Source organism: Lemur catta, chromosome 12, assembly GCF_020740605.2.
Source record: "Lemur catta isolate mLemCat1 chromosome 12, mLemCat1.pri, whole genome shotgun sequence".
In the NCBI taxonomy this organism is placed as follows: domain Eukaryota; kingdom Metazoa; phylum Chordata; class Mammalia; order Primates; family Lemuridae; genus Lemur; species Lemur catta.
This window is the reverse complement of record NC_059139.1, coordinates 14613779-14685867: the sequence shown is the minus strand read 5'-3', so window position 1 is coordinate 14685867 and position 72089 is coordinate 14613779.

The following is a 72089-nucleotide window of genomic DNA, read 5'->3' as shown; positions in this document are numbered from 1 at the left end:
ATACTGCCCTGACAAGGGATTTATGTCATTGTGTACCGTTTATCATAGTATCTGTTTATCATAGTTATAAGTGAAAATACAGGGATGAGTCATTGTGAATTTTAACTGTATAAGTTTAAAGAAACATATTTTATTTATTATTAAAGAACCTACTCCATAGAGTGGTTTTTAAATAAAGAGTGACACAACATGGCTTCAGTATATGACTCTGCCAGGGACTGTTAACTAGCTTGAAGATGGGCAAAGCACCACCACATACTCGGATTCTCTATGTTTCAAGCTACTTAATTAGAACAGAAACATGCTGACTGCATGCCAGGCAATGTGCTTGTTGCTGGGGATACAAGGTCGTATAAGATATGCTGGTGTTTTCTAGGAGCTCACTGTATAGTAGGGCAACAGTCAGATAAGTAAATACAACCCAATCATGTGGTTTCTATAACCCATGTTACATAGTGTCAAATAGATGAAAGGAGACACCTAAGGGTGTAGCCAAAGAGCAAAGGTGACATACGTCACCAAGAACATGCTCATGGGAGAGCTACTTTAGAAGGGTCACAAAGATATTTTCCATTCTATTCTATGTGTATGTTTGTGCATATTTTATTTTGTTTTGTTTTGTTTTTGTGTATCCTAGTACTGAGGCAGCAATTTGTCGGTAGGAAAGGCACACGCATGCATATCGTGTGGCTTCCAGAGTCTTAAAGAAGAGTTGGAGAAAGCTGAGAGGCTCCTGTGCTCGTGTCTGGAAAGACAGGCCCCGAGACAGTGACATAGAGTCAGTGTCTCTAAGACAAAGCTCTAGCACTCAAGGAACCTGTTGGCTATTACAGGAAATGCGCATGTGAACAGATTACCGAGATGAAGAACAAAAATGTTGAAATCAAAAATACGCACAAAGGGCTACAAGTTATCACAGAGGATGGAGTTACTGCCCTCAAAGAGGGATTTGTCGAAGTGTAGTTTTTAAATATATGATGCTTCCTTGTTTTAGACAATTTAATGTGCAAAATCTATGTATTTTAGGTTGAAGAAATTTTGAAATTAAGAGTGGTCACAAAGAATGTCAATAATTTTCCAAGATAATTAAGAAGCAAAGGTCTTCTGTGTCAGGGTAATGGCGTAAGTAAGACTGTAAAATCAGAGAAAGAATATGAACTCTTCTTTAAAAACATAATTTTTGTGATTGTATTGGGGGTAGAAATGTATCTTCTAAGTGGTAGATGGGCATATTGGTAAATATGTTAGTTTTCTATGAGGTCAAGGATTGTTTAATAATACTAGTATATTTACCCAGAATTCATCTAATCAGGTTACTAAAAGTATCCCTGTTTAGCTTGAAACGTATCTATGACAAAATAGGAAAAAAATCTTTCAGGTATTTAATTATTTGTTGAAATGGACATGTACTATATTAGTATTATGTACAATATTAAATATTTTTTGATGGATTTTGACTTAGTATTTTAATAAGAAGATATTTACTGTATATTCTACATGTAGAAGAGTTTTTGTTAAGAAGTAGTTTTCTAGGCTTCTCTCTCCCTGTTATTCCATGATCCAAGTTACTTGAGGAAGTTTGCAATCAGAAGAAATTTATTCACATGTGAATGAGAAATGAAGAGAAGAGAAGAAAGGATAGAATTAGAGAAGATAGCTTTTAGGATCTGAATATCTGAATATTTGCCCCCTCTCCAGCATTAATATATGTTGAAAATCTAATCGCTAATAGGATGATACTAGGAGGTAGAGATTTGGGAAGGTGATTAGATCATAAGGTAAAGCCCTCATGAATGGGATGAGCGGCCTTATAAAAGAGGCCCCAGAGATCTGCCTTACCCCTTCCACCATGTGGGGAAACAAGAAGTCAGCAGTTTGTAACTCAGAAGAGGGCCCTCACCAGAACCTGACCATCATGACACCAGGATCTCAGGATTCCCAGACTTAAGAACTGTGAGAATTTAATTTCTTTTGTTTATAAGCTACTCAGTCTATAGTAATTTGTTATAGTTGCCTGAACAGACTAAGATAGTGCCTTTTCAGAATGGGAGACCGTGATTTCCTGTACTTACTAGAATTAATAAAACTAATATGTTAAGTATTACTGAGTGTTATGTCCCAGGCATGGGCTGAACGCTTGAAAAGCATTAACTGATTTAATCCCCAAAAAAGCTATTTGAAATAGATGTTAATTCTGTACCCATAAGGATATGGAAACTAAATCCAAGAGAGACTAAGTAACAAGTCCAAGGTAATATGGCCAATTATAGTGGAGGGAAGATTCTAAGATCTTTCTTTTTTTTTTTTTTTTTTTTTTTTTTTTATATATATATTTTTTTTATTTCAGCTCATCATGGGGGTACATAAGTTTAGGTTATATACATTTTCCATGTCCCACCCATCCCCCCGAGTCAGAGTCCCAAGCGCGTCCGTTCTCATTCTCCCGACAGTGCACCTGGCACTCATCATGTAGTCATACCTCCATCCCCTCCCCCCCCCACCTCCCTGGGTCTGCACCTTCAAGCATGACCATTCCCCAGAGGGTGTGCAACGCACTCATCATGTAGGCATACACCCATCCCCTCCCCCCACCCCCCATCCCAGTCTGATATCCAATTGGTATCCTTCCCTGATGTACATTTAGGTGATGATCAGGGAAACCAGTTTTCTGGTGAGTACATGTGATGCTTGTTTTTCCATTCTTTGGATACTTCACTTAGTATAATGGGTTCCAGCTCTCTCCAGGAGAACCAAAGAGATGTCGTATCATTGTTATTTCTTATAGCTGAGTAGTACTCCATGGTATACATATACCACAGTTTACTAATCCATTCGTGGATTGATGGGCACTTGGGTTGTTTCCACATCCTTGCGATTGTAAATTGTGCTGCTATAAACATTCGGGTACAGGTGTTTTTGTTAAAGAATGACTTTTGTTCTTCTGGGTATATGCCCAATAATGGGATTGCTGGATCAAATGGTAGGTCTACTTGAATCTGTTTAAGGTATCTCCATATTGCTTTCCATAGGGGTTGCACTAGTTTGCATTCCCACCAGCAGTGTATGAGTGTTCCTGTCTCTCCGCATCCACGCCAACATGTGTTGTTTTGGGATTTTTTGATAAAGGCCATTCTCACCGGAGTTAAGTGGTATCTCATTGTGGTTTTGATTTGCATTTCCCTGATGATTAGGGATGTTGAGCATTTTTTGATATGTTTTTTGGCCATCCTTATGTCTTCTTTTGAAAAATTTCTATTCATGTCCTTTGCCCATTTTTTGATAGGATTGTTTGATTTTTTCCTGCTGATTTTCCTGAGTTCTAAATAGATTCTTGTTATCAGTCTTTTATCTGATGTGTAGTATGCGAAAATTTTTTCCCATTCTGTAGGCTGTCTGTTTATTTTCATGACTATTTCTTTGGCTGTGCAGAAGCTTTTTAATTTAATCAGGTCCCAGTCGTTTATTTTTGTTGTTGCTGCGATTGCCTTAGGGGTTTTCTTCATAAATTCTTTGCCTAGACCAATGTCTGTAAGAGTCTTTCCTATCGTAAACATTTAGAGTCTAGAAAACCTTTTAAGTGGTATAATGAAGAGTATTTTAGGAACGATAAATTATGCTGCTTTCCCCTGTCCTGTATCCACCTATACCCCCAAAATGGTGTCTAATTCCTTGCCGCCTCCAGTACTTGGCAAATCATATCCAGAAAACATGGCCCCCTGGTAGGGATGTTTTATGACCCTGTGCCATCCTGTTTTTCATGTGCTTCCTCATTCACTGAACTGTAACACCTGTCTATCATCCCCTAGAAATGCCATCAGACACACTGTCACATTTCATGTTCATTCATGTCCTCATGACCACATTAGTTTTACCTCACTATCAGAACTCAAGGGATGGAGGGCTGTCTTTTGTGCATTTGCTTGTCTCTCATGAATAATGTCGCAGAGTTCTGCCATCACCCAACCCGTGTAATCCATGATTCTGATTAGATCAATTTGGCTATATTTTCATTTCTGATTGCTATTTGTTTATAATTATCAATGAAGTCTTTACATATCATTATACATTTAGCATTATACTTTGTAAAGGACAGGGGATGCCAACTCTTTAACATTAGATTGTATGTGTGATATAGGTAATAATGGTTTTCAGTGTCCACAATGACTCTAGCCAAACTGTGAAGTCTCAGGGAACAGTCTCCATACAAGACTGCCCTCACTTCAGACAACCACCATAAGTTGGGTATCCCAGGATCACTCTCCCTTCAGTCCAGTTGGCTACAAATTTGGGAATCTGTATGACCACCCACAGGTTGGATAATTCACTAGAATAACTCCTATAACTCAATAAAAGTACTCCATTAACAATAATAGTTTTACTATAGTGAAAAGACTCAAAATCAGCCAAGGGAAGAGACAAATAGGGCAGAGTCCCAGAGGGGTCCAAATGTGGAACATTAGCCATCCTCTCTCTTGGAGTCACAGATGGTTTTAGCTCCTTTTGGCCACAATATGTGACAATATACAGAGAGTGCTGCCCACCAGGAACACTCACCTAAGCCTTTGGTATCCCCATTTCTCATTGTTTCTTGACCACCTAGGGCCTGCTTGGCTGCCTTTCAGCCTGGAGCCCCTCCTGGAGGTTCAGGATAGTACCTCGAGTTTCTAGTTCTGAAGGTTGGGATTGTTATTGGAGGTCCCAAAGCCCCCAACATACATCAGTTTTGTACTGTCCAGTGGCCAAATCTCTGAGCAAACAAAGATACTGCTAGCAGGCAGAGCATTCCAGGGTTTTATACATTACCTCCAAGTAAAGGCCAGACGTCTCCTTCAGTAAGTGTCCTGCACAGTGGCCCATAAATTTAAGAAACTGATCATATTTCTAATACCCTTTCCTGATTTGGTTTCATTAACCTTAATTCCTTGAACCTAAAACTCAGTGACATGTAAACAATGACAATAAAAGATTTCTCTTTCATCCTCAGTACGTGTAACACTAGAAAATGTCAGGTACTTTATTTCATATTTCTGTAAAGTGCTTGCCATTCATAAAATACTATAGCTTTCACTTTATTGGGAGGCATAGGACTGGGGATGGATGGAAAGAATGGTATGATTTTTTAAAACTAGTTTTTACCATTGTTTTTTTTTCAGGCAGAGGCACACAGTATAGCTCCCCATGGTCGAAATTGTATAACTGGGGTATTTACACTATTTTCTAAAGACCTAACCTGATGTTCTTTTTAGGAAATGGAAAGAGAATATTTGATGAATTTGAATAATTTTCACAATAAATGTGTATTTAATAAACATGTATTAGCTACAATAGACATTCTAAAATGCAAGAAGCAGTCAATATGAAAGTATTAGCTGATTCAAGAGCTCCACTTATGAATTAAACACACAGGCCAAAAAGATAGAAAACTCAATTAAAACAGAATTTTAGCTATGGGATATGTTTATTTTCCCTCATGGATATAGATATTAGTTTTTAGGCAAGATCAGGAGAAATAGTAACCATTAGACAAAAAGGTCTGAATTAATAAAATATCTGAGCACTCTGTGGGGTTGTGCAGAAAGTGGTCCCTAATTGTAAACCTCAGGCAACAATATGCAACACTGTAGAGGATAAGTATTCTTAGAACCAATAGAAGTTTGCCTCTCTCCATGCCCAAACACACACAACTTAGTAAATAATCCAAGTATTCATTCCAAACACAGCAACTCTACAGCATATGAGTTCAGGAAACATATTTTTCTCCTTATTATATATCTACCTACCATTTCTAAACTTGCCAGGCATTTTGTGTCATATATGCATATCCTTTCTTCTTTGGGGAAAATTACACGTATCACTTAATGACAAGGATATACTCTGAGAAATGCGTCATCAGATAATTTTGTCATTGTGTGAACATCATGGAGTGTTCTTACCCAAACCTAGAAATGGTATAGCCTACTGTACATCTAGGCTATATGGTATAGACTGCTGCTCCTAGGTTATAAACCTGTACAGAGCATTGTTATATAGAATACTGTAGGCAATTGTAACATAGGAGTGAGTATTTATGTGTCTATCTAAATGTAGAAAAGCCACAGTAAAAATATGGTATAAAGGATAAAAATTATATACCTGTATATGGCACTTACCATGAATAAAGCTTGCAGGACTGGAATTTACTCTGGGTGAGTTAGTGAATGAGTAGTGAGTGAATGTGAAGCCCTAAGAGAATACAATACTGTAGACTTTATAAACACTGTACACTTAGGCTACACTAAATTTATTCAAAAATATTTTTCTTTCTTCAATAATAAATTAAACTTAGCTTACCATAACTTTTACTTTATAAACTTTTTAATTTTTTTTAACTTTCGACTCTTTAGTAATAATTAACTTAAAAGACAAACACATCGTATAATCAGACAAAAGTATTTTCTTCCTTTGTATCTCTATTCTATAAGCTTTTTTTCTATTTTAAATTTAATTAAGACACACACACACTAGACCTATGCCGCATCAGGATCATCAATATCACTGTCTTCCACTTCTATATCTTGTCGCACTGGAAGGTTTTCAGAGGCAATAACACACATGAAGCTATCATCTCCTATGATAACAATGCCTTCTTCTGGAATGCCTCCTAAGGGACCTGCCTGAGGCTGTACAGTTAACTTTTTTATAAGTAGAAGAATCTAAACTGATGATACAAAGTATAGTATAGTAAATCCATATACCTATAACATAGCATTGATTATCATTATCTAGTATCAGGTACTGCACATAATTATATGTGCCATGCTTTTATATGACTGGCAGTGCAGTAGGTATGTTTACATGAGCATCACCACAAACATGTTTCTACAGCTACAATGTCACTAGGTGATAGGAATTTTTCTGCTCCATTATGATCTTATGGGACTTATATATACATTCATTGGGACTTGTATATACATTCATTGTTGACTGAAACATCCGTATGCAGTGCATGGCTGTATTCTCATCCTGCCCTTCACCAGTCCTCCAGTAAAGGTTCAGCTCCTCTCTTCCCACTGATTCTGATAGTATTTTGGTTGTATTTCTAGTCTTCTGTGATCACAGTGTTATCCGCTGAGTTATATATATGTCCATTTATCAGTTACTGTGCTCTGCTTTGAACTCAGATAGATATTCTTGTATACATTTCCATGTGCTTCAACATCAATCATAGTATTTGGTACGAAGGATTTATTGATGAATCAACGAATAAGTGAAATAATAAATGCTTTCAAATAGGTTTTTATCAAGGATATAGATGCATTCTTCTGGCTTTTATTGTTCTTCAATAAGCTAAAAAAATGTACAGAAGTTTAATTCATTAAAATATGCTTAGGCAGCTGAGGTAATTAGTCAAACTATATTTTGCAAAGAAACTAAAGAGATGGAAAATTGAGATTCTTAGATTTGCTGATTAATATCAGATGTGTCAAATAACACCATAATTTTAAGGTTTGATTTTGACAAGCGTTGAGTGCCTGTACTACTGATTAAAAAGGAATTCAGATGCTCTAGATAACAGATGTGCAGCATGGCAAGGTGAATGTTATGTTAACTGAAAGTTTGGAAACATAACTTGCACTTTTCCCAAGCAGAAATACAATTGTCTTATGCATGGATAGACTTCCAGAGAGCTGGTGGATATGCCTGGCATTCTGTCTAGAAAGGAGCTTTGAATCTATTCAAGAATTCAAAAAGTTTACCAGGTTAAACCCCAGAATTCAATTCCAAATAACATGAAAGAGATAATTTTGTGTATATTTTGGAACCGATTTCTGAACTAAATGGAGCTCAATGGGATTAGTTAAGAACATCTAATTTTTAAATATTATTGTAATATTAAGTTGGCCTATTGGGATAAATTAGCTGTTAAATGTCTTGTATGGTGACAATAAGTATTTACTAGAGCAGGGTCATATAAATATATAGGAATTATTCCAATTTTAACTTAGAATTAAGCTTTTCCTCTCTTTTCCTTATTTTACTTCCTCTGTCCATATCTAGCAAAAAAGTATAACTGTTTCTTAAATGGACTCCCCATGACCTATCATCAGATAAAGAATGTATTTATATGATGATTTTATTTAAAAATATGTCAGTACCATAATTATGAATCAGTAATTTATGGACCAGGCTGGGGCTGAAATGAGAACAGCTATTCTTGCCCCATGGAGCAAATTTCCCATTCCTATGACACAACCACCTATTATAACCAGTGAGAAACTCTCCCATCATACAGGGACCTCTGTGTTTAGGAAGTTCCCTGGTAAATCCTTGGAGAGAAAGGTTATGCTCAGAGGTCATGGGCTAATTAATGCCCTGATTAGAAACAGGTGCCTGAACTGCTTTGCATTAGAAAAGAAAAAATCCAGGGGTTAGGAAGGCAATCAAGAGGAGAACCAATTTTGTTTGAATACTATTAATAGATCTCCAGTTGATGGAATGGGTCAGAACATTCTAGAAATAGACATGTGTAACATAAAATTATTAAGTTTTTAGTGGGGTGATTGAGGAGTTGAAATGAGGAGCTGGGACTGAATTTTATGTCTAAAATGACATAATGTGAAATAGAGCAACAACAATAAGGTAAATTGGTCACAACATTGAATTAATACATAAGAAAACTGATTTACAGCCATGGATGAGGGTAGGAATATTGTATACTTCCAAACTTGAAGATGTGTTGGTGATACCATTAGATGTGCTGAAGCTATGGAGAATGTCAAATTTGGATTTTAAAGATGAGTATAACTAAGCTGAATTCTGCGTGAAATTAGCAGTAAGAAGTGAATATTTTAAGACTAAGCAATAAAATGAAATAATGTGTTTCATAACACACACATACATGTACCTTCCCATCTATTACCTATGTGTGTATCACATATCTGTCTATCATTTATCTACCTCTCTCTTATGTTACATATTTGTTAAGCCATAATCTGGTTATACATATCCCTAATGTATTAATATAATTAATTGAAAACACTTATGGAGTGCATGTTGTGTTTAGGGATTTTTCCAAGGATTTTCATATGTCAACTCAATCCTCACTACAGCTCTCTGAGACATGTATGTTATTGTTCTTATTTTATGAATGAGGAAACTAAGACAAGGAGGTTAAAGAACTAGACTAATTTCATCAGGCAAGTAAATAACAAAGCAGGGATTTTAATCCCGTCTGTCTCCAAAGTTGGGAATCTTAATTATTCTCCTCTGATATGTACCAAGTGAGCCCAGTATCCTGGTGTAGATATACCCAGGCACTATCATGGAGCCCATTACAAAACAGATTGTAAATTATCTAATCCAATTTAGTAAAAATTTTTAAAAGGAGCTTGTATAAGGGGTTCCAAGTACTTATTTATACCTATTTAAATATGTGCTACAATTCCTACCAAAGGTCTGTATGGTATCAGAGGCAGTATATTGTTTATCTGTTGGGAAAATGATTTCTGGAGAGCCAGAGGTTTTTTGTACAAATCCTGGCTTCACCTCTTATTTGTTTGGTGATATTGAGCAAATGATATAAACTTTATGATGTCTCAATATTCCCATCTATAAAAGGAAGCCTTTAATGTGTACTTCATAGGGTTGTTGTAAGGACTAGGATAATAAATATAAGTTAAAGTTTCAGAACAATGTCTGCTACAGAGAAAACAATTAAAAACATTAGTTATTTTTATATCATTATGATTATAATGTGGGAGGAATGTAGAAAGGAGATCTGAGAATAGAATCATGAAGATTTTCATCAAGTTATCCTCTGAAATGGTCCAGGGGGCACCTATTCTGGTTGCCAAAAGCCTTTTATTGAATAAAATAAAAAATACAGAAGTTTTGTTGCTAAAAACTTGTAAAATGCATTTTATATTTTAATGAAATTAAAAGAAAATGATAAAGTTATGCAACCCTAATAATCAAGTTTTCATTAGTACAAATGAATATATTGATTTTGGCGCATAAGTATTTGAAATTGCACTTTTATGCCAAAGCATTTTTAAAAAATAATTGTGTTTTCCATTTTCAAATGCCTCTTTACCAGATGTCATGGAAAAGAAGAAAGCACTATTTTCAAATAATAACAGTACATAATATCACTGAGAATTTACTATGTGTTCGGCACTGTTTTAAGTGATATAGGTGTGAACATTAATGTAGATATAGACATATGTGCACGAATATTTATGAAATAAAGTTTAATTTGGGCTCAGTGCCCTGCGTACTAATGAAATAAATATTAGAAAATGTGGACTTTAATTAGTAGGTTTCTATTCAACAATTGAAAGTTACCTCAAGCCTTAGATACATTATGGATTTGATTTTGTGGTGATTGCCCTCAAGAATTTCTTTCAGAGAGCACAAAGTTATTACTTCTCTACCTTCAACACAATTATTTCAAGTATTTTTTTAAATTTCTGTCAACCAACTCTTAATTTCTCCTTTATTATTTCACATGCATGTTTTCTATTTTTTTCCCTAAAGAATTGAGTAACTTAAATTGTTTAAGAAAATCAATCCAGAAAAATCCGCTCAGAGTATTTGTGTGGTAAATTCCATATTCTATTTGGTACAGAATTACTTATTGGAAATTTTTAATTCTAAACATGGCACCATATTAGTTTAATGATTTATTAGAAGATCTGCTTGTTAGTGATGTTGCAGAAATATTTAAATGCCAAAAAAAAAAAACAAGTAAAACTACAGTTGTTGTTTGTTTTCCAGTGATGAGTTTTGTTTCTTTAAGAATAGTTCCTATGTTAAGCCTGTGTGTTTTATGTGTGGTGTGCTGAGCCTTCTAAAATATTGTCAGGTTACATGTTCCATATTGAGTGCAAATTGTCCCTAGGACTATTTCCATGTCTTATGATTTCATAAACTCCTTACTGTTTGTTTAATCATTTATTTAATAATTATGCACCTTGGTTTGGCATCTAGAATCCCATGCAGAGAAATGTGAACACCCAAAGTTCCAATATATTCCAACTACTTTACTTTGACCTATTTCATATGACACTATGACATCTCTTAAAATTTTTTATTGTTATTTACTTTATTATACATTTTGTTCTTTATCATTCACTGTTTTCCCTGAAATTCTTCTAATTTTTCAAAAAGTGTTGGGTAAGTACTAGGATAAAAACACTGTGTGATGCCCTAAGGGATAAATAATTTGAGATGAAAACCCTAAATTCTAGGCATTAATAGTCTTATTGGCTGACACAAGATATTTATGCATGATATAAAGTGACCGAATAGAAATTAAGGAAATAATATATGCAAATAATTAAGACGATAACTTTAAACCCTCACAACAATCCTGTGAGGTCATCATGAATCTATTTTTTTTTAATATGAGACCATGAGCAGATAATTTCAAGTGGCAGAATCCAGATAGGCACAGCTTTTCTGACCACATGTCCCATGCCCTCTCCACTGAGGCTGTCAACTAGAATAAGCAAAAGACCAACCAATTGTGAAGTAGCCTTCAAAAATTCTCTGATTCTGTGACAGGGAGGCATAAGCAATTGACTGATTCATTTCTGGTTGTGTTTTTTCCTTGGCAAATTCCAAATATTCAATTGCATCTGAAACTAGAACACATCATAACTACATTGTGTAGATTAAACAAAAATCCTTATCCCCAAAAGGCTGAGATAAATAACATTAAGAAGCATTTTTTTTTTTTCGAAACCAACTGATTTGTCCTTAGTAGAGACCTTATTCTGAATATCATTATGTAACTTGTTGTCAACAGCCATTACTGTCTTAGCTACTCTGGTGACAGTGTCCTTTTTCCTGTGTTACAGTCTGAACAGCAGTCACGTGGTGAGACTGTTCCAAATGTTGATGAAAGAAAATTGGTTTTGAAAGTCAACCCTTACTTTAAATAAACCTAAATATATTTTATTTCTCTTAACTTTAGACTAGATTTTGAAGGAAAACTAATTATGAAACATAACATAGTAAGTTCTGAAGGTCAAAACTAGGAGCTTGAGGTATTTATTAGTCACTTTGTATTTTTGAAATCAATTTGAGTTCTGTACTTAAGAGGAAATAAACTGCAGTATGAAATAGAGATATAAAATAATATACATTGTGATAGATGGAAGGTTATTTTGCTTTCAGGTATCAGTCTAGGCTTGAGCAATTGAGTAAAGCTAGTGTTTTGTTTCAGACTGGTCAAGAACATGAGCTCCTTTTATTTCGTTGCATTACCTTCCCTAGGACATGACTTGTATCCTCATGGTCCAGATAATTCACCTATGCCATGTTCCCACTGGTCAAAAATCCTATGCATAGTCATACCTGAGTACAAGGAAACTAGACAATATAGATTCTACTCCAATGTGATTCCTTACTAAGGAAAAGAAAAAGAATTAATACCAAGAAAAAGAAAAAAAAATCATAGAAATACAATACTCAGTCTGTACCACAGCTTCAGTCATCCATGTTTGCAGCTTTACTCTGAAAAAATTGTATTTTAAACTTTATAAATACTTTATTCCAACAACGATTTATCAGTATTACATGGGTTTCTATTTTTTAATGGGCTGTTCATTTTTGACTTACAGCAATTATATTCAGTGTAGATGGTCTGTACATTATTTCTTTGAACTTTGTCAAGAATGCTTTATGATCTAAGATTAATTTTCATAAATAGTCCATGTATGCAAGAGAATATATATTCTCTAATTATTTGGCACAGAAATGCACCTTAGATCAAGCTTGTTAATTGTGCAGTTGTAACAGCACTGATTAAAGTCTGTATATGTTTTTTTTTTTTTTTCTGTTTGCAAAATTGCTGAGAGGCAGGTGGTTAAATCTGTTAAGATCAAGGATGGCTCAACTGCTCCCTGTAACTTCACTATTTTCAGTTCTCTATATTTTCAAGTATTTTTTAGATGCATGCACACTGAAGTTTTCTGCATATTTCTGCTTAGTTTTATTTCCCCCCTTGTACCAAATATATCTTTTCAATTGAAAGATTGTATTTTTCTGGTTATCATTTGCTTGAATTATCACTTCCCATTGTTTTTCTTTCTCAAATCTCATAGCACCGGCCTGTATTTAGGACTTTGCAGAATTTGTGCCCACTCTCTCTCTTCCCATTGCCATATAGCATCTGCCGGAGACACACCAGCTGTCTTGATTTCTTCTTTGTTAATCGGAAAATCCGCTCCCCCCCACCTCCATGTTTTTATATTTGAACATTCCTCCTTGTGTTTAGGTCTCAGTTCAGGTTTCTGCTTGTTGGTGCCAAAGACCTGTTCCCTGTGCTCTTTCAGTCAAAAGCCCAGGCCCATCGTCCTGAATACAGGCCAATGACCACAGGGTGGCAGCAGTTCCAGTAGCTAGTGGCATCTGACCAGCTCCTGCTTGCTTCAACTTGCTTCTTGAGGACTTCCCTGAACTTCTTGAGAATTCAGCTATATAAACATGCTTATCTAGCATTTTTAGATGCTTTTATTTTCCTCTCCAGTATCCCAGACATTTTTAGGTTATCTGGTCCTTTTTAATATCATAAACAGAAATCTGTTCAGATCATTTAGCACTTTTGCTACTCTGTGATAACAGCAAACAGTATTCTAAATTTAGAAAAACTAGTTCTACATTTATCATAATATTTCTCTTTATTTCACCCTAAATATCTCTTGTCTATATCTTTAATAAATTATAAAAATGAATTTAGTATATATTTTAATATATTACATTATCAAACACATCCTAAATAACTCCAACTTCACACTCATGGCCTCCACTAACATTAGTCTATACTCTCTCCACACATGGTGGGCTAAACTTTGTCCATCCACACTGGCCTGGACATTGTCCTACTTCCTTTCTCTCTGGTGTCTTAGTACAAACACCACGCCCTTTGTCTCAGAATGCTTTTCCTTTTACCCCATTCTTCCCTTTCACACATCCTTCCAACCTCAGTGTGGTCAATACTCTTCTCAGGACAAACTTCCCTGATTTCCGTTACCTTATCAAATCCCTTGAAGAATTTCTTAGACAACTGCAAAGATTTTAGATGAGTTGTTATTTTACATTTATGTGGGTTTGGGAGAGTGTGTGCCTCTGTTTACATATGTTTGTGATGATTAAGTGTGCTGTAAAGGCATGGGCCCTGTGTGTTAGACCTGGGTTTCTATCTCCAATACTCACCACAGTGTCTACTACAGAGTAAACTGTAAGTATATATCAGCTTTGTAAATGAAATACTGAGTGAATAATCTACTTGAATGACAAAGTGAGGGAATAGTCCTTGGCAATAATTTCCATTTCAATACCCAGTGTCTTCTGAGATAGGGATATGTTCATTTGCAAGAGACTATTTGTTAACATATCTAGAGATTCACTGCCACCTCAACATTAATTTAGGACAGCCTCCAAGTCAATTTATTGAGAATGGATTTGGCTTTAATATTTCAATGTTATGGAACCAATGAAAAACTGAAGAAAGCCTATATTATTTTCCAAAGAACTATAGTTTTCCTGAAGTTGTATATATTTTTGGAGACTAATTGTTTTAATACCTGACATGCTTAATATGATCAAAAAAAATCCCCCATAATAAACTTATTACTAATTTTAACTTAGAAGAAATCATACTCTGACATCAAATATATGGCAGCAGAGAATGTGAAATTCAAGCAAACCTTCTGATTTTTCATTTTCAAAAGAATGGATGCATTCAATATCAGATTAGAGCCTAGAGTAAATGAATAAAATATTTCATGTCATAATGGAAAAACCTACAGTTTTAATAAATTTTCAAAAATATTGATTTTTCCCATCAAATCCATAAATTTTAAGGACCCCTCAATATGATGTCTTTGGTTTTGATTTTTTTCATTGTTTCTGTTATCATGAATGACATTGATGACAGTTCAAAGAGTTAAATACACCATTATTTCTTTCAATGAACTAGATGTCTACTCTATAGATGGAAGATAGTATACAGAAATGACTAAAAATTGATATTGAAAACATGGTAAATGTTGAAATGAGGATGAAATCATAGTTAAAATTTAACTATCATTTCAATATAGAAGGTATTTCTTTCCTATTAGTTATTGCACAGTGAAAATTTCAGAGAAAAATTTATAAAGAATTTAATTGGCACAAATGATTACATTAGCACAGTTAAGGGACATTAACAATTAGTCTGTATGTTCAACATGAAAACAATCCTGCAGAGTTTTAATTGAAGGGATTTATGCATATTTAGTAGGCTTAATGTTGTATCTTCTTGAATCACTCTGCTGTGTAATGTGGGCGGGGTGTGATTAGATTGTAATAAGGCCAAATCACAGTGGTGCATCCAAAATGAGAGTCCAGATGCATGGTTAGTTCAAATGGGACCCTGCTGAAGAAAAATGTTATAGCAGCAAAGACACTCTATTTGGATCCTTGGATGTGAAAGATATTCCTGAAATGAGCCTGTCTTGTTTTTGTTTAAATTTATTTTCTTAGACAGAGTGTAATAGGATATTAAAATGAGATTTGCTCCAGTATAAGAATAGTGATAAAAAAGAAAAGGATAGTATGAAACCACATGTTATAAGGAAATTAAAACCAAAGTTTCTCTGGCTTTGATACATATGAGCAGCATTTAAAATGCCACCAACTTTTGGCTCAATGACTCAAATAGGATAATCTAATGTAATGAAAATTTATAGATATTCATGGTAGCCATTTTATAATAACAATATATTCAAAACAAGTATTTATTCATGGATAAAGTGCTAACTATGATATATTAAAATAGTTAAACATTATATACTCTTTAATTGAGACACATAACATTGTTCAAATACACAGGAGAACTTACTTTAAGAGAAAAGCCAACATTTTAAATTGAATTTAGATATAAAGCCAAGTAAAGCAAATCATAGAAATAAAATGAAATATAATAGAAATTTATATTATTTACCAAAGTATGATTTGTTATATATAATTTGCTTTCTTTCTTTGAACTTTTTAGTTTGTGGGTATGTTTGAAAATAACCTCATTTACATTTTTAGTATGAAATATAAGTTATAAATTATTAAATAACATCATGACATTTATAAATACTAAAATTAGAAAATATTAATATCCATGGTTTTTTTTAGAAAAGATAATCAAGGGAATAACTGTAACTTAAAACAATTTTATCATTAATAGAAATATGTAAGACCACACTGTATGTATATATTCAAATAGATGCAAAATATGTAGATACGAAATAGGATGGGTGTTGGTACCTGCCAGTGAAAACCTGCAAATTTAGTTAAAGCTCTTAGAACTAAGCAATCAGAGCCAACTACACTTTATCTTGAAAGTGGTTTCTTTTGCCCAAAGCTCATTTAATGCTTTGAGATACCATTTCTGCAAAGTACATTTCCCAGCTATCTGAAACCATTCCAAAATTAAATGATGTAAATAACATATGTCATAATCATATTTTATGATAATTATTCAAGGGAAAAATGCATATAAACCTAATGTAATAGAAACACCTTTCCATCCAACTTATTATAGCATTTTGATTAAGTATGCTATTAGAATGAGAAAAAAAGCTAAAGAAATCATTTTAGTCTTATTAATAAACACATAAAAGTAATGATTAAATACTAAACCATGTGGTAATGTTTTCTTTTTTCATTTTCTTATATCACCTTACTTCTCTGTGCATATTAAAAGGAAAAAAAAGTAATTATCTTCTCCCTTGGTGGCATGCATAGCCTTATTTTTTCAGTTGCACCATTTATTGAATTTGAGGCGTGTTCTCTATTTTTTCCTCCTTCAAATACTGTAATATTTGAAAGTGTTTTATAAGTCTCATTTTAAGTGAGTTTTATAATTTGGAAAAATACATGTATGTATGAGTGGTGTATTTGTGTGTGTGTGTGTGTGTGTGTGTGTGTTCTTGGCACAACCCATTATTTCTCCAAAATGTGTACTTTGAATTAGTGTTAGTGTTAATAGCTGGAGAGTTTATATTTCTATCAATGTCCCAGAGAATCTGGAGCTGAGGGCTACATTATATGATTTTGGATTTGTGATAGAAAAGCAGTGAGTATATTTTACTGACCTTGTTAATATCCTTGCTGCTCAACCATTTATTGACTTTGTAGTCCTGAGCAAGTATATTTAAGCTCCTTGTACCTCAATTCCTTCTTCTGCATTTTGGGGAAGTATAGGATACTACCTCAAAGAAACAATGTAAGCCATATATATATAATATTATATATATTATATATAGAAATCATATATAATTCAGATTTGTACAATATAAAAAAGGATTTATAATTCATTCAATTAGATTTTTTTGTATAAACCAAGAAGAGCACTTATCTTCATTTCTAACATTATGTTGTTTATACAGGGTATAAGGAGGGTGAATTTTGATTAATTCAAACCATAATAGGTGAGGCAAAAGAAAACTAGAATGGTGGCATTAAAAATTTATCTCTCCAAAAAGCAAAAGGCACAGCATAAATAGCACTTACATGATAATATAGGTTCAACATCTTCCTAAAAAAACTTGGATTCATAGTTCTCTAATGAACTTAATGGATGTGTCTTATCAATAATGGTAAAATATTATTTTAACTTTTTTCCAAAGTACTACATACAGTCTCTCCCTGTGAGTTTAGGTTGTTCTGGATTTCCTATAATTGCTATTACTTGTTATAAATATTACAACAGATTTTTCATAAGCTGCCATATATTCTAATACTTAGTTGTAGACAATTAAGCTTTAAAGTAAGGTTTACACTGTCACAGTTTCTTGCTTGTGAATTTCCTGCTAGCCCTTTAGGACGCTAGTGATATTGTCCTAATGTTTTACATAATTACCCTTAGGAGTATTTCAAAATAGTTTTGGTTTAGCTGAAAACACATTTGATTGCAGATAACAGGAAGTCATTTGAACTGGATTAAGCAAATGGATTTTACCAAATGCATACAGGGCTATTTTAAGGTCTGCAGGACAGTGGCACTCTTTAGCCAGCCATTGCTGCCCCTTTTTTCTGCACTCACTCTCACACTTAGCATTAGCTCTCAGCAGCTTCTCTTTCTTCTGCTTTCACTGCCTCTCCATATATATGGCAGGAAAAAAAAAAACCCAGATATTTCCAAGTTTAGAAATCCTCAGCTGCAACAACTTTTGCAATCTACTTGTCTGTCTGAAGAATAATTCAAAATTTCTGGTGGAGAGAATTTAAATATCATAAATTAAAACCCAAGTCATGAATGTGAAGAGCCCATGGCACAAAAAAAAAGTTTTTGTTTGAGGACCACATATATGTCCTATCTTTGGTGACATGACAGGTTATTTTACACTGGGCAGCCACTCCAAAATATGTCTGCTATACTAACCATAACTATTTGTCCAAGCGTTTTAATAAAAACAGCACATACACATAGTACAGTCATTGCATTTATTTTCTTTGTGGTGAACCACTGAAAAGGCGGTGGGGACATTTGGGATGAAAACCCAGCCCTAATATTTTTTATTAAAATTATATTTTATTTAAAGTTTCATTGTTTTTCCTATGAATTTCAGTTGTATAGTTTCTCAAAATACTAGTTTTGACTCTAGGATGTATAACAAGAATACTAAATTAACCATATTGGAAAAATAAAAAAAAATTGAGTTAAAAGACAAAGAATACAGAATATACTTGATCTTTTTGGTCACATTTTCCTTAGCACTAGACTATCATTTTAAGGTTAATACTATTTATTTGATATCTTGTTTTACAATGACAGTGGCTGATTAAACTTCTCACTTAAATATACTGTCAGTAATTAATTTTGAGACCTGTCTTTTTTGGAAACAATGTGTGCCAAGTATTGCAAAATATCATTTTAAAATAGTTCCTATTAACAAGGTGTCAACCTAAAAAACTTGGATAAAAACACTTATCATGGAAAAATGTCATACAGCTGGTATAGGATGTTAGTATAAATCAAATTCAGAGAAAAGAGAAATCATGTAAGGCTATATTGCTCAGAAAGGAAGAAATAGCATTTCAGCTGGGAGTTTAGATAGATAAGGATGAATTGATATCTAGGTGGAGAAAAGATATCTGAAGACACACAAAAAGATAGCACAAAGTCTATTGGTTTATAGCTGAAAGATTGCTGTGATTGGAACAGGAGTGCTTTTATATAAACTGAGGGGAAAAAGTTGGAAATGTTAGTAAGGATTAGAGTGTGCATAGATACATGGTAATAAATGTCAAAGATTCAGGAGGTTATCCCGTGGGAAATGGAAAGTTACTGAAGATTTGTGAGCAGAGGAATGAAATGCAGAGAAGAGAGACAGGATAAAATTCATCTTTGTCCCTTGGCCAGTTTGGTTGAATCAGAGAAGGGGAAATGAAAAGTTTATTTATTGCAGAAAATGTTGTTTATTCATTTAACAAACTTAACACTCTTCTATAGTTATTGTAAAAAGAGGTGGTAAGGTTTTGGGGAAAAGATGGTAAAGTTTTGGGCACTATTGGATAATATCATGTCAAAGGACCAGTGGTCTCTCCCCCAAAACAGATGAGAATTCAAAGTGTTCCAAAGATTTCTATCAAAAAATATATACAGTAGGAAAAACAGCAAAGGTAAATGAAGGTTGCTTTTCATTGTTGTCATGCTTGTGTTCTGCTATGCAGGGTTTTCTCCATTGGCACCAATATTGGCTCTGTGTTTAGGCTAGTAAGAAAATGGCTTAATAAGACAATGGCTTGAACAATTTTACCTAGGATATACAAATTCAGCAATACTCATAAGGAGAATAAAACCTTTTCATCTGTGATTTCTACTTAGGGGACAAGAAACTTTACCAAAATTTACTCAACATATTTCTCTTTTTTTTTTTGACCATTTTATTTTTTATTTTATTTTTTTTAATTTCAGAATATTACTAGGGTATATATTTCATCATGTATTGCATAGGTCAGAGTTGAATAACATAACCATGTTTAAACTGATCATTAGAAATAGGTAAAGTAATACACTAAAAGCAAACCAAGCCCTGTTTGAGCTAGGACTGCAGTCAGCTACTTCAAGACATATGCCTGTGTAGTGTAGAAGAGAATTCCTACACACAATCAGAGAGTTCTGACAGGAAATAAGAATGTGGGAAAGGTTGTTCAGTAGGCAACCTGCAGCATTTAACACAAATAACTTGTCCACCAAGTGTTTAAAATGAGAAAGAAAAAGAAATAGGAAGGGAAGAGTCCGGAGGGCAATTCTCAGAGAATTTTAATTTATCAACATGTTAGCATTTCCCAGGTAAAAAGCACACACTAACAGGTATGTTCTTCAACTTCATGTGGATGCATGAGATTGGCATAAATTAATGGCAATAAACATCAGTATGATTCACCTAACTCTCCCTACTCTGAATTGAGTTTAAGCTCTTCAGGAAATCTGATTGTAACATGGCTTTTCATTTGGATTTACCTGTAGGAAGAGAACATTTTGTCCCTACTGCTTTATATTTTCATATACACTTGTGAGTTTGTTTGATATGTATTAATTCTCATTTGAATGATCATTATTTGTATATCTTGGCAAAACATCTGTGGCAGCCTTCTAGAATCAAATCCTAGAAAGGCACTGAGCCATGCATTGCTTCCATAAGGCCTCGCTTAGGTTACAATAGATCTTCTACAGTGGGCACTACTGTCTGGCTAAAGTTAACATATAATTTAGAGGTTTTTATGGCAAAGCCTTTTGGATTTTCAAGACATCATTAAATTTTAAGACCAATGGAAAATCCATGAACACTAAATTCCACTTTGTAGTGAATTGTGTTAACACACGTATTAGTATCATTACTAAATAATTGTTCTAAACTTGGCCCTACATGACCCGTATTTTAAGTTTAACCACAGCTTCAAAGATATATCTCCAATTGTTAAATCACTAATGAGTAATAGGATCTAGAAGAGAAATGAAAGGGGCAATGTTAGAACTCTTGTGTTACAGGAAAAAAGCACAGCCGATACGAAAATAAGTCTGCATTGTCTCCTTTTGTTGCTTTTTTACCTTTTGATGCACATGAGAAGAAATACGTAAGTGCTTATATCCTTTTATTCTTTGTTCTCATCACTGCTTTAGAGGCAATTCACCAACTTATTTTTCAGATCAGTACACTTTCATGCATTTTGTTTACAGAATACACAACTTTTATGTCTTGATAAGAAATGTATATTAAACACAAAAAAATAGAGGTATCAAAGCTACAACTATCTGGAAATCATAGGTTGTCATTCCTTTTCTCTCATAAGACTTTTATGTGTGCTTTTATATTCCCCGAATGGAGAAGTTACATTTAACTTTATTAATGAATAAAATTCATCTCCTTTTTCCCAGCAAACTACCAAATTTCTAATAATTGTCTAATTCTCTTTCTCTCTTTCTCTCTCTCTCTCACTCACTCACACACACACACACACACAATACATCTAGGGACTGCATACAGCTAGATATAATGCTTTTCAACAACATGCATTGTAGGTGAGAATGGCATTGATTAAAACTTCTATGACTGACAGGCTTAGGGGAATTCATCCTTTTAGTCATTCATGAAAACGACATGTTGTGATCTTTCATATAAACTTTCCAAAGCATTTTCAAGCCTTAGTGAATTTTTTTCACCAAGTTGAGTCTGGGATTGTATAAATCAATAGAGCTATGTTTTCCTGGTAAATTGCCTGTATTTACATGGACATTAAGAGAATGTGACCTATATTATGGTTTCCAAAATATAAAATGAGTCCAATAGTATTTGTCAGCTAGGCTGCTATAACAAAATACCACAGTCTGGGTGACTTTAATAACAGAAATGTATTTTCTCCCAGTTCTAAAGGCTAGAGGTCCGAAATCAAGGATTGGTTCCTGGTGATGCCTCTTTTCCCCGCTTATAGACTGGCCCCTTCTCCCTGTGCCCTCACTTGGCCTTTTCTCTGTGCATATGCAGAGAGAGGGATCTTGGTTGGGTATTTCTTCCTTTCCTTATAAGGACACCAGTTACATGGGATTAAGGGCCCACCCTTATGACCTAATTATCTCCTTAAAGGCCCTGTTTCCAAATAATTTCACAACGGCTCTAGGGCTTCAACATATGAATTTTGAAGGGGTACGATTTAGCGATTTAGCCAGTAACACCATGCTTTGCCAAAGCAACTGGGAAATACTTAAGTGTGGGTAGTTGAATTGATGAAAATGTGTACTCTTCAGAATATACTTATGTTTCCTTTTCTATAAAGTCGTGTTTTGGTCTGATCTTAACCTGCAACATCTCTGCATCAAACCCCTTTACCCTGTCACCTAAAATCATTCCTTCTCTATAATTTAATATCATTTGCTTTATTGTTCATGTGAGAAATAAAAGACTACAGTAGCATGATGTGTCATCAAATGACAGTTTTCATAATAGTGCTTCAAAGGAATTCCCCTGGTGAACTGCCATGTTAATCTAACCCTGGGCTCGGATTCCGTGGCCCAAGGTTAATGGAAAGATCTTTTTTAAATCACTTCAAACTGCACTACAAGGTATGAATTATTTTTAAATGTTTTTACCTTGAAAGTTACATACTTGGTTTGAGTGCCAGAAGAACAGGGTTCTGGTATAGGCTTTCCTGCTAGCTTAACTGTTTCAATAGAAATGGAATTCCTAGCATCCCAATTTTTCAGTATTGTGCAAGATCTTCAGCAAAACATTGCATTGCATAATTATTTTAAAAACACCAAGATGACATACTGATATCCTTGAAATGTGTACTGAAATATGTATTGGTGTGGATGAGGGAACAACATCTATCTGTGGATGTTATTCTAGTTGCTAGAAGGCTATACCTTCAAAGGAAGCTTTTTTAAAATCAAGAAACATGTAAAGTTACATATAGTTATGTAAGTAGAAAATACATACTGATCAATATGATAAATTTAAAAATAAAAATGCAGATGTTGAAATATATCTATAAGTCTATTAAAAAGGACTGTTAAAATGTATAATATTAATACCACATAGATATTAAAAGGTATTTGATAGGATTCCATATCGATTTCTGACATTTCTGCTTTTACCCTAAAGTGAATATGCCTTGATGCAAAGAGGAAAAGATTTAAATAAAAGGAGAAAAATAATGTTTTTTTAAGGACTGATATTGAAAGATTTTTTGGTGGGGTTTAGAGACAAATGTTATTTTCAGACAAGTTTATGAATATAAACTCAATTAAAAGAAATAATATTGATTAAGACTGTTGGATATATAAGTAGTATTCATAAAGTTAAAATCAATGAGAATAGGGAATAGACTAATAATGTAGGACTTCAATAAAAAGTAGAAAAATAAAGATTATTAAGAAGAAACTAGAAAACTTGGAATAGCAAAAATTTAAAAATGTATTGTAAATAATTTATAATATGCCATGGTAATATGAGATGTTAACAATAGGGGAATTGGAGGAGGTGAACAAGGGTTAGAAGGAAATTATACTACCTTTGCCAATATAAAATTATTCCAAAAGAAGATAATTTAAAAATGTATTATCACTCTTCAATAACCTAAATGAAAAAGTACAGAAATAGAAATACTCTTGTGGAAAAAAAATAAGCTAGTTCTAGAATACACATTAAATGATCCTATAATAAATGTGGCATCTAAACAAATAGGAAAAAGCAGAGTATTTAGCAATTGTGTTAAGCAGTTAATTATTTGGGAGCAGTTGAAGAGAATTTCTCACCCCCTTAATCACATCAAAATTAACATAAGAACTAAAAGTCTTAGTATGGATTTGAGATCATATCAACAGTATAATCAAGTGTAGATAAAATTTTATTAGGTTTTGCGATGCAGAAGGATTTTGTAAGCAGAAAATTGTGGATGGAATTTCTAAAGAAAATTCTCAAAAGCAATTTGTCATTTTAAGTGAACACTTTAACAGTGTTTCTTCTCCCTTATGCAGTAATTCTAATTTTGCCATTTATCCTAAGGTTAAAATATTCATCATATCATTTCATATTAATGAAAGAACTAAATATTTTAAAATAATGGAATAGATAAGTCAGTCATGAAACATGGTACAATTATGTAATGAACAAATTAATAGTCTGAAAATGTATTTTATAAGAATACAAATACTCAAGATTTGTATATGCATACATATAATATATATAATGTCAATAAACACATTTCCATTAATAAATTATAGAGCATAAAGCATATGATATCCTATGTAAAACACATGATTTATGTTGTATGATTTATACACATATAAATTTATTACATTCTATATATAACATTCGAATGATTCACACTGAATATTGGATTTGTGAATGGATAGTTTATGAATAATGTTCATTTTATTACTTTGAAATATGTTTTTTCAAATTTTCAAAAATCTGTTTTTATTTTTAAAAGGAAAAGCACAAAAAATGAGTTGTTTCTTAAAAGAGATAGTATAAAGCCCCAATCTAAGTTTTCTTGTCTTTTACTTCCTCCTTTATTGGTCCCGTGATCATCCTGGCTTGGTGAGACTTTCCCCTGGCCAGACCCCCACCCGCCCCCTACAGGCTCACAAGTTGGCAGGGCAGTGATGCTGCTTTTTCTGCTCAGTGCTGTCTCACACTAAGCACTGCATATGGCTTGCAATAACGTGCCATATAAGAATTTGAAAAATAAATGTCTAAAAGCAAAATGACTTTTCTCGAACCAGTTAAAGGGAATCATCCTAAGACATTTTTAAAAGGTAGTGCAAACTTTGAGAAGGAAATAAAGCATGCAGTAAGTCAAAAGAGGAGAGCAATATTTAATGTTTCACGTAAACTCAAATCTCAAGCCCAACTGTTATGAAATATCTGTTATTAATCTTGAGAATCAAGAAAAGAATGTTAGAAATGGCAGGAAGCATGAGAAACAGTAGGCAATAATTTATTGTAGGAAAAAATGGTAAGTTTAACCCTAATCTTTAATAATATTCTACAAACACATTATGAACATGCAAGGAAAAAAAATAAAGCAATTACTGCAATCACACAAGGGATTTTTAATACAACCATTGCTCATAATATTATTAGAGCATGACATCAAAAGAATACTCTCATTATTCTATAGCATGCAGTGACAACCAATACCTTAAATTCTGCTGTCCCAGGCCCAATGGGGGCCCATAGAATCAAGTAATTGAACTTTAAAATCCTTCTGCGGGAGCATCCAGATGGTCACCGTATTTTTTTTTTTTTTTTTTGAGCTGGCATGTAAAATAAAATCTATTTGCCATATTTGATCTGTACCTTCTTTTTGCCGAACTATTTTATACCTTGCACCTAACATTCCCTTTTACCTGGTAGGCACTGGAGTGATAAGGATGGATTAAACAAAAGGCCCACCTTTAATGGCCTGAGGATCTAGGAAGTGAGGAAGCCATGGAAGCAATTAGCTGGAGTGTCATGCAAAGGATGATACTTATTGTGAGAAATAAAGTGAAGAGATGGGGGAAAAAAGCTTTTCATTTTTTTTTATTTCATTCCATTCTTCTTCCTTTTTTTTCTTCTTTTCTATTTGTCTTTCTCTATTTTGTGTCCTTCCATTTGTAGTTTTTACTAATATTTGTTACTAATATTTAATGAAAGTTTGCAGTGGGTCAGGAACTTTGCTAGGTTTTAAGAAAAGGGTGACAGTAAGTGCTGGGAACAGGGAAAGCCAAGTGGCACTATGGGGAAAGCACTGCTTTAACTTTGCCTTTAAGGAAAAAGTGAATCACAAAAGATTGCAAATGGCTTCTGCTGGGGGCATTCTATGCACAGGTGATGGTGTTTACAAAAGGTTTAAGGCGTAAAGGGTAGAATGTGTTGGGGAGAATTCCATCCTTCTCAATATTGAAGAATAGTTTATGTAGGATGGGCACCAGTTCATCTTTGTATGTATGGTAAAATTCAGGTGTGAACCCATCTGGACCAGGGCTTTTCTTTTGGGGAAGGTTTTTTATTGCTGTTTCAATTTCAGTTCTTGATATTGGTCTATTCAGGAATTCTATTTCTTCCTGATTGAGCTTGGGAAGGCTGTGTGTTTCTAAAAATTTGTCCATTTCCTCCTCATTTTCCAATTTGTGTGCATAAAGATTTTTGTAATATTCATAGATAATGTCCTGTATCTCTGTGGCTTCGGTTGTGATTTCTCCTTTCATGTTCCTGATGGAAGTTATTAAAACCAGGAAAGGATGCAACAAAAAAAGAAAACTACAGACCAATTTCTCTCATGAACGTAGATGTAAAAATTCTCAATAAAATCCTAGCAAATCGTATCCAAGTGCTGATTAAAAAATAATTCATCATGACCAAGTAGGCTTCATCCCAGAGATGCAGGGGTGGTTCAACATACGAAAATCTATAAATGTAATTAACCACGTAAATAGAAGCAAAAATAAAGACCATATGATCCTCTCAATAGATGCAGAAAAAGCATTTGACAAAATTCAACACCCTTTTATGATAAAAATACTTAACAACATAGGCATAAATGGGACCTACCTAAAAATAATACAAGCCATATATGACAAACCCACAGCCAACATCATACTGAATGGGGAAAAATTGAAAGAATTCCCATTCAGAACTGGAACCAGACAAGGCTGCCCACTGTCCCCATTACTTTTCAACATAGTATTGGAAGTCCTTGCGAGAGCTATCAGATAAGAGAGCAGAATCAAAGGTGTCCAAATAGGGACAGAAGAGATCAAACTCTCACTCTTCGCTGATGACATGATGTTGTATCTGGAAAACCCCAAGGACTCAACCAAGAGACTCCTGGAATTAATTAACGAATTCAGTAATGTCTCAGGTTACAAAGTCAATACACACAAATCAGAGGCATTCATATATGCCAATACCATTCAATCGGAGAACCAAATTAAGGACTCAATACCTTTCAAAATAGCAACAAAGAAAATAAAATATCTAGGAATATATTTAACTAAAGAGGTAAAGGACCTCTATAAAGAGAACTATGAAACGCTAAGGAAGGAAATTGCAGAACACGTAAATAAGTGGAAATCCATACCATGCTCATGGATTGGAAGAATTACCATCGTTAACATGTCTGTACTACCAAAAGTAATCTATAGATTCAATGCAATTCCTATTAAATTACCAACATCATTTTTCACAGATTTAGAAAAAATAATTATACACTTTGTATGGAATCAGAGAAGACCCTGTATAGCAAAAGCAATCTTAAGCAATAAAAACAAAATGGGAGGTATTGATTTGCCAGACTTCAAACTATACTACAAAGCTGTGGTTCTTAAAACTGCCTGGTATTGGCACAAGGGCAGGGACACAGACCAGTGGAACAGAACAGAAAACCCAAATATAAAACCATCCTCATATAACCATCTAATCTTTGACAAAATAGACAAAAACATACTCTGGGGACAAGAGTCCCTATTCAATAAATGGTGCTGGGAAAACTGGATAGCCACATGTAGAAGACTGAAACAGGACCCACAAAAATCACCTCTCACAAAAATCAAATCACGGTGGATAACAGATTTAAACCTTAAATGGGAAACGATTAGAATTCTAGAAGAAAATGTAGGAAAGACTCTTACAGACATTGGTCTAGGCAAAGAATTTATGAAGAAAACCCCTAAGGCAATCACAGCAACAACAAAAATAAACGAATGGGACCTGATTAAATTAAAAAGCTTCTGCACAGCCAAAGAAACAGTCACGAAAATAAACAGACAGCCTACAGAATGGGAAAAAATTTTCACATACTACACATCAGATAAAAGACTGATAACAAGAATCTATTTAGAACTCAGGAAAATCAGCAAGAAAAAATCAAACAATCCTATCAAAAAATGGGCAAATGACATGAATAGAAATTTTTCAAAAGAAGACATAAGAATGGCCAAAAAACGTATGAAAAAATGCTCAACATCCCTAATCATCAGGGAAATGCAAATCAAAACCACAATGAGATACCACTTAACTCCGGTGAGAATGGCCTTTATCAAAAAATCCCAAAACAACACATGCTGGCGTGGATGCGGAGAGACAGGAACACTCATACACTGCTGGTGGGAATGCAAACTAGTGCAACCCCTATGGAAAGCAATATGGAGATACCTTAAACAGATTCAAGTGGACCTACCATTTGATCCAGCAATCCCATTATTGGGCATATACCCAGAAGAACAAAAGTCATTCTTTAACAAAGACACCTGTACCCAAATGTTTATAGCAGCACAATTCACAATCACAAAGATGTGGAAACAACCCAAGTGCCCATCAATCCACGAATGGATTAGTAAACTGTGGTATATGTATACCGTGGAGTATTACTCAGCTATAAGAAATAACGATGATACGACATCTCTTTGGTTCTCCTGGAGAGAGCTGGAACCCATTATACTAAGTGAGGTATCCAAAGAATGGAAAAACAAGCATCACATGTACTCACCAGAAAACTGGTTTCCCTGATCATCACCTAAATGTACATCGGGGAAGGATACCAATTGGATATCAGACTGGGATGGGGGGTGGGGGGAGGGGATGGGTGTATGCCTACATGATGAGTGCGTTGCACACCCTCTGGGGAATAGTCATGCTTGAAGGTGCAGACCCGGGGAGGTGGGGGGGGGGGAGGGGATGGAGGTATGACTACATGATGAGTGCCAGGCGCACTGTCTGGAGAATGAGAACGGACGCGCTTGGGACTCTGACTCGGGGGGATGAGTGGGACATGGACAATGTATATGACCTAAACTTATGTACCCCCATGATGAGCTGAAATAAAAAAAAAAAAAAAGGCATAAAGGGCAAGACTTCTTTGAGGATGAATTTGTGAGGCCCTATTGTACTCTGTAGAATGGAAATCATTACATTACAAATTTAAAATATGTTAGTTCTATGCTCAAAATAATTAGGTATTATGACACAATTTAACACTGGTAAACCAGATTCAAATAAATTGAGATTACACAAGTAGTAAATGGTAGACCCATGGTCCAATTCTGGGTAGACCCAGAGTCTCCAATTTCCCCAAGACTATGGCTTCAAAACATTTCATGACCTTGTTGAGTTTCCTAGAATTTATCCATGAGAAGTTGCTAAGGAAACAAACAAACAAGCACAAAAACCTAAGTCAATTCTAAAGGAGTTTTAATAGAATATCATATCTAGCTAAAGGAATATAAAACTTACTGCATGGATCTGTTCATCTGTGGTATTGGGTATGGCTCTGGGCATCCCACTCTGAGAGACAATAATCAGGGTATCCAATGGAGAACATAAAAGATGGTACATGATCTGCAAACTGTCTCATCATGAAAAATAGTCAAAGGATTGAGACTATGTACAATAGAGTAAACTCTTAAATATTTAAAATGACTGACAAAATACCCAACTTATGAGTTTTCATCAGAAATCAGAATGTTAGAGATAAATATTAGTATCAAGCACAGAGGAATCAAGTAATTTGCCAAATGGCACAAAATAAAAGTTAAGTGATTTTTCTGATCTTCCAGAAAAGGTTTTCAGATTGTCTGTCTTAGGAATTTTAACCTATTATTCTTCCCACCACACTATTCTGCTTTTTATGATATATCTTTCTTCTCTTCTCGACTTTGTATACTTGCTATCCTATGGTATATGTGAGGTAAAATAATTGTCTCTGTAGCTCCAGAAGGAAGATTTAGACTGAGTCAGTAAAGGGCTTAATTTAATGAAATACTTGCAAACAATTAGAGCTTTTCAATTATACTCTCAGCTTCTTTAAAATATTGTGAATGCCTTTTTATTTCAAGTGTGTAATAAAACCTAGATGGCCATAAAACATAGATAATGTTTAAGGTCACTTCGAATTCCCATATTCTAATTTATAATTGAGTTATTCTCAGTATAATTTATTGGATTCACTAAAGCTAAGGAAAGCAAAAAGCAAACAAAAAGATGCTTATGGTGTTTAACATGGAGATTTATATAATAAACTGACTTTCATTAGCATAGCATTTTGCTATCATACTTCATACTTCTCTTTCTGGGTGCCTTCTCTTTACTGGCAGAGAAAAACAAATTCTAGTCCCATTCAATTTTTGTTTCCTTCAGTCCCCATTCAGGAAAGTATTTTTTCCTTTTTTATAGCTGTCTAAATCTAACTTATCCTTGAATAACTGGGTTAAATACCATTGCCTCTGTGCTGTTTACTTTCCAAAATTCAAATTTGGAATTAAGAATTTTCTTCTTTCCATTTCCAGTATTTTATAGCTAAATTATAGAATTTCATAAAATAAATTTTATTCTAATTACTTATATCCATGACTTTGTACACTATTCTGTGTGATATTAAAAAATCAAGACCATCTTGTATTTCTACTTTGACCTGATACCTCAAACTCCATCACTTCAATCTAGCTCCTTATACATGGCCAGTTTTTTTTTTTAACGTTATTTGAATTAAATTGAATATTTGAAAACTAACATTATTGACATATAACTGTCCAGCTTGATCTTCATTTATTACACCAATCAGTTCAAGCTTGTTATCAACTATAAAGTTCTTACAACTTAAAAGGATAAATACTTTCAAAGCCAAGAATATGGATCAACTTCCTTCTTATGTATTTCCACTTAATGTGGTGAAGTATCTTTCACTTTTAATCACTTTTATTTTGCCATTTGTAATTATTTTATTGTAACATTGGAAAGGGCTTCAAAGATGTTCTTCAAATATTTTGTACCTGTAGCGTCAGCAGTCTGTTCTTGGTTCTTGGTGTGCTCTTGGCCAAAGAATGATCAGACGCACCAAAAGCAAGGCAAGCACAAGGTGAAGTTTGTTGAGCAAAGTAAGATAACATCCTCCACAGACAACAAACAGGCTCCCTGTCTTAACAAGAGGGCCCTGATTATGGTCTGGGGTCCTATGTTATATTGCCTAGACTGGGCCCTCGTGGTTCAAATGTCACCATTGACCCAATTTGATAGAACAGTTGAGAGTTGTATAACCTGTCTTACTGTGCAGATGTGGATCTCCCATTAGCCTCTCTGAAAGCACATGGCGGGGGTAAACACAATGCATATTTAAGCTAATGACATGGCAATTAGCCTAAGTGCTCTAGCTCACCTTCCAGAGCCTATTGTGCCTCCATTGCTTAGCCTACAGGGCCGGGGAATCCTCTGAATTCTTTTGCAGTTGGCACACTAAGTTCTGATTGGCAGATTGGCTGGGAGGGAGTTCCCTCCTCCCCCAGGCGTGGCAATTGCTGGAGTGCCTGCCTTTGTCCTCAGGAGAGAGGGAGGTCCCTCACTACCCAACATACCTATTTCACTTATGCCATCCTTGTTAAGGATTCTAACAAGACTTTTCCTGGTACATCAATTATAATGTGGCCTGTGTATTCAACTGTTAGCTGAGGGCCAAAGATATTATGACAGTGTGGTACAACTTAAACCAAACATCTCCCATCACACTGTGCCTTATCCAAATATTATCTTTTTCCATCCTATATGCCCACACCAGAATCTCTGTAATTCAAAAAAATTGAAACCAGGACATTTTTCAAGTTCTCTTAGCTATTGAATGGTCTAGAGAGAAGACATGTATTCCTGATATGTACTAGAATACTAAAGATTGGCTATGATGTTAATATAATTGCAGAGATTTTTTTAACTGATATTTAGACAACCCCCTCCCTTTTCTTAACACTTCTTTTAAGTTTAGGCTGTGAATATTTTTCACAGCTCTAGTTACAAAGAAGACTATATTATTGCACTTTGAAACCAATTATTTAACACCTGTTTAATAGTAAATAAACATTAAGTGGCAGTTTTGCTATCATTCAAAACACCCTCTTCAAAAAAAAAAAAAAGAGCACTTTCTTCCTAATTAATTCAAGAGTGGGATTTTCAGTCACCATCTAGTTTTAACCCAAGTGTCAAGAAGCTTAAATATGTGATATTTTAGCAGTTAATAATATAAAGCATTATACTTCCATTGATAATGCTTCTGTTTATGTCTTACAGATTTACATAAAGTTACACAGCATCCCATCATTGTTGGCACTCTTTTTTCATCTAATGCAACAAGAAAATGTTTCTTACATTTGCTTTCTTGAGAGTTCCCTTTCAGTGGGATAATTACACACTCCTCTGACTTGTAATGATGAGAAAAACACTCAGGTTGCCAGATGGTATTATTGGTAATGGAGAAAGAAATAAAATAGAAATGTTCCATCACCGCAGGATCCACTATTAGTGGGGCAATGGATTTAAAAATCTTCACCAGATAAAGTTAGAGTGTGTGGGGAGTTTCTAGCTCAAACAATTTATTATTTTTTAATTTAAAAGATGTGAGAATAATTTGAATATTCATATAATTGTGCAATTATATTCTTTATCATTATACCCATATGACTTATTAAGATGTTTTAAACATGTTAAAAATATAATCATGTTTACATTTTCAAATAACAGTTCTAAATTATTTTCTGTTTTTCTCTCAAGTTGGTATTAACTTGTGACTCTTTAACATATTTTATCTAACGCTTTACATCTTGACAGCATTTCTACATACACTATCTCATTTAATGCTCATGAATCTCCTGAGAGCTACTTGTTAGTCTCATGCAATAAAATGAGAATGTCTATGTAGGAGGAAGCAACCCATCAAAGTCACACAGCTGGTAATTTGCAAAGGAAATACATGAGACTAACTATAAATTTCCTGTGCTTCCTACTGTCATGGATTTTCCTGGTTTAGAGAGCTGCCATCTGAAGGCACCTTTCAAAAATCTGCAATACACTACAGGAGGCATAAAACTTTTCATGAATGTGAAGAAGAAACAGATTTGTTTGTTGTTGCCACCCCCTTTCACATTTTCTTTTCTTTCTGATGTCATAATTGGAAGTAAGTCAACATTTTTTTTTATTCAGATAGTCTTTTTTATATTAATAGAGAACAGTTGCCATTTAGCAGCCTTTAATATACAGATGAATAAATGTTAAGACATGATTATTAAGCAACCTTAAAATATGTAGGGAGGGATTTTAGGATACTGTATTTGTTTCCACATAAAGGCAGCACAGTTCTGTTAAAGAATAAGATTATTTTATTACTCTTTATATTTAAGTGTGAATGACCTCTTTAGGTATTTCAGTAATAGCTTAGTGAGAGTCACATAGAGACAACATGTAAGGGTAAGTGAAAAGAGTATTTTTAACAATAGAATACTTTTCATGACAGAAAGTGATATAGTGAGAAGATTTATATAGGACAGAAATTGGTTAAGATAACCTATGGAAATCTTTTAGGAGCTGAAATGCAAGCACTATGTGTTAAACACAATGGTAGACATTTTCTATGTATTGTTGAATTCAATCTTGAAACAAACTCAGTGAATGAGGCAGTGTTATCCATTACCCCTTCCTACTGATGAAGAGACTGAACTTTAGAAGAGGCAAGTATATTGTTCAGTATTAAAAACAAACTATCCATCATCTTCAACAAATGGTGCTGGAACAATAGGATATCTAAATGTAAAATATAATGTTGGACTCCTTTCTCACAATATTCAAAAAGAAATAACTGAAAATAAATCACAGACCAAAATTTAACAGCTAAAACTATAAAATTCTTAGAAGAATTTAGAAGAAAACATAGGAGTACATCTGCATGACTTTGGATTAGGCAAAGATTTCTTGGGCATGATACCAAATGAAGAAGTGACAGAAGAAAATTTAGATAAATTAAACTTCATCAAAATCAAAAGTATTTGTGCATCAAAGAACACCATCAATAAAGTGAACAGACAACCCACAATATGGGAGAACATATTTCCTAATTAAATATATAATAAGAGATATGTATCTACAATATAAAGAAAAAACTCAATAAAAAGAAAAAAGTTAAAATTGGCAAAGAATATGAATATATGTTTCTCTAAAGAAGACATAGAAATGGCCGGGCGCGGTGGCTCACGCCTGTAATCCTAGCTCTGGGAGGCCGAGGCGGGTGGATCGCTCGAGGTCAGGAGTTCGAGACCAGCCTGAGCAAGAGTGAGACCCCGTCTCTACTAAAAATAGAAAGAAATTATCTGGCCAACTAAAAATATATATACAAAAAAATTAGCCGGGCATGGTGGCTCATGCCTGTAGTCCCAGCTACTCGGGAGGCTGAGGCAGTAGGATCGCTTAAGCCCAGGAGTCTGAGGTTGCTGTGAGCTAGGCTGATGCCACGGCACTCACTCTAGCCCGGGCAACAAAGTGAGACTCTGTCTCAAAAAAAAAAAAAAAAAAAAAAAAAAAAAAGAAGACATAGAAATGCCCGCTAAGCACAAGAAAAGATGTTCCATCTCATTAGTCATTAAGGAAATGAAAACCAAAGCCACAATGTAATATACTTCACATCCACTAGTACTGCTAAAATCAGAAAGAAAATGACAAATGTAGAAAAGAATGTAGAAAAATGGAATCTTCATACGTTACTTATGATAACACTGCTGCTTTTGCAAACAGTTTGAAAGTTCTTCAAAATGTCAAATATAGGGTTACTATATGACCCAGCAATTTTACTCATAAGCATATATACAAGAGAAATGAAAAACATGTCCACACAAAAACTAGTCACAAATGTTAATATTAGCACTATTCATAATAGTGAAAACAACCCAAATGTCCATCAACTGATGAATGGATAAACAAGATGTATTATGTCAATAATGGTATATTACTTGCAGTAAAAAAGAATGAATGAAATACTGATATGTGCTATGACACATATGAACCTGGAAAACATTGTAGGTGAAATAATCCATGAAAGACCACGTACCATATGATACCAGTTACACGAAATGTTCAGAATAGGCAACTATATAGAAACAGAAAGTAGATTAATAGTTGCTTAGTACTGGGTAAAGGGAGTGTGGATTGGGAGTATGGGTATGTGTTGAAGTGATAAACTTTTCTAAAATTGGACTGTGGTGATGCTTTCATAAGTGTGAATATACAAAAACCAAATAATTATATATGTTAATAGGCAAATGATATATTATGTGAATTATATCTTAATAAAGTTCTTTAAAGAAAACTGACGGGCTATGAATCTAAGAAATTTGGCTTCAAATTGCCACAAGAAAATATGATGAGAGGTCTTTACTGATAGTCTGCTGAGCAACTATATTAATTATCAAAGGGCGAAACATTCCTGTTGCCACTTAATTTTTTTTTAATTTTTTAATTTCTTTTTTTTATATTTCTTTTATTTTTCTTTGTTTCTTTTTTTTTTTTTTGAGACACAGTCTCACTGTCTTGCCTGGGCTAGAGTGCCGTGGTGTCAGCCTAGCTCACAGCAACCTCAAACTCCTGGGCTCAAGCGATCCTTCTGCCTCAGCCTCCCAGGTAGTTGGGACTACAGGCATGTGCCACCATGCCTGGCTATTTTTTTTTTCTATTGTTAGTTGTTTGGCTAATTTCTTTCTATTTTTAGTAGAGACGGGGTCTCGCTCTTGCTCAGGCTGGTCTTGAACTCCTGAGCTCAAGCAATCCTCCCACCTTGGCCTCCCAGAGTGCTAGGATTACAGGCGTGAGCCACCGGCCACTGCACCCAGCCTCCACTTAATTTTTTAAGCCTATTGGAGAAAAAAAAATCATGCGTCATGTCTAGTCTTATTAAATATAAAACTGTTTTGTCTTGATTTTATTGAAGGTTAAGATGTACCTATATATTAATTCTGATTAAAGAATAAAATCCATTGACTAAAGCATGTGGGTGTACACACACACAAGACTGTGTGAGAGAGAGAGAGCTATGTAGTGTATGAAGAACTTGAAAATAGAAAGGAAGCTCAGATATAATTTGTAGAAGCCTACCAACTATTGATAAGCTCATTTTCATATTACAAAAATATGCATTTATATTTCTTTGAGAGATTTCTTTAAGTCTAGATTCTGTCAGGCATTTGAAAACCTAAGAATAAGTGGCAGACCATCTTTTATATTTTACCCATAATTATGTTATTTTGCTGATAAAGGTATCAGCAGTCCTCACTTTGACTTCACCAGTCACTCTAATGGCTGTGTTCACAGTATATGTATGTATAGACCTTCAGCTATTAATTCACTATCATTTCCTTTCTCCTTTACATTATTATTTAGAGACTGGTTATTAATTAATTTTGGTAGTCAAAAGCCAAGGATTTCAGATAAACAATGCATTTCAGAATGTTTAAAAATCACTGAAATGGTAGAAGGCAGGACTGTTAGTGAAATACATGTTGGAAGATGCACATTAAGGTCTATAACATTGTCCTTAACTGCAGTTATATCACTACCTTTTTATTGATATTGACTTTATGTTAACAAAGAAGAATTAATTGAGTGATTAGAGTCCTAATTCTATACATTCTTCATGTAGGCCTCAGAGCAAAGAGATCTCAAGGTTATTTCTTGTGACATCTATGCCCTGCATCATTTCAGGTGAAGACAAAATCCCTAGAGCTTGGATAGCACGTACACAATGTTGGATCTCTGTATGCTTGTAGGGTATTACCCTAAACAAAACCTTATTCCCTGCTGGAAATCTGTCTTGCACAAGTTTCATTGCAAGTTATTTGTCCAATTTTTTCTTTAGAGGGGAAGGTGATATAAAGGAAAGAAAGGAGGGAAAGATGCTGATTTATTTTAGGCACTTTAGCTCAATTTGCTTTTACTTGTTTGGGAAATTGCTTTTTCAATGCAGAAAAATGTGTTGCAGTGAAGTAATTCCATGGGTTTGATGACACTGCAGTGTGTTTCTTCCCTGTATCTGTTATAAGTGTAAATTAAATGCAGGAACTGCAGCATTACCATTATTTACTTCCTTTTATTGCTACTCTTTCTTACCTACTAGATTACATGTGTGTTAACTGAAGTTACTGTTTACACTTATTTAACAGTATTGACTGAAATAACCCTGAATCTCCTCCAGTGAGGACTGATTTAGCTACAAATCACTGTTCCAGCTCTGAAATCATTAATCAGCCTTAGGCAAGATCCATTATGTGGGATTTCAGCATAGAAGAAATATTAACAGTTCCCTGGAAGAAACGTTACCATCACATTGGCTGTGACTCCCTGCTGGAGCAGCAAATTACCCTCAAGTAATAATTATAATACATTAGTAGAGGTTTAATTTCCAATAAGTGCTGTCTGTTTAAGAAATGGCAATCTCAGCATGGCTCAGAGAACAATAGATCATGTTATCAGCAAGAATAAACCTACATGGAATTAAATGAAAGATAATAAAAAATTCATTACAGTTTGAAAACTGTAGAAAAAATAGAAGCCAATGAGAGTCACTCAGTTGTATTTTTATGGAAAAACTTTGTGTTTATAGATTATCTCACTGGATGATACTAAGTATAGCTGTGAATTCTTCTTCTTAACTTTAGTTCATAGCAAAATTCTTAATTTACTAGTTAGTAACAATGACAAGTTAGTAATAGTTTTTTTTCTGAAGGGTGGAAGATACTAATGAGAGTAACAAAACTAGAGGGAAAATTCATTCTCTACTCAACTATGTAGACTAACTCACTTTTGGCTTCCAAACTAATATTCCAGTAAAAACTTTCAAAAATATAAAAATTTTAGAATTTCATACAAAGTCTTTTCTTACTGAGATTAATTCTACTTTAGGCAGACAGCAAATTTTTTCTTTGTATTAGGCTTATCAATGGTTTCAAAAGATAGCTGGTTCCTACGAAGTGTTAAAATAGTCTGAGTTCTAGGAAGCCAGCAAATCTCCACTTAATATTTTGAATAGAACCTCTATTTATACAAGGTACCATATTAGAGACTGCTATTGTGTATGTTGCATTCTGTCAACCTTTTTGAGTGAAGTGTAAAATAAGCATAGATGTCAATAAGACTTGTTTAATTTTAAAATATAATATGGGTTTTATTTATGCTTTTTAAAGTTTTACCAAAACTATTCATTTCTTCCAAAATTATTAAGTGTATAGGCAATGTCCACAAATATTGACATGATAACAAAGATATTCTGAAATTTTGGTGTTTGTAAGTGTCTTGTACTTAAGCACTCTATATTGTAAAGGCATTTTTATTTTAACAGCTAGTAGACTAAGTTCTCCTACTGAACAAGTTCTAGCACGCTGCATAAACCAGATTACATATGTGCCACTACTTGAAAATTGTTCTTCGGGTTCAGTGAACTATTGATTTAAGGAATTCAAGGTGATTCTATTACTGGGTAAAGAGATTCATATTTTCTTAACACTGTAGAGTTTGTAGTTTGATTTATGTGTCCATGAATGTGTATACTTAGAGACATTTTTTCCCTTCTGTTTTACTATTTGATGGATTTCATGTCATACTGTCACATGCAAAAACAAAAAATGAAAGACAACTGTACAAGTATGTTCTGCCATCATTCTACAGTGAAACACACATTAATATTAAATTTACACCAATTTTGTCAAAAACCAAAACCTAACTCTATCTAATAAATCAGATATGAAACCTAGCATAAAAACTTATCAGATTTCTCAGAATTTGAAACAATTATAATCTTTCAAGGCTTATTATATTTAGCAACACTTTTGGAAAATATATGCCTTTACTTATAGATCTTTGGAAGGGAAGAGTGTACAGAATCATTTAGATAATTTTAAAAGTTGAAGTTAGTCATTAGCTCTAAAAGATTCACAAATTGTCCCTTTTATAGCTGAATATTCACCATCCCTTAAAAATTATTTCATAAATTCATTACAACTAGAGCGATGTGACAGATCACAATCCTGCAGCCTCTATTCCACCTCGCATGCAACACAATGATCTCCGCTAATTGCCTGAGAAAATAGGATTCAGGCATGCAACTTATCAAAAATGCCTTTTACACTATCAGATTTTTCTTTTTTAGGTTAGAAGAAGATGAAACACAATTAAAAATGAACTTTACTGTTTCATTCTCATTTTTAAAATATGATTACAGTAATAAGAAAGAAATATCTCTATAGCATTTTGTAAGAATATATATACAATCTTACATAAGTAGATACCTAGGTGCTTAAAACCAGTTATTGCTGTTGTATCCGAGAGTACTACAAAAAATGTATACTTCCATGGTATCACTTCCTTTAAAATATAATTTTAGAGATTATCTATTTAGAAATAACTCAAGAGTTTTAACCAGGAAGTAATTAATTAAAATTAGTGGATTTCTCAGGGACCTTCTACTTGAATGCACAGCCCATGAGCATTTATTTGCACTTGTGTAACAAAATATCAACCTTGGAGTTTTTAAAGTACATTTTAAAAAAATCTAATAAATATAAAGTAGTCATGCTTCCTAAATATCAGAGTACTAAAATACTTGTGAATCAGTGGAGTAAAACATTTGGTATATATTAATACTAAATATATAATGATGTAACCCCAAGATGAAACTTTTCAGGGCAACAGAGGATGAGGATTAGTGAAGACTCCATTCCAGAAATCAAGGGAAAGGAGATAAAGCATGAATAAGTATGCAGAAGAGGAGTGAGTAGTACATATTATATAACTCCAAGGGCTCGATATGGCTGCCCGAAGTGTATTTTGTAGAAATTACTGAAGCAACCAACATGGTAATCCATATCTTTTAAAATCTGATTGTCAAGGATTCATATTATAACATGGTTTAGTTATAGTTATTGAAATAGTAGGAAACACAGAATTAAGCAACTGGATTTCATTTTAGAACTGCCATTTTCCAGTTTGTGTCTTCAGGCGAGCTGTCAAAGTGGTCTGAGCTCCTTTCTTTGTCTCTTATATAGAATAGTAATATTTGAACTGGCTGCTACCTATTATTTTTATCAAACTTAGAAGAAACAATGTCTCAATAATAATAATACCAATAACACCAGATAATGATCAACAATAATTATATCAGCAATAATAATAGCAACCAAGTTTCTTTTGCACTCACTACATCAGTATGCTAAGTGCTGTTTATGTGTATTTCATTCATTACTTTTTTTCAGCACAACTCTCTGAGATATTTAATATTATTGTCTCCAGTTTTGAGTGAAGAAAACAGAGAAAGAGTAAGCTACTTACCAAGGTCATACGGTTAGTGAATGAGGCAGGCACAGTCAGGTCTGTCCAACTCCGGAGTCCAAGCCGGAAGAGAAACAGTGTGTTGCCTGCCTTCTGTCCCTGTGCCATCCCCATCCCAGCTTGAGTGACTGCCCTGGTGTTGTTTACATACTCTGAAGATAGACCTTAGCATAAGACATTGTTGTTACCTGTTTACCGTTTGTTCCTCCAGGAGCTTGCCTTCTAGTTCAGTGTTAAATAAATACCATATAAAATAAATGAGGCAGTGAATGCTCAGAACTTATACAGACATGTGGTCCAATGTTGTATTGGTTTTATACATATTAAATGCAGAAAAATATGATTATATTTTATACGTAAACAGCTCAATTAATAGAAATAGTCTCCTTAATTCTTATATGTTAGGTGGATGGGTCTTCACAATTTTGCCTGTATTAATATCTTTATAAAATATTTTCTGGAGAGTAGCATCTAGGTAATATATACTCAACTAGAATAATGAGGCAATAGAGTGACAAGTCATTATTCTTTATAAACCTCCATTATTTTAAGTTGTTATAATTATCAATTAAACTAAAATTTAAATTCAGTGATATATATATACTATGGACAATATTTTTACTATCCAAATAATTTGCCCGGGAGATCTGCCCTATGTCAAAAGCAATACAATACTATAATAAGATGATTAAATTAATGCATTAATTAGTAGAAATGTAGTGTGGTAGATAATGTACGAATAGACTGAGCCCTGGTCACAAGGCTTTTTTTCCCCTCTATACTTGAGAATTTTGGAAAAGACAAATCCAAGGTTGAAAACGTTCATGTTATCATAACATATAGTAAAAGGGCATTAAAAATTTTAAAACACATTCTTTTCTAGAGAAACAAAAAATAATTTTTTTTGTTTGTTTTTGCTGTCTGTGAAATTCCTAATTCTTTTTACCACGTGAGATTTCATCATGGTAGGAATGAACACATAATAATTCTGATTCACCAATTTTCTAATTTTCTTCATGAGTAAACCTATTTTCTTATAATTTCTTAAAATTATACCTGATAGTTTAGTGATAATAAGGAGAGTGACATCATTGTATTCATTTAGGAGATGAATTATTGCCATGTGCTTTTAGTATGCCTAGCGGCATGTGTTTTAAGACACTGTAGTTATGGATTTTAATTGCAACACACAGCTGGTGATTAATGTGAATATGCCTTTTCTGATTGTCCCATGGATAACCTCAAATGTACTCCATGAACTTGGAAGTTTAACAAAGATGTATTGATTTCTTAATTTAATGGAAAATGACTGTGTAATATAAAATAATGCATTCATTTAATATAGTTACATTTAAGGATACAGATCTCTAAAACTCATTACTTACATGTATTTAAAGTAGTCAAGAATCAAAGGAGATAAAGAGAGAGCTTTCCTAGTTGATGTGGTAAAACCAAAAAATTAGCTCTTAACCTTTGGAATTTCTAAATACTGAAAATATACAAGTACATTCTTAGCATTTTTTGTTGGTCTTTCCATTTCCATTTGAAAATATCTAGTACTAAGTAAATTCAAATACTATATTAGAAATAAAAAAAACCACTTTGACCTTTTACTTTTATATTACCGCCTTCTATTAATATTACTAAGTAATAAAAGCAAAGATTTTTAAGGTAACTATAAATTATGTTTTCTGGTTTAATTTTAATTCCTTCTTTCAAAATCATTGAGAATGGGCATGTTTTTTATGCTTTCATAGGATTGAACTAATGATCTCATCATATATCATCAATTCATTCTTTATGAATCCTTGATTCATATGATCTGTAGAGTTGGCGAATAAAGATAAGTGTTTTAAATCTTAAAAACAAACACTTTTAATCTTGTAAAATTTGTATTAGTTTTATAATATCACTGAGTTTATTGTTTCTGTGGTTTTTAACAGTAGTAGTAATGGCTTCATTAAGCTGTTCAGTAATATTTCATTGCTACAAGCTCTCCAAAGAAAACTTCTGTGCATAGAACTTGCTTCTGTGCATACTAAAGTTTAGCACCTAAGAAATAATTTTAATATTTTATACAATAAATGTTGGTTTGTTGAGGATTTTTCTCAACTAGGTATATTAATGAAGAATTTATTCAAGATTAAATGAAAATATCTGTGGTTCTGGCTAACTGAAGAAACAACGTTGTGGATTACATGTTCTTGTTTTCCCCTGAATTCTTAAATTAAAGCCCTAAGCCCTCATGGACATGGAATTAAGAGGTAGGGTGTTTAGGAGATATGTAGGTTTAGATGTATGGAGTCATCATGTTGGGATTAGTATCATTATAAACAGAGGAAGAGACAAGAGCTAGCTCTCTACTTCCAAGGAAGCCCATGTGAGGACATATCCAGGAAGAGGCCCTCATCAGAGCAGGCCCAAGCTGGCACCCTGATTTCAGACTTCTCAGCCTCCAAAACTATGAGCAATTTATGATGTCTAAGCCACCAAGTCTATGGAATTCTGAGCAGCTCAAACAAGACAAGCAACAATGCAGAAATGGTTTGCAAGAATGAAGGGAGGGTCATATAAGTAGTGTTTGGTGGGGGGACAGCTTCAGGAACCACATTAGTAGGTTTGTTGGGGCTCTCTTTATACCTCTCTCCTTTCCTGCCTATGTGCCCCCATTGACATTTTCCCAATCTCTAGCCTAGTGCTAGGGTCTGAATGTATGTGTCCCCCCAAAATTCATATGCTGAAATTTAATCCCAAATGTAATAATATTAAGAGGTGGGGCCTTTGAGATGTGATTAGGTAATGAGGATTCTTCCCTCATGAATGGGATTAGTGTCCTTATTAGAGAGGCCCAAGGAAGCTGGTTTGTTCCTTCTGCCATGTGAAGACAATTAGAAAGTGCTATGAGCAAACGGTCCTCACCAGATACTAAATCTGTTGATATCTTGATCTTGGAGTTTGCAGCCTCCAGAACTGTGAGCAATAAATTTCTATTGTTAATAAATTACCCAGGCTAAACTATTTTCATATAGTAGCCTGAACAGATTAAGACACGTACCTACAATAGGATCTAAACTTTTGGCCCAGACATTAATGGTTAGGGGACAGGGTCAGTGGAATCAATAAAACCAGTGAATAAATCAACATATATCTGCCATCCAATCTAATTTGTGTTTTTCTATTTGCATCAGCCAGCAGGCTCAACTTCCATTCATACACTTTTTATGGTCTGAATTTCTATTTTGAATCAGTGTCCTGAGGTACTTTAAAATTATTAAGGTGGAAGAAACTAAGATAATAGACAACTGATTGCCTAATTTATATTGGAATGTATGATAGATTGTATAGCTGCATATATCATTGATGTGGTCTCGTCGAGTCTCAATGAGAGAAATATTGTTATTATTTGTTATTAAATAGAAGTAAAACATGCATCCAACCGGTAGTAGAGTTCAGTTGTTTTCCTCCCACCAAAAGAAATCCTATACTTTTATTCTCTGTGTATCTTCAAATGAAAATATTAAATCTATGAAGTGCTCTCTTAACATGCACTTATCTATAATAAAATTTATCACATTGTGAATGTTTATATGTCTTAATTGCCATCTAGGGTCTAGAACAAGGTCTTAATTTGAAGACATTGTATTATCCTTTTTATGTTTCTATTACTTAGAAGAGTGCTTCTAATACAATAGAATCTATCCATCCTCTGGTTGAAATGTTGGTGTTCAAAACAGAATCATCATTGAGTAGGCCTTCGTGAATGAGTAAACATATTCTGAATGACAAATCTGCATAAGGTGCTGTTCAGGGAGATACATGTTAAACACATTGTTATGACCCTTCTCCTAAGTCTAGTGGGGCACATAGGCAATCAAAAGGTCCTGCAAGAAAGTGGGAAATCAGAGTTTAAGGTCTCCAATGAAATGTTTTATTGGGCCATGAGCATTCATGACAGTGTATTTAGGGTTGTAACCTAATGTTTTCCTGACAGTAGCAAACATATTGGTTATAGTAATTTAAATTTCTGATGAGTTGTGCCTCAGTAATGTTTATTAGCAATTTCACATTATCTTATTTATCTGACATTATAAAAATTACATATCTGATGTTGCAACAACAATAAAAACAACATAATACTGATGAACATATTATTTTATTTTATGAGTATGGGAATTTGTTGGCAATAACTACCAATTCAAATTGGTTCAAAATAATTTATGCAAATAGCATTATCTCTAAATATAGTTGATTAATTGGTTTTGATATCTTATACTACTTTGCTCCCTTCTATGTTTTTTAAAGGATCTAAAGTCATTTTTAATAATAATGTTATAAAATATAAAATTCAATACAATTAAAAGAATTTGGTCTCAATGTCCCAAGTGCATATTAACAGAAGTAAACATATGAGAAGTATATATAAATGTATATTTAAAGTCTTGCTTGAATTTGAGCATTAACATTATTTGATTACAAGAAAATAAGCTTTTAATAGTCTACAGATATTAGTCTCTGTGTGTTCTTGCAATCACACATAATTATTCTGTTATTTTGCTAGTGCCTCTGTAAGGAAAAAACTTCTCAAAATAGTCCTTTGTTACCTAGATAGGCCCTTACATACCTAATATTGGATAAAAAGATTCTGGTCTAAAAGATCATACTTTTTAAAAAATTTTATATGAACTTGCTTGCTCAATTAAATACATTACTTAGAAGTATTTATACCATTTTTGTTATTTTTTTCAACAGAGTGTAAGTATAAAGTAACTATTTTTCCTTATTACTGTTAATCTTCAAAATTATCTTTATGAGCAAGTGCTCAAGTTCATTGATAGAAAAGTGATGCAAGAACTCTGAAGACTGAGTTCATATTCTCTTATGTAAATGATTTCTAAAAGCATTATGAATAAATGTACCTCATTATGGTTTGGGGAGATCTAGTGGATCTAGGTAAATTTCCTTCTAGTTAGAATAAGCAAAAACTCTATAAGGCCTGTTATTTGTAGGAAAATCAATTTCATTAAAAGTACAGTAATATGAAATCTATGTTAAGATTGTTCTTGTATACAAAATTTATCATTACAAAAGAATAAATAAAAAAATAAAAAAGTTAATCAAGTGGGCAAAAGTAGAAGAGGTATCTTAACCAAGGACAGGATTTTTAGACCACAGTCTTTTACAAACCAACAAGAAAAAAATTAGTGTCAATAATTAATATTCATTAAGCAATCCTGGAAGAACATTTGTTTTGCCAAAAGTTGTTACTCTACTTAAAATTATACTAGGCATTTGGGAACAATATGATGGTGTTTGTTTAAAAAATAATTAAGTTTGTTCTAATGTAAACTCTATGAAATATTTTTAAAACATAATCATCCAGCTGACAGTGTAAAATCAAATTATTTGCTAGGCACATTGGAGTGCATCTGTAGTCCCAGCTACTCCAGAGGCTGAGGCAGAAGGATCACTTGAGCCTAGTTGTTCAAGGCCAGCCTGGTCAACATGGAAAGACCCCTTTCTCTAAAAAAAAAAAAAAAGAACAAGGTCAAATAGTATGTTGCATAACATGCATTCTAAATGTACTTATGATTTCAGAAGGACTGGAGGCATTACAATAAGAGCTGGAGTATGGATAATTGGCTTTGGGTACAGGGGTATCTTAAATATGAAAGATCCAAGAAGAAAAACAAAAACAACAATGCCCAGAGTCAGAAAAATGAAGACTACAGTTATCTAGGAGAGAAATTAGAGGTAAAAAAGAGTTTTAGGCAGTGATCAGCAATGACATGAAGTATAAAATATGATGCAAGTTGTGGAACGCCTTTATAACTTGGGAAATTAATCTAGACTTTATTCATATGCTTAATAGATGTAGAAAATATGATTGTGTTTTAATAAGACAAGAAGTATGGAGTATGGCAAAATTCAGAAATTTCACTTATTTAAACTTGACATTGATCTTATCATTCCTAGTCAAATGTGTTTGTCTCCCAACACATGTTTGACAGGATGACCTACTTTTCTTACCCCATTTTCTGGTGCTTTAACAGAATACCACAGACTGGGTGATTCATAAGGAAAAATGTATTTGGCTCACAGTTCTGAAGGCTAAAAGTCCAAGAGCATGGCATCAGCATCTGGTGAGGGGCATCAGCATCTGGTGAGGGCCATCCCATGGCAGAAGGGAAAAAGGTGAAAGTGAGCCAGGAGACAGAAAGAGGAAATCAGGTCAAACTCATGCTTTTTATCAGAAACCCACTTCCAAGATAACTAACTCAATCCAGACAGGGCATTAATCCCTTTATGAGGAAAGAGCCATATGGCTATAATGGCAATTAAGTTTACAGCACATGAACTTTTAGGGCACATATTCAAACCATAGCATTACCTTTATTGACTAAAGACAAGCTTTGGTTATGGTAATATGCAGATAAATAAATGGCCAATTGTTGATGGCATAAGATAATCAGTGGTCATCAATTAGCTAGCTTCATTTCTTGGGAGAGGAAGAGATGTATCTTCTACCTACATATATAAAGGTGTTTCAGTGAAGGTGGTATAGTACAGGGTAAGCCTACTAGATGGACCTTGTAAAGGAGGCAGAAGCAGTGATTATAGCAAAATGGAAGCAAGATAGAAGATATGTTTCTTGTTCTAAAAAATGCCAACGTGTACCCAAAAAAGAAAAAAAAATTAGAAAAGTAAGGATGTTGTGTAACAGTCACATAGACTACTACTTGTTATTAACCAAAAACTTTTCCTCTGCTTTCTTCACTCAGGGTAAGCTTGCCTTTTCCAGCTTCCCTTTCTATTGCTTCCAAGCTTGGCCTATAAACATCTTTTATTCCAGTGGTTTTCAACTGCAGGAGATTTTTCTCCTTGGGGGACATTTGGCAATAGCTAAAAGTATTTTTAATTGTCACACTGGGGAGTAAACTACTTGCATGCAGTGAATACAAGTCAGGGATGCTGCCAAATATCCTATAATAAGCAGGACAGTCCCCTACAACAAAGAATAGTTTAATTCAATGCCAGTAATACTGAGGTTGCGAATCCCTGCTGTATTCTATTTTCCATTTGCTGTCTGTATATTTGGTGTTTAGAACAAACTAACTCTGGAGATCTGTTTTACAACATGGTCCAATATGATATTGTGCACTTAGAAATTTAAGAAGATAAATCTACAAGTGTTCTTACCACATACACACACACACACACACACACACACACACACACAAAGCAAAGAGACACAAGGAAACTTTTTGGAGTGATGGATATGCTCATTACCCTGATTCTGGTCATGGTATCACAAATGTATGCATATGGTCAAACTAATGAAACTGTACATTAAATATGTATAAGTTAAATATATGCAGTTATTTGTATATCAATTATACCTCTATAAAGCTATAAGAAAAACAAATTTGTGAGAAAAAAGCAAATTTGTATGATTTTGTCATTCTATATTAATATTACAGTAGCAACCCTAAATTAATAGAGAAATAAATATATTACTGATATCCATATAAGTATCATAAGATAATTCCTCTAGAGGAAGATAGTCAGAATTAGAATTTTTTTTACAGAAAAAAATTAATACCTACTACAATGCAAAATAAAAATTCTATTTTACTTGTAAGATTGACAATTTTCACTTTGTGTGCTATTTAGACTGTTGTAACAAGAAGGAGGAGGAAACAAACACCCACATAACTGAGGAAAGTGCAAATAAAAAAGAAAAGTTGAGGTTATTTTAAAAATATATCAAACCTTAAAAAGATGCATAGTCCACTTGGAATTTATATAAAGGAAATATTTATGAAGTCTATCTTAGTAATATTTATTTTAGGTAAAGCCTGTAAAGCACCACAGTTTTTGAAAATAAAATAGCTTAATAGCTATTTTCTACTATTAAGCATCATTGGTATCTTAAAATGGCATATCGTATTATGTAGAAATATATAGAAGGAAACTAGAAAGGGTTTATCATCCAAGAAGAAAACAGTGGTTATTTCTTGGTGGTGCAAGTGACTTTCTTTTTTATTTTTATCTCTATATTCTAAATGCTATAAAAGTCACTTTTGTAATTGTAAACTATTTCTTATGCTGGAAAAAACATGCCATTAAAAGCTGCTGGGTCTACATCCTACTTAAAGTATGGGACTTCAAGAAAGTGCTGTAGGACTTTTCCTTTAGGGCCGCTCACCAATGTCTCCTTTGCTTTGAAGCTTTTCTTGCATTTTACCTTTTGCTTAACTCCTGCCTATACATTTTGGCTGGGGGTGATAGTAAAAGACTAAGAAAAGTGGCTTAAGAGTAAAAATCAATGTATGAAATAAGCAGGGAGGTAATATAATTAAATATATAATGTACAGTCTCCCACACTACTTCATAATTCTCTTTCTATGCCATAACATAATTACTGTATGTTAAGAATAGGCTCCGCCGCTTATAACATGAAACCAAATCACACTTGCTCAAACAAAAGAAAATGTATTTTGCTCATATAAGAAGAGATTTGGAAGTATATGGCATCCAGTTTGGGTTCTGGGCTGCACATTGGAATGAAATGCCAGCAAAGCCAATCATATTTTTATCCTTGTGGTTCATTCCACAGTAGCAACTCTTGATCATAATCAACTTGCTGGTGATAAGCGGAGGGCCTCAAGGCAAAAGATTCATGCAGACTGAGTTTGTGTCATTTAGAAAAGCTTTGCTGGCAACTTCTGCTTACACTTCATTGTTCAGACCTGGGTCACACGGCCACCTTTAGTTGCAAGAAAGGCAAGAAAACGTAACTTTTTGGTTGCGTATATTGAGAAGCCTCACCTTCCCTAGTAAGGAAGAAGGGGGAATATATATTGGGTGAGCAACTATTCTTGTCTGCTACAAATACATATTCCTTCTCTTTTCTCAGCTGTCATCTCTCTATCCAGCTGTACACTTTCAGTATCTCTAATTTTGAATTTGGATATATATTTAATCACTTAAAACTATTAGTATTTCCTTCAGCTTTGAATGAGAGAAAAAAACAATTTATCTTCATTCTTCTAGCACCAATTCCTGGGGTGAAGCTTCATTTTACAAGCTACAAAATTAACTGTATTTTGACCAATCCACAGATCTATTTAAGGAGAAAGTATATTAGTATGCTGTATTTGAGAATGGATTCTTGATGAAAAATGGCTAAAGGAAAAAATGTAATTTTACTTTCATCAGCCAGAGGAAAAGAGCAAGTGTTATGAAAACACATTTGAAGACCTATACCAGTAATGAATCTTGGTGCCTCAAGTGAAACTAAATGCTTGCGGTACTGCAAAATATGGAGGTGCCTTAAAAATCTGGAAATAAAATCAAACGGAGAAAAGGAGTGAGAGAGAGGGGTTGAAAAAAGAGGAAAGGCGAAGAAGAGAGAGGAGAGGAAAGAGTAAAGATAAAGCAGAGATGACAGAGACAGAAAAAATCAGCAGAGACATCTGCTATGGTTTGAATGTCCCTTCCAAAATTCATGTTGAAACTTAATCCCCAATGTGGCAGTATTGAGAGGTAGGGCCTTTAAGAGGTGATTGGCTCATGAAGACTCTACCTACATGAATGGATTCATCCATTCATAGATTGATGTATTAATCATTTATCGATTGGTGGATTAATCCCTTATCATGGGTGGGGAGCTGGTAGCTTTATAAGAAGAGGAAGAGGCACCAGAGCTAGCATGTTGGTATACTCAGCCCCACTGCCACATGATATCCTGCACCACCTCAGGACTTTTCAGAGTGTCCCCAGTAATAAGAGGACCCTCATCAGATGCAGACCTTCAACCTGGGACTTCTCAGCCTCCATAATTATAAGAAATAAATTTATTTTCTTTATTAGCTACCAAGTTTCAGGTATTCTGTTATAAGGAACCAAAAACGAACTAAGATAGCATCAAAATGGAGATCAAAGAGAAGAATAAGAGGAAGATATTCTTCAATGAGGATTAAAAATAACTCCTGTAATTATAGAATTAAAGTTAGAATGATAAGATACAAAGGTTTACATTTTCTATAATAAGATAGTATAAGCCAGTAATAATATACATTAGAAAGATTAAGTAGCACAATTTAAATAATTTTTATTGAAGAAAAGACAAAGTAGTATTTTCATATTTTCTGAACCATTATGGGTTTTATAAAATCATGGATAATTTGAGGAATTATTGTGCTTTTTCTTTTCTTAATATGATCTAAATGTTCTTTCTCTTCTTATACAGATAAAATAATCACGTTGACATTAAGTGAATTTCTTTCTAATTTTTTGATACAACTTAAAGGTACATTTGAATGGGAAAAGAAGCAAAAAGCAAATGAAGTGAATAACTGACTATAATTATTACCAATATGTAAATCAGACATGAGGCATATTATCCTCAGAACACACTTCAAATCTTCAGAGCAAAAAATGAGCAGGTTCTTAAAATTCTATGAATCTTTTAAGTATTGCATTTGAGACCTTGATATAAATCCATTCACTCTGGACACATTGCTGCTCTCTAGCTAAGAAGGTAACTATTCATAATTATCAAATTAGACCTTTAAAGCAGAACCCATTATAATAAAAATCAGAATAAATGATAATGACCACACATAGCTTCAAGTCCCAGAAGGTAGACCCAAGGAGCCCAGTGCCCGGTGGGGTATATTATATCACTGCCAGGCTACTGATTCCCAACTACTGATGGCAGAAACTTTATTGCCAATAAAATATCACATTAATTCCCTTGCCTAAAGTCACTGATTTTGCTTAGAAGACAATTCCATTAATTTACTTATGAGTATATACTTTCAACTTTGTCACATGCACAAAGATGACAATGCAGAAATTAAAGAAGAAAAGAACATTGGTAATAATTGGTAATAATTCAGAATTTACAAATATAAAAATCTGTGTTAACACAGAAAGTGCATATTACTAAATTAATATGCATCTGTTGCAAATTCTGTCCAGAAGGATCAATGTGTGCAAAGATCCTGATATAGGAGTGAGAGGAAGGGGACATGGCATGGCCACTGCACACAGTCGATAATTAGCTGCAGTGTAGATTGAGGTAGGAAGTCAAAACCGGTTAGAGTCAGAGAAAAGAACAGAATATACAAGGTCTTTTGGTTACTACAGTGTTGTAGTATAGTTGGAAGTCAGGTAATATGATGTCTTCATATTTGTTCTTTTTGCTTAAGATTGCTTTGCTATTCCAGCTCTTTTTTGATTCTAAATGAAGAGTAGAATTACTTTTTCTAGATCTGTGAAATATGACATTGGTATTTTGATGGGTATTGCATTGAATCTGTAAATCATTTTGGGTAGTATGGACACTTTAACAATGTTGATTGTACCAATCCATCAGCATAATATATTTTTCCATTTGTTTGTGTCATCTGAGATTTGTTTCCTCAGTGTTTTATATTTCTCCTTTTGGAGATCTTTCACCTTCTTGGTTAAGTATATTCCTAAGTATTTTATTTTCTTTGTAGCTATTGTGAATAGTATTGAGCCTTTCATTTGACTCTCACCTTGACTGTTATTGGTATATAGAAATGCCACTGATTTGTGTACGTTGATTTTGTAACCTGAGACTTTGCTGAATTTATTTATCAATTCCAAGAGTCTGTTGATGGAGTCTTTGGGATTTTCTAGATGCAAGATCATATTGTCAGCAAAAAGGTGATAGTTTAATCTGCTTTTTCCCAATTTGTATACTTTCTATTTCTTTCTCTTGTCTGATTTCTCAGGCTAGGGCTTTCAATAATATGTTGAATAGGAGTACTACACGATAAGGGTGGACACCCTTGTCTTGTTCCAATTTTTAGGGGGAATGCTTTAAACTTTTTTCCATTCAGTATGATTTTGGCTGGTGGGCTTGTTATGTACGGCTTTTATAATTTTGAGATATATTCCTTCTATGCCAAGTTTATTGAGGTTGTTTATCATGAAAAGTTGCTGGATTTTGTCAAATACTTTTTTTGCATCTATTGAGATGATCATATGGTATTTGTTTTTGCTTCTGTTTATGTGTGAATCACATTTTATTGATTTATGTATATAGAACCATCCTTGCATTCCTGGTGTGAAGCCCATTTGGTCATGGTGGATTATTTTTTGATGTGCTGTTGAATTTGGTGAGCTGGTATTTTTTGAGAATTTGTACATCTATTTAACCAAAACAGCATAAATGGGAATAAAAACAGAGACATAGACCAATGGAATTGAACAGAGAACTCAGATATAAAACCATCTACCTATGATGAACTGATCTTTGACAAAACAGACAACACTATACACTGGGAAGAATAATCCTTATTCAATAATAGTGCTGGGAAAATTGGATAGCCACATGCAGAAGAATGACGGAAAGGGCTAATATCAATAACCTACAAAGAACTCAAACAAGTCAGCAAGAAAAAAACAACTCAATTAGTTTGGGGTTTTTGTCTGTAATTATGTTATTTGCAAAATATTAAATAGCCAAAGCTCATGCATAAAAAAATTTAACATGACATTTTTAAGTTTTTTATCCTGGAAATTTGTTATGATGAATAGTTCTTAAAATTCAAAAGCTTCTAATTAGCAGCAAAAAATAATAGTAGTCTTTTAATAAAATTTTATGTGCCTGCCTCATTGCACTGTGTGTGCTTAACATGGGTTATTTTCAATTTTCCTATCAACACTGCTAAGATTGCATTTAGTGTCTCTCTCTCTCTCTCTCTCTCTCTCTTTCTCTATCTCTCTCTCGCTTCTTCTCTACCCACCCCCAATTGTTTTCCTACAAAATATTTGGGTATATCTGACTGCAATTTGTATAATGTTTTTGTGTTATATTCTTTACTGAGTTAAAACAGCAATAATTATTATATAGCATGGCTCATTTTGTATGATCAAAAAATCTACATGGATGAATTAAGATTCCAACAGAACCATACACTAAAGTTAAAAAAAAGCTGAAGAGATTTTTTTATTTTAAAGTAGGTGATAAAATGCCATTTTGCTGAAGATTTTAAATCAGCAAAGGTTATTAAAATGAAATGAAGCATTATTATTATACAATGGGCTCTCATATGAGGGACTGAACTTATTTTTAAGACTACGTGAGTATGAGTCTTCCCACTTTACAAATGAGACAGATAATTCTGACAGTGATGGAAAATAAAGTCATTCAACCAGTAGTGTTGGCAAACCACTTATATCCTAAAAACACACATATCATTATTTTTACAGTTTACTATTTTGTATCACTGAATATCATTTATCATAAATTTAAACACCTTTATGTTGCCATAGGCTATTATGAAAAATAGAAAATATTCACATTTTTAAAGTAAATTACTTTTTACAAATAAAAGTACTTAAGACACACTCAGGTAGTGGTTGGGAGTATTATGTGAGATTTTGGTGTGCAAAATGAAATGATTGGATGAAAGTTATCTGGGATATGTATGACCCTCTGAGAAATATCAGTTTCTTTCATTTCTTACCTTGTGTTTTTTAACTGTTTCTCATAGTTTCAATATGCTATAATTTTTTGTTTAGGTCATCTCCAGCTTTTCATTATTGTAATGTTGAAATGAGCATATATGTTTGCATAAAGCATTTCTATATTTAGAATGTCTATGGCTAGATTCACCAAGTAAAAACTTGAACCCAAGCATACAAATATTTTAGGATTGTTAATAAAATTATAAATTCCATGTCATTTATTAATGAAAGAGAGATCTATCATTGGTAAAATTTAGAGCAAAAAAATCGGATTGATTTCTGTTGTTGTTTTCCCTGCCCTTGCAAACAGTTTTAGAATCAATATTCTCACTGTTGACGAAAAATGACTATCTATTTATAATTATATAAATATTGGCAGGAATCAGGGTTGTTTTTCTTTCTCTGCCCAGCAAGTCACTTGCAGTATATTGGCAAATACTTCCCAGTGAAAAGATATGAAATCCTGTGCCAGGACTGCTTCTTTAGGGAATGGAACAGCTGACAACAAATTTCATCAAAACTTTTTTATTAAGGCTTACTACTAATTGACAGCATTCAAGTAACCTGTTTATGTCCTGGCTTTATGCTATTGCCATACAAATGAAATGTTATTGTAGGTCAAATGATTTATGTATTCACTTTCTGGCAGTTTAATTTATTTTTTAATAGAGTGTTGGCCAAAATCTATCATTGTTTATTTTGCCAGGATTCATTGCAAAGGTGCTAATGTCTGCCTGCCTTTTTATTTCATGTCTCCCTGGTTATGTCTGCCATTGCTACAAAAGCACATTCCCCAGTTCCCTTTATCTGCATGTTGCTTTCACATGAAGTTATTCAGTCAGTCTCCATTCCACTTCCGTACCCTGAGCTTATCTTTTCCTCAATTAAACTTTGGTATGTCATGCCTTAATCCGCTAGGGTGCTGGTTTTTCCTGAGCCCAAATGACAATTGCCTTCTGGGTGGTAATGGTTTAGCATCCACTAAAGACAAGTTTTAATATTGAAAAGATGAACTCTCATTTCTTTAACCAAAAGACTGAGTAATATGGGCAATAATGGAACTTTAATATGATTGGGTAGTATTCTTCCTGGGAGTCCTCCAGTCATGTTATTACTTACAGATCTGGGCACCATCAATTACATGTGGCTTTTCAACTTTTTCCACAATCCATACACAGGATAAGTTTAAAGGAACTCATATATGAAGTAGAAGAAATAAAATAATATGGTATATTTTCTTTTTAACTCTGAATTAATGATTCTTATTAAATATTGTTTTCTTTAAATGTTCATTTTTTACTTGTATAAATTGAAGCAATTTACTAACACTAGTAATCATGTTTAGGGAAAGATGTCAGGGAAGGCAGCATGTTGTTATAGAAATAAGTCTGTCCTATGTAGTGTAGGAATCTAATTTCTGGCCAGTGTGCTTATACTAAATGGTGGAATGACTTAATTTTATTATTTTGATTCCTTGATCTGTAAATTAAGGAATGGAGTTACATGATTGCTGAAATTTATTTAAAGATCTTAAACCTATGACTAGGGCATAATTAAAAGCAAAATCTGTCTGAAATAATTTTTAACATAAAAAACTTTTAGCTTTTTTAAGGTAAAAATCTCACAATGAAATGTAATATTTCCTTATAGTATTTGAACACAGAATATGCTTATTTGGAAATTGTCTAAAATTTCTACATTGGAGTAGCACTAAATAGAATAATCCTTGCTAAAACCCTTAATTAAAACAGTGAATGATTTTAAAAGAATGCTAGATTCTTACATTCAACCTAGATCATAAAAAGACAAACAGGAAAGAAGCTAGTTTCATTCGGGATATTCACTTGGCTGCAGCTAATTCTTTGTTAGGAATTAGATTAAGTGGTAGAGGACTCTGTGGTGTAGCTCTGAAATGATCAAGTATTCTCATTGATTGTACCATCTCATTAGCTTTCTATTTGTATAAACAAGGTTTCTTTGCTTCCTCTAATTGCATTAGAAGTATCAGACTCTACTGGGAAGCAGAAATCCAGATTCTAATGCAAGATCTTCGGAGACGTAATTGCAAAGTATTTAGAAAGTTGCTCAATTTAGATTCTTCAACTCCTTAATGTAAAGTAATGAAAATTTTCCCAGTTGTTGTTTGTTTGTATGTTTGTTTTTCCCCCTGAAAAAGCAAAGTGTATTTAATCAATGGACTTTACATAGTTACTACTACATCAACATTATATTTCATTTTTAAGGGTTAAAATCATTGCAAATCACTTAAAACCATTTAAAAACTCACATTTAAAAAAATATCCAAATGAAAACATTGCATTTAAATCATTGAGTAAATGAAGTGCAAAATATATTTTTAAATTACAGCAATTAATAAAACAATGAATTAATTTGGAAAGTAGTATTAGACACTGAAGCAGAAAAATTCCCTCTCAACATTTTTAGGCTAGCAAAAAAAAAAAAAAAAAAAAAAGGACTACATCACTGTTGGATTTTTTCCTAGTATTTAACATGATTTTCCCGATGGAAATATTATCTTAGAACTTCTAATATCTTGACAGATGGTGCCAGGACAAAATTGGTCAATATGTATTATGGCTAATATGTAAAATTTCTAAAATAAACTGATAAGAGAGAAGTAAAGTAATAATTACTGCCAGTCAGATATCAATCTCCAAGTAAGAAACCAGGTTGAAGTTTTAATGTAGTGAGGGGTGTGAATTTTCTTGCCCTTGTATAAATACTGCTCTATAATTTAACTGCTAATGCATAGTAATAATAAGTGATTGGCTCTAAGCCAAGCTTTGCAGTTAGAGTAACCCTGAAATAGAGCAACTTTCCAAATTACTTCTTGAGTGTGTTTTTGGTTTGTAGTGTTATGTGTGTTTTCATATAAATATGTGCTTACTTTGACCAGTTTTGTTGTCAGTGGTTGCAAAATAAGTTCCAAGATCTCTATGTTTTTAATGTTTTTGAGAAATTTATTTAATATTTCAATTATATTTTCCTTTAAAGCAAGAAATAAAGTCTGAATCCATTTAACTCCAATACATTTTTTATTTACATTTGCACTGAATTAGATCCACATTAGCAATAAGATGTTCTAAAGAATATTATTGGTACATATGATAAAATTTTACTATTGACTGTAACTTTAAGCCTTTTTTTGTTTGTTTTATTTCAGCATATTACAGGGGTACAAATGTTTAGGTTACATATATTGCCTTTGCCCCACCTGAGTCAGAGCTTCAAGTGTGTCATCCACCAGACAGTGTGCACCGCACCTATTAGGTGTGAATATACTCATTTCTTCCTCCCCCCCACCTTCCTGACACCTGATGAATATTACTACTATATATGCATGTAAGTGTTTATCAGCTAATACCAATTTGATGTTGAGTACATGCGGTGCTTGTTTTTCCATTCTTGTGATACTTCATTTAGTAGAAGGGGCTCCAGCTCTATCCAGAATAATACAAGTGGTGCTAGATGACCATTGGTCTTTTGTAGCTGAGTAGAACTCCATGGTATACATATACCACATTTTATTAATCCACTCATGTATTGATGGGCACTTGGGTTGTTTCCACATCTTTGCAATTGTGAATTGTGTTGCTATAAACATTCTAATGCAGACTGTAACTTGATAGTAGTGTTACATCATGTTAAATTTCTTGATTTTCATAAATGCGTTGTGTTTATATAAAATAATAGTTCTGTTTTTTAGAAAGTTCACTGAAGTATTTAGGAATCATAAAAAATGATGTAGTGAATGATGTCTGCAACGTAAATTTTAGTAGCTCTAAAAAACTACAGGTATGTAGGTGTTCATGATGTGTCAATGTAAGTTTATCAATTGTTATATATTGGGTATAAATTGTACCACACTTGTGGGGGATGTTGATAATAAGGGAGGCTAAGTATAAGGGCAGAGGTTATATGGGAAATGTCTATATCTTCTACTCAGTTTTGCTTTGAACCTAAAACTGTCCCCCAAAATAATAAAGCTTTATTAAAAAAGAAAAACCTATACCACATTTTATTAATCCACTCATGTACTGACGGGAATATGCTCACCATCAAATTGATATTAATTGACCAACACTTAAGTGAACATATAGTAGTGACATTCATCAGGTATTGGGCAGAGGAGGGAAATGGGTATATACACACCTAATGGGTGCAGTGTGCCCTGTCTGGGGGATGGACATGCTTGAAGCTCTGACGCAGGTTGGGCAAAGGCAACATATGTAACCTAAACATTTGTACCTCTGTAATATGCTGAAATAAAATATTATACTTTCTACAAAAAGAAGAAAAGCCTATGTATATGTATACAAGCATTTGTGTGTATGCATATATAGAGAGGGATAGTATGTGTGTATATATATATGTATATATATGTATGCGCGTGTGTATACACATGAGAGAGAGAAAATATGGTAAAGCAAACTGCACAAAATGTTAGCATTTGATGAAAATAAACAAAGTGGTGCAGTATTGTACAGGTGTTTTTTGTTCCATTGAAGGAATGCTATTGTTATTAAAATATGAAAAATTACATATATGTGCATAATATATAATTTTTAAGGTCAGCTCAGGGATCAGGCAATACATGCAAAGAGCCACATAATCTAATTGTAACTTTTCCCACGTGTAAAAATTCATTTCATTAATACCAGATAAAATCCACACAATCACACTATTATCTAATTTGCTAAGTGTTTTTCATACAACACTGTGAGTCATGTAATTATATCTCGTAGTCACACGTAGTAATCCAAGCTTTGAGATGCAGGCAATTTCTCTAAGCTAATAAACAGAAGGAGCAAACCTGGTACAAAATCAGATTCACAAATTCTGGTGTTATTTTTTTAATTTTTCATGTGGAAAAATTATCAAACTTCCATTTCAAACAATACAATTAAATGTGGCTGAGGTTTGTTCTATTCAACATATGGGGAAAAATCTATTTTATAATGGACACAGAGAAAATTATACAGATTTAGATCTTTGTTTAAAACCATCATCCCATTTTAATTTCTACTGCTGTTTTAATTCCCTGTCCTTAATGTGAAAATTGTCCTACTGGGTACTAAAGCAGTTAGATAAATTCACTTGTTACTCAAATTGACAATTTTATTAATAGAGATAAATTTGAACTGTTGAACTCTAAATGAAAAATATAAAATACATCACCCCTTACAAGGTTTTGCTTTGGAGAAAGCAATAGTAGTATGGAAGACTATTTCCTCTAGAGAAATGTACCTAATTTATGGAGAACAGTGGTTCTCACTTTTGCTACACTGCATGATATTTTTGGTTTTTCTCTGACTCTGACTCATTCAGCAGATTTTGACAAAACAAGGAAGGAGTTTTATTAAGAAATTGGGGAATAAGGAATCTCTAAAACTCTTCAAAAATAATTTTTTTTTCTTACCTGGGAGGGTGTCTTCTTTCTTTGAGACTGTAACCATCTGGGATTATCCTATTTGCTGCCTTTGTATTACCTCCAAAACAAGCATAAACTAAAACCAAAGATGTTGAAGATTCTTTTAGTTGTTCCAGAATAAAGATATTTGTTTTACTATAGCTGATTTCTTATCATGCTCCCTTAATTAGATATCTACAATAGATCAACTTTCTATGCACATACTATAGAAGAGAATATGCACACTTTCACATTAAAATTATAGACAAAGTTACATATGCAGAATATATACATAAGCTGTTTTTGCTCTGTATCAGTGGTTCAAACATTTAATTCATGGACATAAATCTAAGGCCAGAGTCAATAAAATAAAATATTTAGCAAGAAATTCATTACTCTTCATTAATCCACAGCAAGCAGAAAATAATGATGTAAGGAACCTGCCCCTCTGGGGAGGGAGGTGTCCCTTACACTAAAGGAATTTCTAGAACATCACTGATTGCTGTGTCTATGGTGTGTACATGTCTCTATCTAACCATATTTTAATCTAATTTGGGTCTCTACTGTAAAGCAACTGAAGGATAGATTGGAAGTAATGGAGTTAGCAGACCTTGAAATTCAGTATGGATTTTTTTTCTAAAGAAAAACAAAAAACAATATCATATTTAAGATGTAAAGAAAACACTCATGGAATGCAAATTAGTGAACATTTTCTATTCTAAACAGAGATGCTAAAAATTTCTTGTTTTTTAAAGTTCTTGTTAGTATTGTAAAATTTTATCCAATGAGCTCTTATGCTAAAAGCTTCTGCTCAAGTGACCTCAAAATTTAATCAATATCTTAAAGGATAGAGCCTAAATCTTGAACTAGTGAAATAACACAGTATAGAGTGAATAAAAATGTGATACAGGTATTATCTTTAGAAACAACATTTATGCAAATGTTTTGTCATCGGTAATGAATATCTACAAGGTAGGTAAAGCAATTTGGATTATCTTATTTTTAAATGAGAAAACCTGAGGTTCAGAGATCTTATATGTTGATTCAGGATTTTTCCATTTGTCCATTTATTTGAAAATGTATGATAAAATCAATTGGGATCACATGATATAGAAAAATAAGAGATAGTTCCTTTCCTCAAAGTGTAAGTCATAGACCAGGGACTACAGTTGGGGTTATCCTTTCTAATCTAGGGTACTTTCTTCCATAGTCACAGTCTGTTTTGAGTGGAAAGTTTCTCTAAGTAATCTCAGTTGTTTTTTTCAACTCGGATTCTCTTATTCTCTGAAATTTTATCAACATTGGACTTACAGGAAAATAAAATAAATAAAATAAAAATAAAAATAAACTAATTCTATTACTTTTGAATCTAAAATGTTTTTTCCATTTCTTCCATATATGTAGCATCTAGTCTTCTTCTAACCCAGGTGCATTTTGCTATTTTTGTCTCTCTTCTAAACTCATATTCTTTTAAAGTATGGTGGTGAACTGAATGAAATATGTTGTCACTCCTGTTTTGAATAACTGTATTCCTGCTGATGGCAGCTTGAGATAAAGTCAGCTCTTTTGGAAGCCACATCAAATCTCATGCATGTATTAACTCTACTGTGAACTGGAATATCTATGTATGTTTAAATGTTTGAATTCACATGGTCTCTGTCTCTTCATATGTCTTATGTAATTCATTGAATGTCAGCTGGGCACATAATGCTGCCCAGCAATTATTCAACATTTTTATGTAATCTCCTCACCAAGACCTCCTCTTCCTCTTTATTCTACTGAAATCAATTCCTTGCTCTCCATTTTTATTCTTAGCTATTTAATTTGCCAACCACTTTATTGGAGAACTTTAAGCAATAGATTATCAACACTCAGCTACCCCATATCAGAATCTATGTCCAAAGACTCTTTTCTCTCTCATTACCAGAGATAACCTTCCTGAGCCTCTTCCTGAGGCTGATCTCTTCACATGTATTTGACACTCTTACGGAGTCAAGGACATTGTTCCCATAATTCACTTCCTCCTCAGTAAGTTATCTTGCTCCGCTTGATGATTCCATTGGCATGTTTACATGCCATTATTCATTTATTTATAAAAATAAAATGAGATAAATCATTCTTTCCATATCATCTGCCACTATATTTCTTCCAGCTTTGTAGAAAAATTCTTAAAAAGAGTTGGTTATACTGATTGACCTCACCTCCTCTCTTCTCATTTTTCACTTAAATCACTTTTAATCAGCTTTCACCTCCACCACTAACTCCACAGTAACTGCTCCTGTATGGATATCATAATTCTTCACTAACTCTAATAATTAATTAGTTCTACAGATTCATCTTCCCTGGACTATGAAAGTGGTGACCACCTCTCATCCTGACTCACACACGTTCTTCACATAGCTACCAGGTCACCACAGCTTCTTAGTTTCACTTCGACTCACATTCTGAGCTCTCTAATCTTGTGTTCTTCATACCACCCCTTCTCTGTGATCTGCTAATGCAATAGTGCTCCAAATCTCAGTCCTTGTTCTTATTTCTGTCTACACTTCTTTCATTGGTGACCTCATTTAGTCCTCAGGCTTTAAATATCATCTTACCTGGGTTCATCTTAGGTCTATAGCCCCAGACAACATGTTTACCCTGAACTTTAGCCTCATGTATGGATGGCTGACATACATTATCACTTAAATATTGAACAGACACTTCAAAGTTAGAATGAGAGCCTGCCGGCAGAATAATGTTACCCCACATGCCCATGTGTTAGGCCCTAGAACCTGTCACTATGTTGCCTTACATGACAAAAAAAAATTTGCACATATGATTAATTTAAGAACTGTGATGGGGCAATTATTCTGTATTATTTAGGTGGACCCTATGTAATCATCTGGGTCCTTAAAAGTAGAGAACCTTCCCCCGCCTCATGGAGATACAACTACTGAAGAATGGTCAGAAAGATGCAACATTGCTGGATTTGAAGGCGGAGGAAGGAGGTACAAGCCAAAGAATGAGAGTGGCCTCCGGATGCTTGAAAAGGCTCAAATTTTTCCCTAGAGCCTCCAAAGTGGAACAGAGGCCTGCTACCACCTTGATTTTAAGCCAGAAAGACCCACTTTTGTCTTCTCCCCTCTAGAACTCTAAGATGCTAAATTTGCATTAAGTCGCTAAGTTGATGGTAATTTATTATGACAGCCATAGAAAACTAGTGTAAAGAATAAAACAAAAACTTCACCACAAATCGCTACTTGATTCACTGACAGATCGAAGGTCATTTTCAAAATCTATCATTCCACTGAATTACTAGGTTTTTTGTTTGTCATTTTCAGACCAAAAGATTTGAATTTACTTAAAGAACCTGGGTACTCTTTCAGGTTGTTGCCATCTTGATCTACATTGTTTTCTTTTCTAATTTCTTAGCAATACAAACTCTTCTGATTTATGCTTAGTCAATATTCTCCCTCTTTTTAATCCAAAAATCATTGTACTCAAAGGAGAATGAGAAAATTTGGACATAAATTCTCTTACTTTCTTTTACTTCAATTATTATTACTTTCTATGCTCAGATTATTATTTTCTTTCTTCTTCCTTTTTAATTTGCTCTATTTTGAATGAAATTGAGTTTATACTTTGGGAAATTCTGTTATAAAGCATTCGGAATAAATTTAGAATTATAATTCATTTGTTGGTGATAAATGTCACCATAGAAATATTTCCCTATCAAATTAGCTTAAAAAATGTGGACTAGCTAAATCATAATACTGTGAATAATAGAGTAATAAAAATTCATGTACCTGCAGTAATTAACTGGAAGCCATGAAGGGCTTCAGTTTTAAGTAATGTAAAAATCACATGTCGTGTCTCAAGAAGAACCAATGATTTCTGTGCATTAAAAGAGCTCTGATTTGTGTGTGTGTGTGTGTGTGTGTGTGTGTAATATTATCGAGGTTTCGCTTATATACAATAAAGTACGTAAATCCAAAGTGAACCCTTGATGATTGGTATATAAGTGTATGTAATCAGCCTCCAGATTATGATATGAAGTACTACACCCCTGAAGCACTCCTCATGCCCATTTCCACCCAATGCTTGCACAGGCCCTTCCTCCCAATAACCACTATTCTGATTTTGATTTTGTCCTGTTTTTGAATTTCATATACGTAGAATCCTGATTGTATCATCTTTTCTCCCTGGCTCTTGTGCTTAATAGTTTTACCTATATTGTTTCACGTAGAAATAGTATGATTATTTCATCCCTGTGAGTAATCCATTGTTTAAGATTATAAAAATGTATTTATTCAACCTACTGTTAATAAACATTTTTAGTTGTTTCTAGTTTTGTCAATTATAAAGAAAACTTCTATGGAGTTTCTTTTTTATATGTAAAAAAGACAAATATATGTAAATATATATTTATAAATTTGTCTTTTGGGGGCACATATGCACTGAATACTCTTAAGTTTATACTAGGTGTCAAATTGCTGAGTAATAGGGTATACTTATGTTTAGCTTTGGTAGATACTGCCAAACATTTTCACAAAGAGATATTTTTTATCACTTTACACCCCCACTAGAAATGTGTATAAGTTCCAGTTGCTCATATATTTTCTAACAAGTGATATTGATAGTCATTTAAAGATTTTTTACGTTAGCTATTCTTGTCATGTAGTGGTATCTCCTTGTGGTTTTAATTTGTGCTTTCTGGATGTTTCAGTGATGTTGGGTACATATGCATACAGTTATTAGCCATTTGGAAATTTTATTTTGTGAAATGACTATTCAAGTCTTCTGAAGATTTTTTAAAGTGAGTGGCCTATCTTGAACATCCTTTTAAAAATAAACGTCCAATCTGAAATCAGCTTTCTTGTCTCCAAATAGCAAGAGATCATTGAAACAGTCACTATTTTAATTCAAAATTACATAGAGCATATATAGAAAATATAATAATTGGATTATTATAATAAAAAGAAAACTGTTAAAATGCAACTACTTTAATGCACAAAAAAGGATAAAATATAGAAGGGCCAAGGATTATGAGAAAAAAAGATCACTACACACAGATACATCAGCAGAGGCTTTGCACTAAGCTCCAACATATACAACAAAAAAAATGCATTTGCTTGACTTCCATTCCAACACAGGAACACTTAAGAAATTAACAAAGTGATGTGACTGTGGTTGATATATCCATCACCACTATAATGTCCTGTAATTAAGTTTAATTCATTATGAAAATACACACCTATGGCCAGACTTACTTAAAAGTCTCATTCCTATGTGCAGAGCATGTTCAAAGATATCCATGTGGCCAAAGGAAGGGAAAATTGTGGTGAGAGGAGAGACTGAGTATCAATAAAGGCAAATGACAGATCATGGAGACCAATCATTAAGAATTTTCAAAATAATGTCTGAGTCAAAACTACAAAAATAATGTCAAATATGGGGTCCTTCTGGAAAGATGAAGTAACACATACAAATGCAAAATGGACCTTATTTCCTTGTAGAAATATGTAGGTAATTCCATATGGGATGATACCAATGGAATATGGTGGGGGGATTATAAGTGAAATAATCATGAGTTAAATAGTGAATGTTTTGAATGCTATGCTAAGTGTATTTGGATAAAGGACCTCTATAAAGAGAACTATGAAACGCTAAGGAAGGAAATTGCAGAACACATAAATAAGTGGAAATCCATACCATGCTCATGGATTGGAAGAATTAACATTGTTAAAATATCTATACTACCCAAAGTAATCTGTAGATTCAATGCAATTCCTATTAAATTACCAACATCATTTTTCACAGATTTAGAAAAAATAATTATACACTTTGTATGGAATCAGAGAAGACACCATATAGCAAAAGCAATCTTAAGCAATAAAAACAAAATGGGAGGTATTGATTTGCCAAACTTCAAACTATACTACAAAGCTGTGGTTCTTAAAACTGCCTGGTATTGGCACAAGGGCAGGGACACAGACCAGTGGAACAGAACAGAAAACCCAAATATAAAACCATCCTCATATAACCATCTAATCTTTGACAAAATAGACAAAAACATACTCTGGGGACAAGAGTCCCTATTCAATAAATGGTGCTGGGAAAACTGGATAGCCACATGTAGAAGACTGAAACAGGACCCACAGATTTCACCTCTCACAAAAATCAAATCACGGTGGATAACAGATTTAAACCTTAAATGGGAAACGATTAGAATTCTAGAAGAAAATGTAGGAAAGACTCTTACAGACATTGGTCTAGGCAAAGAATTTATGAAGAAAACCCCTAAGGCAATCACAGCAACAACAAAAATAAACGAATGGGACCTGATTAAATTAAAAAGCTTCTGCACAGCCAAAGAAACAGTCACGAAAATAAACAGACAGCCTACAGAATGGGGAAAAATTTTCACATACTACACATCAGATAAAAGACTGATAACAAGAATCTATTTAGAACTCAGGAAAATCAGCAAGAAAAAATCAAACAATCCTATCAAAAAATGGGCAAAGGACATGAATAGAAATTTTTCAAAAGAAGACATAAGAATGGCTAAAAAACATATGAAAAAATGCTCAACATCCCTAATCATCAGGGAAATGCAAATCAAAACCACAATGAGATACCACTTAACTCCGGTGAGAATGGCCTTTATCAAAAAATCCCAAAACAACACATGTTGGCGTGGATGTGGAGAGACAGGAACACTCATACACTGCTGGTGGGAATGCAAACTAGTGCAGCCCCTATGGAAAGCAATATGGAGATACCTTAAACAGATTCAAGTAGACCTACCATTTGATCCAGCAATCCCATTATTGGGCATATACCCAGAAGAACAAAAGTCATTCTTTAACAAAGACACCTGTACCCGAATGTTTATAGCAGCACAATTCACAATCGCAAAGATGTGGAAACAGCCCAAGTGCCCATCAATCAACGAATGGATTAGTAAACTGTGGTATATGTATACCATGGAGTACTACTCAGCTATAAGAAATAACGATGATACGACATCTCTTTGGTTCTCCTGGAGAGAGCTGGAACCCATTACACTAAGTGAAGTATCCAAAGAATGGAAAAACAAGTATCACATGTACTCACCAGAAAACTGGTTTCCCTGATCATCACCTAAATGCACATCGGGGAAGGATACCAATTGGATATCAGACTGGGATGGGGGGAGGGGGGAGGGGAATGGGTGTATGCCTACATGACGAGTGCGTTGCACACCCTCTGGGGAATGGTCATGCTTGAAGGTGCAGACTCGGGGAGGTGGGGGGGGGAGGGGATGGAGATATGACTACATGATGAGTGCCAGGCGCACTGTCTGGAGAATGAGAATGGACGCGCTTGGGACTCTGACTCGGGGGGATGGGCGGGACATGGACAATGTATATGACCTGAACTTATGTACCCCCATGATGAGCTGAAATAAAAAAAAAAAGAAACTTGAAAAAAAATAAAAAAATAAAAAATAAAGAGGAGAAGTTTAAAGGAAGACCTGAAGGTCTCTTTTGCAAGGAAATAACTGTTTCTGCATTCGATTTTAGAATGATCACACGAGAGTTGTTTGGATGACAGAGATCTTGAGGTAGGGATACCAGTGAAGAAGCTGTTGCTTATCATCTTAGCAAAAAATTTAATGTTGAATTAGTCTGGGCCATTGCCAGTTAGGATGGAAAGAATTACATTTAGTTGAGATGTATTTGAGTTAAAATTCACAAAACCTCATGATTGTTGGCATAAGGACAACTGACATAAGCAGTTGGGTTGTTAATGGTGCCACTAGTAAATGAGAACAAAGAAATTGTTTTTCAAGATAAAGGGAAAAAGAAAGGGCATGAGTCAAATTTTTAAAGCTACCAAGAATAGTCACTTATTAGAAAATTGGATATGGTAGTCAGGAGCTTGAGAGGTTATTGGATGGGTATGAAAGCTTAGATATAATATATTGATGATATTCCAAGCCATGAGAATGCATACAAGTGTCCAGTAGAGAAGTAAGTAGGTATGTATGCATTTAGTAGATAATTACATTAGGGTGAAAATAAACTCATCATGTTGAAGAAAAAGCAATATCTGAATGAAGTACAGTGAGTAAAGTGAACCAACAGTTTTAATAGATAGAAAGCAACTTGATCACTGTGGAGCATGGTACGGATTTTGGATTTATCTAGACAGTGTTATGGGAAGTTACTGGAGAATTAGAAGCAGGCTTCTGAAAGTTCTAACTTGCATTTTTAAACAGTGATTCTGGCTCCAGCTGCTGGTGGAACAAGGACGGCAGTGGCTGTATTTCCAATGAGCAGCTATGTTAAAGAGTATTGCTATATCCTAGGCAAGGGATGACAATGGAAGCAAAGGGGTTAGTAGCTGGCATGATATGAAATTCAGAAGGTTTTATAAAGGTAGAGCTAATAGAACTTTCCAATAGACCTGTTCTGGCGTTTGTAAGAAAAAAAAAAGAAATTAACAGTGAATTTTTTTTTTCTTTTTTATCTGAGTTACTACATAAGTGATGGTTCTACTGTGGGCCTTAAGAAGAGTAGTGCTATTTGGTAGAGGGGTGTGATCAAGAATTTAATTGTTAAATTCCTAATTTTCACCTAAGTGAAGATGTTAAAAAGATAATTGACTATATACATACACACACACACACACACACACACACACACATATATATATATATATGTATATCTTGAACTTAATGAAGAGCTCAAGGCCAGAGATATTAATTAGGGCCTACCTGTAGGAGTTATTTGAAGTCATGAGTCTGGGCAAGGTGACCCAGGTAATGAATGTGTATAAAGATGAGAATAGCCATGTATAGCTCTGGTGAAGAGAATGGCGATGATTATGACAATGCTATTTATTATTACTAAGATATACCACTCTTTCTAGATCTAGAGCCTTTGATTAAACCCTGTTTGCTGAATGTTTATGGACTTAGTAGAAAGTGGCAACGTTGCAATGTGCTTAGTGTTTCTCCATTAAATCTTCATCTAATATTTTGTTCTACCGTTCTTTTTCTTTGGGTGTACAGCTACTTAGCCCGTCCACCTTATCTCTTCTACCAAAAATAACCAATCTCAATGCTCTCACATACAGAGCCTTCTAGGTAGTTCTCAGGGAGATTCAGATTTTTACTGTTTTTTGGACATGAACATCTTTCAGAATCTTTTCCCACCTGAAGTAGCTTCTCTAATTATTCCTTGCAAAGACTTACATTTCTGAGGAATTCTTGTACATTTAAAACAAATATTTTGACTAAATATAAAGATTTTTCTTCTAACTTGTACTTGTGAGATTTTATATTTGGTATCATAGTTTATATATATAACATATATATATAAAACAATTCCATTCTAGAAGTATTTAATAGTCATCAAGAATATATCTTTTTTAATAAAATTTAATTTAAACTTTATTCTTTAATGCATTTAGGGGTAAATATCAAAGTGAACTTATGGAAAATAGTGAGCAAAGACAGAAGAAGTAAAAGGCAGAAAAAATTTTATGAAATTATTTGAAATTTTTCAAAAGGAGTTGATCTGAAATGAGGTACTGTCCTGTCATTCCAGATGTAGTTCTAGAATATATAATCCAGTTTGGCTGATGCTTCCGGTAATAAGCTTCATTTAGTCTCTGATAACAGTGGACTACAGAATGTCAAGAAGGAGGCTCTATTTTTAATATATAATATATAATTTTTAATTCTGGGAAACCCTGGTGTTAATTACCATTGTTCTTGTTTGATTTATGTTATTATCTATTAAGTGCAGTGCAAGAGATCATTTATATAACAAATTCATCTATTTCAAGTTCTCACTATATTGTTACATGGTTACCCTCTTGATTCTGAATGTCTATTATATCCTGCCTTCATTATATTGGCCATATTTCACCCTTTAATCTTTTTTTGTTTCATGGTTACTATGTATGTAACTTTCATCCTAAGAGTATTCAACAGTCATCCAGAAGCCTACATTTTAAACATCTACCATATTTGGCCTATATCTTCCTTCCAGTCTTGAAGTGTGCTTGGGATTCATTTTTAGAATTCTAATGCTTCAGTGTTAGAGAGGAGGTTCTCCTGTGATCTTCAGAACTTGGAATTTAGAACTTGAAAAGATTTGATCCTTTATAATATTTTCTAAAATTTAATAAGAATATTTAGAAGATTTAATAAGAATAATTAATAGCTCACAGACCATAAAATTCACCCATTTAAAAGTGTACAATTCATGGGCTTTTAATATATTCACAGAGTTGTGCATCCATCATTAACAATCAATTTTAGAACATTTTTATTACCCCAGAAAGGAGCCCTGTACTCCTTAGCCATCTGATATTTTATATAGTAAAAGAGCAGAAAAGGGATGTAGAAGTGTGGGTTTAGGGGAGAGAGAAGACAGTTCACAACTATAAATAAAGTAGCTGGGGATGGCTGAAAAGGTAACATTCAAGTCAAGATCTAAAGGAAGTGAGCTAGTAGTTGTGGCTTTTTCTTAGAGGGAGATAGACTTTTAAATCCCTCGTTTGTAATCTATTCTTAATAAAAATATTGTGAATATGGGAGCTCTTGATGAAATAAAAGGGCTAAGTCCCTCTCCCTATGTTTTGAGTAACGTGTCTTATAATAGGAATTTTCTGCTCTTGAAAGCCTTTTCTGAAATTAAACATGGAAATCCACTAAATACTAATATTAATGGCAATAGTGGCAATAAAAATCATACAATGTAGCTGTTAGCAGTATCTCTTCTCCTCTGTTTCCAAGAAACATTCTCACCATACAGTATAAATGTTGCCACTCCAATAGGCTAGTGTCATCTTAGTTCTGCTTGTAAACCCACTTGCAGTGGCTGATAAAGACCTGCCATTTCCCTTCTCAGCAGCTCCTGATATTGATGTGGTACATGTATCTCTGATGGGCAGCATGTGGAGAGTGATGCTTCATTACACCAGATCATCTTACGCTTGTCTCTCTCTCATGGATGGAGTGCACACGATGAAAGGAGTTAACAGACTCAAACCTCCCTGGTAGATATAGTGCAACACATGATGAGCAGAGAATTTTCCTACCTTCTAAATGCCTACAGCAATTATGTTCTCTTTCTAATTATTCTCTTGCAAATATGTACATGTGATTTTGTGCAAAGAACATTGCTAAAGGAGTAAAGAATTGATACGCACTTGTCCCTGCAAAAGGGACTATAGATGTCTCTATGTAAATAGTTTAAATCTCTGATATTTCCGAGTACTGCTTTATCATTTGCTTATACAATGCTATAACAAACTATATGTTCAAAGATGAGATATGTTTTGTGTAGCTAAAAAAAAATAAGAATAGGCATATACACATCACCAAACTTAGGAAAGGAAACAAACCCTTCCCTTTGAAGTTCCCTCTGTGCATCTTCACAAAGATTTTACTTTCCTATGCCCCTCTGTGACAACCACTAATTCAGAATGTTTTATTAACCATTTTCTAGCCTTTCTTTATAATTTTATCATGCAGTCATGAGTATCATTAAGCACATATTAGTTATTTTTTTTTCCGGTTTTAACCTTTATATAATTGGAGTTATTCTGAATATATTATTTTATGATTAAACTTTGTACACATTACATTTGGACTTTTATCTATGGTATATAGATACCCACACACTTACCTACACATGTATACATATATGTACGCAGCAAGATAAATTACATAAACATAATTTTTGTTTTCATTTATTTAATTTTACATATACATGCAATTTTTCTTTATACATTAAAACAGTGCTGCCATAAAGAGTTTGTGCATGTTCCTGGTGCAGAATTGAGGTTCTCTAAGAATAGATGTCTTGATTTTATCATGATTCTTCTTCAACTTTAATAGATCATGTGAAAAATGTATTCCAAGGCAATTGTAGCAAACTTGTACCATTAGCAAGGCATGAGATATATGTCACTCTTTATACTTTGACATTGTCATATAATTTTCAAGTAAATTTCGGTGCTTTTCATTTGTTTATTTAGGAGAGCAGCTGGGCACAGTGGTACATGCCTGTAGTCTCAGCTGCTTGGGAGGCTGAGTTAGGAGGATTGCTTGAGCCTATAAGGAGTTCAAGACTAGCCTAGGTAATATAGCAGCAAAAGAAAAGAAGAGGATGGAAGGAAGGAAGGAAGGAAGGAAGGAAGTGGGGAGGGAGGGAGGGAGGGAGGAAGGAAGGAAGGAGAAAAACAAGAAAGCGTATATCACATTATACCATCAAATGTCAAATTCTTATCTTTGAAATCCTAAGTTTTCACAGTGCTAAATTGACAGTTTAATGAACTCAACTCTGCTCTTTCTGCTGTTCTTCATCCTGTCTTCCTTACTGTCCCACTTGGATTACCATGTGAAGAAATATGAGTTTCTTGCTCTTCCACTCTCATATGTGTGGTACCACAGTTCACAGAAAGAAATTTGGCATTGGAAAAGGGAAACGCTGAGTCAGAGTTCTGCCTAGCCTTGGGCAAGTTGCCTAACCTTTCATTAACTCAGACAGTTCAAGAAAGGGAAAGTAATAAAGCCCATTAATAATAGTGGTTGTTGTAAACAATAAAAATGCTGTATTCACATGCCCAGCAGAGTGCCTTGTACATTTCAGGCAGTTAATAAAAGCCAGTTAATATTTTTATTATGAAGACTTCATATCCAAGACCTTAGTCCTCATTTCACTCTCCTAACCTTTTTGGCAATCTTCTTTTTGCATATCTTTCTTCATTGACTGGTTTGATTTTATCCCTCTGTAAATAGCTTTGTAATTGGATAAATTTTTCCCTGTAAATATTTAAAAATGTCATATTTTCATAATTGGCATTTCTTTGAACTAGGGTTTTGCAACCTAAATCCTAATATTTTCAGTTCTGTCCATCTTTTCCTGCTTGTAATAGATATTTTATTAAGCTTAAAGTAATTGGTGGGAAAAAATTTTCTGATTTTAAAATGAGAGATATATCATGGTTATGTTATGTCATTTTGAGAAAGAGAT